The sequence below is a fragment of the Bubalus bubalis genome, chromosome 7, assembly GCF_019923935.1.
Source record: "Bubalus bubalis isolate 160015118507 breed Murrah chromosome 7, NDDB_SH_1, whole genome shotgun sequence".
Lineage (NCBI taxonomy): Eukaryota > Metazoa > Chordata > Mammalia > Artiodactyla > Bovidae > Bubalus > Bubalus bubalis.
Genome location: NC_059163.1, coordinates 15241222 through 15313310, shown reverse-complemented (window position 1 = coordinate 15313310; position 72089 = coordinate 15241222). Strand labels below are relative to the sequence as shown.

Sequence of the window (72089 nt, the reverse complement as noted above, 5' to 3'; positions counted from 1 at the left end):
GCATTCTTTTCAAGTTCTGACATCTGTTGAATTTCATAAAGAAGATTATAAAGTATTTAAAATTATACTTTTCCTTTCAGAATTTGTTAGCTCTTCTCTGTGATGAAGAGTCAAGATGTCTTGAAAGCCCTTTTGGCATGTTGGGATGTTAGTAGTGTGGTTGTTATTTGGGGCTATCCCCGAGTGAGTGTTGGGTGGTTTTCCTTTTCCAGTAGGGATGACTAATAATATGAAACAATAAAAATAGGCAGAGTTGAGTGGTTTGCATGGAAGGAAAAAGTATATATCCTTCATCCAAGGTCGTTGTCCCTCACAGATTTCTGAGGAGTTTCAGAAGTATAAAGAAGGAGGTCAGGAGACTCTTTCACTATTTGGGTTTTAGCTGGGAGCTTGTTCTTTGCAGATTACAAGATGACACTCTTTTATCTCTAGAGTTAAGGTCAGTCGAGAGCTATTGGTAATCTAAGTTTTCATCAGATGCTGAGCTAGAAAACTGCAAGATGTAATGTCTTATCTTCATAAGCAAAATGCTTGCTTCAACTCCAGCATGTGGTGTGTACTCCACTTATCACAGTTCAGATTTAATGTGAATAAACTGTTAACATGACTTGTTGTGTAAGGCAAAAGAAGCCAGCATAACAGAAAGACAGTTGATAGTTAAAGGAGATTTGGGTTACACTTACAGCCTTAGAGTGAATCATGTAATATCTTAAATGTTCAACCATAAAAATGCAAGGGCTCAAAGAGACCCTGTGAGGCCAGGTGACCTATCCTTCAGGCAGAATCTTAAATAAGTCATTTTTACTTCTTATCATTGGGATTTAAAAAATACATAAAAGATGTCAGGTCTTTCTCCCAAAATATACATCTGGAGGGATCCAGAGTTTAAATTTCATCAAGCCCTTCTCATGGATTTATACTTATTTATTTATTTTTTTGATAAACACCTGAGAACAGCAAGTGGTTATTTTCTCAATTTGTAAATTCTTGTCCTTTTCTTGAAAGTGTATTGAAATCTCTTCAAGGACCAAACTGATGCCAAATAACTTTTATGTGAATCAGCTTATCTTAAGTGCTCATATCTGTAACATAAAAATATATCAATTTTTTGTGTGTAATGTAATATTATTTACTAAATAGAAAGAACCAGAGAACAAGTTTTCTAAATTCAAAAGACATTTCTGAAGGTCTTAAGAAAATAGGTGCCAGTTAGGCATGTTGGCAAAGAACATTAATATATGGCAACTAAAGTCTCACTGTGATTTGTAGAAACACTAACTCTCAAAAAAAAAAAAAAAAAAAAAAACTGGATAATTTTTTTCCTATCCTAAAATTCTGCAAGCATTTTTTTCTGTGAATATTTGCATGGCCGAGTCAGAATTCAAAAGTTTAGGAGGTACCCTGGACCCTGGTGGTCCAGTAGTTAAGAGTCAGTACTTCCAATGCAAGGGGCATGGGTTCAATTCCTGGTGGGGGAACTAGAATTCTGCATGCCATGTGGCGCAGCAAAAAAATTTTAAAAATAAGAACAAAGCAAAAGTTTAGGGAAAATGATACAAGATTTCAGTTGTGAGTAGTTAATTTAGTGTTTACAAATATCAATAGCAAAAAAAAAAAAAAAATACAAATGCCCAAGAAAAAGTCTGACACTCTTCTTGGACATGTATTAAACATGACCAACATTTCCTATAGCCAGGCATTGTTTTAAGCACTTAAATAGTAATTTGTTTAGTCTTTCTTTCTGTTAAGAGCCAGATGGTAAATATATTAGGGTTCTGTGCATGTGAGAGTTGGGCACCAAGAGATTCTGTTACATGTTCTTTGTTTTCCATCTGGTTTTTGCCTGGACAGCCCTTTAAAAAATACATCCCTAGCTCAACAGGCTGCTCTGGGAGCAAGTCTGGCCCACCGGCTGTAGTGTGTTAACCCCTGTTCTTAACCCACCCTGTGAACTGTTATCCCCATTTCAGAGACAAAGAAACTGAGGCTGGGAGAAATTTAGTGACCATTCAATTTAAACAGTTTGGAAGTAGCCTGGCTCCTGAATCAGTTATCAAACCAGCATATCAGGACACAAAAATCACTGCTAAGGTCTTAGTGAGGTTTCCATCAAACCATCCTGATGCATGTGTAGAGTAAGGCTCTAAGAAATGTAGTTAACACACTTTGAACAAGAAAAATACCAAGATAAGCAAATGCTAAGTCAAATAAATTTAAAAACACCCATCTCACTTGTATGGGCCCTCCCTGGTGGGTAACTTTAAAAGATGGGCAGATGAATCCAGTACCTTATTAATATCCCACAGAACCAGTCTGCTCTTCCGTTTTGCAAATTCATAGGCGGTCTGCCTGCCTATTCCATGCCCGGCTCCTGTAATGAGAACAATCTCCCCAGCCACAGATTTTCTCCTCCTGGGAATGAAGACCTTCACCAGAGATTCCAAGTAGGAATAAATGATGATGAGCAGAAGCAGAAGGAGATCCAAGATAATCTTCATGGCTCTGCTCTGCACTTTTCTCCTCTGCCTCAGCTCGTGTCTAGTCTCAGCAAAGTGCCCTCCTCTTCAAAGAGCTTCAGGAATGAGCTGTATTCCAGGTGTTGATAGGGCTGGCCAAAGTAGTGACGATTTGTAGGCAGGTTTTGGTCACGTGTTCTAATGTATTAGACACCACTTGAGCTTTTGAAGCTGGGCCGATTGTTAGTAAAAACTTGGCATAGGGACAAGGGAACTCTAGAGAAGGTACTCTCTGGACTTGCTTTCTGAGAAGCATTTTTGTACTATGTTTCATCACGTCAACTGAAAAAAAAAAAAAGATGCACAACCTAAAAGCTGTGTGTGTGTCTGTGTTAATCGCTCAGTCGTATCTGCCTCTTTGTGATCCCATGAACTGCAGCCCGCCAGTCTTATTTTTGTCCTTGGAATTTTTCAGGCAAAAATACTGGAATGGGTCGCCATTCCCTTCTCCAGGGGATCTTACAGACCAAGGGATCGAACCTGTGTCTCCCACATTGCAGGTGGATTCTTTACTGTCCACTGAGGACTATAGGCTGACATTACAGCCTGTCAGACGGTACTGTTCCAAAGATGTAAAGTGACGTTGCTCAGTCGTGTCTGACTCTTTGTGACCCCGTAGACTGTAGCCTGCTAGGCTCCTCCATCTATGGGATTCTCCAGTCAAGAATACTGGAGTGGGTTGCCATTTCCTTCTCCAGGGCATCTTCCCAACACAGGGATCAAACCCGAGTCTCCCGCCCTGCGGGCAGACTCTTTACTGTCTGAGCCACCAGGGGCTCCCCAAAGATGTAAGGAGGTGGTCCAGTGGCTAAGGCTCTGTTCCCAGTGCTGAGGGCCTGAGTTTGGTCCTTGGTTGGGGAACAAGATCCCACATGCCCACTTGACTTTGCCTTCCAGGATGTCTGGCTCTAGGTGAGTTATCACACCATCAGGGTTATCTGGGTCATTAAGATCTTTTTTGTACGTTATTCTGTGCATTCTTGCCACCTCTTCTTAATACCTTCTGCTTCCATTAGACCCATGCCATTTCTGCCCTTAACTCTGCCCTTTTTTACATGAAATCTTCCCTTGGTATCTTTATTTTTCTTGAAGAGATCTATAGTCTTTTCCATTCTATTGTTTTCCTCTATTTCTTTCCATTGTTCACTTAGGAAAGCTTTGTCTTTCCTTGCTATTCTTTGGAACTCTGCATTCAGATGGCTTTATCTCTCCTTTGCCTTTTGGTTTTCTTCTTTTCTCAGCTATTTGTAAGGCCTCCTCAGACAACTATTTTGCCTTTCTTCTTCTTGGGGATGGTTTTGATCCCTGCCTCCTGTACAGTGTTACAAAACTCCGTCCATAGTTCTTCAGGCACTCTGCCTTTCATATCTAATTCCTTGAATCTATTTGTCATATCCACTGTATAAAGGATTTGACTTAAGACATACCTGAATGGCCTAGTACTTTTCCCTACTTTTTTCAATTTAAGTCTGAATTTTACAATAAGGGGTTCATGATCTTAACCACAGTCAGCTCCTGGTCTTGTTTTTGCTGACTATATAGAGCTTCTCCATCTTTGGCTGCAAAGAATATAATCAATCTGATTTCAGTGTTGACCATCTGGTGATGTCCATGTGTAGAGTCACCTTTTGTGTTGTTGGAAGAGGGTGTTTGCTATGACCAGTGTGTTCTTTTAGCAAAACTCTGTTAGCCTTTGCCCTGCTTCATTGTGTCCTCCAAGGCCAAACTTGCTGTGACTCCAGGTATCTCTTGACTTTCTACTTTTGCTTTCCAGTCCTCTATGATGAAAAGGATATCTTTTTTTTGGTGTTAGTTCTAGAAGGTCTTGTAGATCTTCACAAAACTGTTCAACTTAAGTTGTTCAACCCACAAATTGTAGAACAATTAAACCAAAAAGTTCTCATAATGTTACAAAAGTTCTAGGGCCCACAACAGATTTCCCAACCTGGGGATCTGGCAAAAGGACTGAGAATCCCCAGGGAATGTGACTTTGAAGGCCAGCGGGATTTGATTACAGAACTTCCCCAGGACTGGGGAAGCAGAGACTTTTGGAGAGCACAAACAAAACCTCACGTGCACCAGGACCCAGGAGAAAGGAGCAGTGACCTCACAAGAGACTGAACACTCACTTGCCTGTGAGTGTTCAGGAGTCTCTGGTGGAGACATGTGTCGACAGTGGTCTGCTGCAGGGTCAGGAACACGGACTGCAGCAGTCCTGGGAGGTGCGACGTGCTGGCATAAGTCCTTTTGGAGGAGGTCACCATTCCCCCACCATAGTTTGGCCTCCTACTATGTCAACCTACAGGGAAGGAACACAGCCCCACCCATCAGCATAAAAATGGATGAAAGATTTACTGAGCATGGCCTTGCTCATAAGAGCAAGACCCAGTTTTCCCCACAGCCAATCCCTCCCAATCAAGAAGCTTCCATAAGCCTTATATCCTTATCCATCAGAGGGCAGACAGAATGAAAACCACAGTCACAGAAAACTAACCGAACTGATCACATGGATCATAGCCTTGTCTAGTTGCCGGGAGCTGGCGTGAGGACCTCCACCCGTGGCAAAGGTCATGAGGAAGGAGGCTTGACATACGCAAAGGCAAGATTGAGCCTCAGGAGTCCCCCTGGATATTCTTGAGCATCTACCCCCCAAAAACCAGAGTCTGCCTACTTCACTGCTTTGTGCTCTCACCTCTGACTTTACTGGGGGCTGTCCCCCACCACCATCTCGCTCTCTCTGATAAAGAGTTAACTTACAGCTCCAGTTAATAAGTTCCTGGGCATTGCTGCTGCTAAGTCACTGCAGTCGTGTCCGACTCTGTGTGACCCCATAGACGGCAGCCCACCAGGCTCCCCCATCCCTGGGATTCTCCAGGCAAGAACACCAGAGTGGGCTGCCATTTCCTTCTCCAATGCATGAAAGTGAAAAGTGAAAGTGAAGTTGCTCAAGTCGTGCCCGACCCTCAGCGACCCCATGGACTGCAGCCTACCAGGCTCCTCCATCCACGGGATTTTCCAGGCAGGAGTACTGGAGTGGGGTGCCATGGCCTTCTCCTGGGCATTAGGAGTGTTTAAATCCAAACCCCTTAGATAGCTCTCTAACTCACCTGACAAGTTTACCCGGACTCCTACAGCTATGCATACGATCGTTTACAGTCTCTCAGTCTTGAGAGACATGGGAAGCTTAAGATATTCAAATAGCTTAAAGCCTCTCAGAGAGTTAGAAACTGTCAGAATAAAACTAGTAAAAGATTTCATTGATGAGCCAATGCTTGCTGCCAAGTTTCCACATCCCCTGTATTGTATCCTTGAATGTGTATTAATTAATATAGTTGGTATGTAGAAGAAATAAGTAGTGGCCTTGGTGTTAGCAACTTTAGACCCTTAAGGTAATAAATTCTTTCCTTTGTTGTAAACCCACTGCACCTCTGCCCTATAGGAATGCAACTTTATCTAACACCTTCGGAGGATGGCTCCAAACCTTAAAATAATTACTCTTAGGGAAAATAAGTCTTATGGTTGACAAACCTTTGTCAAGAGTCATAAAATGTTAATAGGCGTTCTGGCCAGAAGATGATGTAAATCACCTAAACCATTTGTATAAGATAAGTTTGCAGAAAAGAAACCCTGGTTTCGATAAGGATCAAAGACTGCTGACTGTATGATTTCACATCCCCTATTATCCTCTATGTGCAACTTAGGGTATAAAAGCCCCTGTTAAAAATAAAGCTACGGGCCTTGCTCACCGAAGCTTGGTCTCCCCATATCATTCTTTCTTTTCACATTCCGGCTGAGTCTCCATCTGGAGCATGGAGGTCCTCTGCGACCATTTATTTGCCTGGGCTTCTAAGACCCACTCGAGAAGGTGCCTAAGGTGGGGCACCTTCTGCTATTCGAGAGGGCGCCTGTGGTCTCCGTAGTCAGAGCTAACCTGATGTCACAGGTTATATTGATTTTCCACGTAAACCAAGCTACTCAGCCTCTTTGCTGAATTTTCCTACCGAGCTATCCTCATTCTATTACTCTTTATATCTCTAATTAATATTTAAATAAAGCTATTGTATCCAGTGAACTCGCCGAAGCCGTCTCCCCTTGGAATACCCTGGATCAGCCGGGGCTGGACCTCGGCATCTAGTCAATGAAACTATGAGCCAACCATGAACAGTATGAAAAGGCAAAGATATATGACTCGGAAAGATGAACTCCCTACCAATGTAGGTGCCCAATATGCTACTAGAGAAGAGTGGAGGAATAACTCCAGAAGGAATGATGAGGCTGAGCCAAAGCGGAAACAAAGCCCAGGTGTGGATGTGTCTGGTGGTGAAAGTAAAGTCCAGTGCTGTAAAGAACAATATTGCATAGGAACCTGGAATGTTAGATCCATGAATCAAGGTAAATTGGATGGGGTCAAACAGGAGTTGGCAAGAGTGAACACTGGCATTTTAGGAATCAGTGAACTAAAATGGATGGATACGGGCAAATTTAATTTAGATAACCAATATATCTACTTACTGTGGGAAGAATCCCTTAGAAGAAATGGAGTAGCCCTCATAGTCGACTAAGACCTGGTGCAGTCAAATAAATAAAAGACTGATATTTTGTTAAACAAACAAACAAAAAGCTCTGAAGAGCTAAGGAGGAGCCGATAGTGTTAGTTACTCAGTCATGTCTGACCCTTTGTGATACCAGGGACTGTAGCCTCCTGTTAGGCTTCTCTGTCCCTGGAATTCTCCAGGCAAGAATACTGGAGTGGGTAGCCATTCCCTTCTCCAGGGGATCTTCCCGACCCAGGAATAAAACCCACGTTTCCTGCGTTGCAGGCAGATTCTTTACCATCTGAGCCACCAGGGAAGCTGTAGGTATCGAGTAGGATAATCAAATAGTTTAGAAATCCCACTGTTGTTCAGTAGCTCAGTCATGTCCAACTCTTTGTGACCCCACGGACTGCAGCACGCCAGGCTTCCCTGTCCTTCACCATCTCCTGGAGCTTGCTCAAACTCATGTCCATTGAGTCGGTGATGCCATCCAACCATCTCATCCTCTGTCATCCCCTTCTCCTCCTGCCTTCAATCTTGCCCAGCATCAAGGTCTTTCCCAATGAGTCAGTTCTTTGCATCAGGTGGCCAAAATATTGAAGTTTCAGCTTCAGCATCAGTCCTTCCAATGACTATTCAGGACTGATTTCCTTTTGGATGGACTGGTTGGATCTCCTTGCAGTTCAAGGGACTCTCAAGAGTCTTCTCCAATACCACAGTTCAAAGGCACCAATTCTTCGGCAGTCAGCCTTTTTATAGTCTAACTCACATCCATACATGACTACTGGAAAAACCATAGCTTTGACTATATGGACCTTTGTCAGAATGTAATGTCTCTGCTTTTTAATATGCTGTCTAGGTTGGTCATAACTTTGTTATTACAGGCATACACAATGGCCTGCCTCAGGGAGACCTGTCTGGCCCCCTGTGCCTGACCCTTGGGCAAGGGTGCCTTTGGCTCACAGGGAGATAGCCTGGCCCTGCTTACCTGTGCAGGGCTGTAAGGAAGTGAAACTAGCATATCTCCCTGCCTGAGACTTGTCATTATAGGAGATATTTGCAAGAATGATATGGTCTTTTCCTTTGTTTCCTCACCCCGCCCCCCCCCTCGATCCCCCATCTCTGATCTATAAAAGAACCTGACATCCAGGCCCTGGTGCTAGACTGCCACTTTCTTAGTCAACTGGCTTTCCAGTTGACTCAATACCTCATCTCAGATTTATTGGCCTGTCATGGGGCAAGCAGAGCCAGCTTAGACTTGGTCACAATACTGTTAGAATGAGCACTATATAGATAAAGAAACTGATAGCAAGAAAAGTGAAGTAACTTGCCAAAGTCACATAACCAGTAAGAGGCTGAGTTAGGGGACTTCTTTGGTGGTCCAGTGGCTGAGACTCTGCCCTTTCCCAATGCAGGGGGTCGGAGTTCAATCATTGGTTAAAGAACTAGATCCCAAATGCCGAAACTGAGACTTACGCAGCCATAAAAATATATAAATAAAATTTCAAAAAATAAATAAATAAAATAAAAAGTTTTATTAAAAGGGGGGTTGAACTAGGATTCAAACTCAGGAAGTCAGATTGCAAAGCCCCAACTTTTAACTTAAACCAACTAGTTATAACCAACCAGCCAAATGATTCTCAACCAAGGATACTTTTGTCCCAAAGGAGACAATTTGCCATGACTCTTAGAGACATTATTGGTTGTCACACCCAGGCATGCTAGTGGCCTTGAGTGGGTAAAGGCCAGGCAGGCTGCTAACCATACAATCCAGTCAGCCCTGAACTTTGAAGGAAAAAGTTATCCAGCCCCAAGTGTCCATAGTTCTGAGGTTCAGACATCTTGACCTAGGCTATACTATATTGCATTGGAGAGAGTACAGTTGACTCTTTAAGTTTTAACCCTGAGTGTATTCATAAAAGAGAACTTAACTCTATCAGTCTGCATGCTGCTTTAAAATATTAAAGTGTTAGTCGCTCAGTTGTGTCCGACTCCATAGATCTCCAGGCTTCTCTGTCCATGGAACTCTCCAGGCAAGAATACTGGAGTGGGTACCCAGTCCCTTCTCCAGGGGATCTTTCTGACCCAGGGATTGAACCCGGATCTCCCTCATTGCAGGCGGATCCTATATCATCTGAGGCATCAGGGAAGTGATGTTTATATGGAGTCATGTTTAAATATCAACATAAGTGATTTAATCAAACCTAATGGTGGCTACAAATCCGGAATCTGTTTTCAGGCTGAATGTCTGTAAGTTCAGTGTTTCACTTAGCGTACTCACACCATGCGGATTCATATACTATCAATATACTTATGAAAGGCAAATTACAAGTGTGTAATAAGATTAGAAGCTTTTACCTACTGGGGTGTTTATATTATCCAAGAATTAAGAAGGTTTGAGGAAGTGAAAGTCACTTTGTTAATGTTACTTAGCTCACATTATGCTCAAATAGTTTGGATGCTGAGAAATTTCATTCAGTCTGAGATCACTTGGAAAACTGCCTTTTATTTATTTTTTCCTCTCTTGAGTCAGAATGTTCATATTCCTCAAAGAAAGGGTTCTACTTTCTCAACAATGCTAGAAACACAGAATCTACCCCTTGCTTCTTTTTTTTTTTTTAAGTTTTGGAGATTTTCTTTTGCATGTCTTATGACATCATTGGCTTCATTTCAATGAATTTTCATAGCGAGTGAAAATGTTTAGTTTACTCTGATCACATTTTACAGTAGTTTTTTTTTTTTTTCTTACTGATATGAATGAAGGCACCTCAAGTTTATCATTAATTTGTCTTCACATTACATTTTAGGGTGAGTTGTTTTGGGGAAAATTTTCTCAAGTAAACTAACACCATCTGTAACAATTAGATTCTTATTAAACTGAAATATTTTTTGAATTTTGTCTGCTTTTTCTTTTTCCTCTTCAGTGAATATTCCTTTTGAGAGCCACCCCTCTGACTTCCCATTTTAGATATGTGATGATTTTTACACAGGTAATAATAACCAGAAAGGGAAAAGATGGAATAGCATAACCAGTATATTTATAATTTGGAAGGCAGATTATAATGATGTTAATATTAATCATAGCATTTACATAGCAAAAGAAAGTGAAGGAAAGGTGAATGTGGAAAGGTAGGGGCATAATCCAGGTTGGATTTTTCCTTCTGAGCAGAGCCATTCTGTGGGTGCTGAGGAATTTCACTTGTGCTGTGTAAAGCTCAGAAGTGTTGATATGATATAGTAATCGATGACAGGTCGGTGATATACTGTGGTCTAAAGAAAGGTCAACAGGGACTTCCTTGGTGGTCCAGTGATTAAGAATCAGGGGATGCTGTTTCGATCCTTGGTGGGAGAACTAAGATCCCATATGCCAACTGGCAACTAAGCCTGTAAGTCACAACTAGAGAAGCCCAATGCGGCCAAATAAATGACTGAGAAAAGTTAACACTAAAAGACATTATTTCTTTGGGGGCCATAAAGTGAAGTTATGAGATCTGTGTACATCATTTTAAGCCTCTGTTTAGTCTAGCTATTGTAATCTGCTTAGTAGAAATTTAAGAATTAATCTCTTCAAATAAACACTCATCTTTCTCTTTCTGGAAGGGTTCATTAGTTCATCATTGAGGATTCTGTATACTGCCAAATTGATAAAGCAGTATTAGGTAGTCTTAAAGACCATATAAACTTACCTTGAGGCTGCAAACAAATCCCTAATTCAGACCTCAGATACAGCCTCAGAATATTTTTGGTTTATAAAACCTCTCACTTCATCTCTACACATTAGTCCTACTTCTTTCCTGGTAGTAACAAAGAAATGCTCCTGATCACTGCAGTTTGCCTCTCTACCATCTTTCCCAGGTGGCTCAGTGGTAAAGAACCCTCCTGCCAATGCAGGAGATGTGGGTTAGATCCTTGAGTTGGGAAGATCCCCTGGAGGAGGAAATGGCAACCCGCTCTAATATTCTTGTCTGGAGAATCCCATGGACAGAGGAGACTGGCAGGGTACAGTCCACAGGGCCAAAAAGAGTTTAACGTGAGTGATGTGACTTAGCATGACTTAGCACACATGCCATCTTTCCTTGTTCTTCCCATTATTCTTTCCCTGTTAACTCCACTCTTCCTGCCTACAGGGCCTGTCTCTTTTGATTTCAGCAATAATTGATTTCTTCCATTGTAAAAATATTCAGTGAACTCTTTATCCACCCCATCCCTGTTTACCATCCTGTCTTTCTTATCTGTTAGGTTAAACAGATTGCCTGTTTTCTGGCTACCCATTTCCTTGGGAGTATGGAAATGTTTTGCGCTTTTACTGTATCACTCAGTATTGATACAAAGGGCTGTGACCGTTCTTAATATAAGGAGCTGAGTGAGCCCACAGGAAGGGCAAATCATTCAGTCCTGAAGATGGGGATGAAAGGTGAGCCATAAATGGTGAGCAGGGGTTAGCTGGATGATGAACAATCCAGATATAGGAAACCATGTGTGGAGGAACCAGGAGGGGAGAGGTCATGCACATTCAAGGAACAAGAAGTTCTGCCTTGGAGCACAGAGTGTGGGGTAAAGAGAAGATAGAGCTATAGCAAAGGCTCAGTCTCTCAAAGTCTTAGCAACAGTGAAGGCTTTAGTAGGAGACTGCCATCATCAGATTTAGAAATGCTGCAGGCTGGAAAAAGGATTGGAAGAAGGACAAGAAGAGATGGAGGGAGACTAGGTAGGAGGCTTTTCAGTAATCCAGGCCAGAAATGATGGTGGTCCGAATGAGGGTGCCAGCAAAGGAGATACTTACGAGCTAGAATAATGGAAGAAATATGCATTCATTTAATAAGTATACATGAAATACTTGGTATATTTTATGGGCTATTTTAGGCATTGGGGGGAGTACAGCAGTGAACAAAATACATAAAAACAAATCACTTCCCTTGGGAAGCTTATGGTTTAGAGGCAATGTTGACAATAAAGAGCATAAATAGGGTTTCCCATGTGGTCCAGTGGCCAAGACTCCACACTCCCAGATGCAGGGGGCCCGGGTTTGATGCTTGGTCAGGGAACTAGATACCACAATGCAGATTGAAGATCCCACATGATACACCTAAAACCTGGCACAGTCAAATAAATAAGTAATTTTTAAAAAGGACATAAATATAAGCAACATATGTAGCATGGGCATAATGATAAGTGTCAGGGAGAAAATCAGAGAAAAGAAGGAGAAATGGAAATATGTGTAGGCAGGGTTGCAGACTGAGGAATGGCATGAGAAATTCTGAAAAGACCTAAGGAAAAAGACTGAAAGGAAACAGGGAGCTAGCTGTGTGAGTATCTGGAAAAAGAGATTCTGGAGAGAAAAGAGTAACGTACAAAGGTCTTGAAATGGGAACATGTCTCATGGGTTGAGAACCATCAACGGACCTGTGTGGCTGGAATGAATTGCAAGAGGGTGAGGGTAGTGTGATGGTTAGTTCTCTAGGTCAACATGGTTAGACTACAGTTCCATTATTCACTAAAACACTAATCTAGGTGTTGCTGTGAAGGTATTTTGTAGATGTGGTTAACATCTACAAACAGTAGTCTTTAAACAAAAGGAAACTGTTCTTGATTATGTGAATGGGCTTCACCACATCTGTTATAAGACTTTGAAAGCAAAACTAGCTTTCTCTGTGCTGTAGACTGTGCATGTTCCTCTGAGGTTCACAAGTTGCAATCTAATCTCCAATGTAATGGTATTTGGAAGCGGGGTGTTTATCTCAGGGTCCAGCAATAAGGCCAGGGACAGATCATGGGATTGGAACAATTCAAAATATAACCAATATTCAATTCACAAATCACTCAAGTGTTACACTCCATAGTGAAAAAGAAATAAGTTCTGCTCACAGAGCTGAGAAATGAACTCTGCAAACTTGCATACCCTCACGTAAGCAAAGTTTTATTTTAGAAGACAGAGATACAAAGCTCTCAGCATAGATACTGAGAGGGGGCAAAGAGCCCCCAAAGGCAGGAATAATAGCAGCTTATATCTTTGTTAGAATTGATCTGCTTGTTTTTGGTTGGCTTGGGGCCTGAGGCATGTAGTTTCTGACCAGTTTGTTGCAATGTCCAGTTTGTCATTTTTATGGCTTCCTTTTGGTTCCCAGTTTCTCAGTTCCCCCCACATTGCGATGCCATCCCTTGACCCTTTCTCAACCCAGACCATTATTCAGGGACCAGATGAATGTTTAAGAGTTAATGGTCCACCTGGAGTTCTTCTCCTTGATAAACTGGACAGTCAATGATTGTCTTATCCTGGGTCTGAACGTTTTTTCACCTCCAGACCAGGGAGGCATTCCTTGAATGCCTAGAAACTGGAACAACAAATATAGTTTTGGGCTAATGGAGCAAAACGTTATGTGAGAGAACAAGTCGAAATTAAAGTTGAAATTAGGAAAAGAACCGAGGCCCTTAACCCTACACTGACTACCTAACAATTTCTGCCTCAATAGGTTAGTCAAAATAGGGAAAATAGGAAAGGGGGTTAAGAGTTACTCCCAGAAGAAATCTGGGGAGGAGTCATCTCAGCACGAGCGGTGGACTCTGGTCCCATGATGGTTGTGAACAGGCAGCTCCCCTTGCCTCCGATGGAGCCTCCAGCAGGTGTTCGTCTAGAACAGCCCTTAGCAGTGGGAGTTGGGCTCCCTGGTAAAGAGCCTTCAGTTGCTTGTCTCAGTGGGCTTATTTTTTGGCCACAAAGCATGTAGGATCTCAGTTCCTTAAGCAGGGATTGAACCCGTGTTCCCTGCATTGGGAGAGGAGAGTCTTAACCACTGGTCCATTAGGGAAATCCCTCAGTGGGCTATTTAAAGGAGTCTGCCAGTGGGGTGTCATGGTTACACCCCATGGGGTTTTGTGTCTATCAGTTACTCCTTCTGTTTCAGTGAAACCTTTCCATAGACAACTGCCCAACGGTTTGCTTATTTAAAGTAACACTTAGGACTTCCCTGGTGGTTTAGTGGCTAAGGCTCCACGTTCCAGGGCATGGGGCCTGGGCTTGATTCCTGGTCAGGGAACTAGATCCCACATAGTGCAACTAAAAAAAATTCTGCATCCCACAACTAAGACGTGGTGCAGCCAAATAAATAAATAGATAATTAAGAAAGATAAAGCAACACTCAATTTATCCCTCTAAGACATTTGCAGATCTATACTGGACATTTCAAAACAATTAACATTGAAGTTGACACTGGCCATTGTGACTCCATTTTGAACTACCTAACAAAGCTTAAATCCTACGAGTTTCACACAAGATGAGTGGGAGTCACAGCACAAAAGAATTCACACCACATCTTGGGGCCTTGGGGAGGTGATTAAGTCAGGAAGGTAAAGCCCTCATGAAGGGGATTTGTGTCTCACAAAAGAGACCTCAGAGACCTCCCCTTCCCCTTCTGTCCTTTGAGGACACAGAGAAGGCAGGCAGGCTGGCTGGCTGAGAACCAGGAAGCAGGCTTTCACCAGACACCTAATCTGCTGGTGTCTTGATCTTGGACTTCCAGGTTCTAGAACTGTGAAGAATGTGCATGCATACTTAGCTGCTTCAGTCGTGTCTGACTCTTTGAGACTGCATAGACTGTAGCCCACCAGGCTCCTCTGTCCATGGGATTCTCCAGGCCAGAATACTGGAGTGGGTTGTTATTTCCTCCTCCAGGGAATCTTCCTGACCCAGGGATTGAACCCACATCTCCGGCAGGTGGATTTTTTTTTTTTTTTTTTTTTTTACTATTGGGAAGACAATAACTTCCTGTTATTTATAAGCCACCTAGTCTGTGGTGGGCTTCCCTGATAGCTCAGTTGGTGAAGAATCTGCCTGCAATTCAGGAGACCCCAGTTCGATTCCTGGGTCGGGAAGATCTTCTGGAGAAGAAATGGGCTACCCACTCCAGTATTCCTGGGCTTTCCTGGTGGCTCAGCTGAAAAAGAATTTGCCTGCAATGTGGGAGACCTGGGTTCAATCCCTGGATTGGGAAGATCCCCTGGAGAAGGGAAAGGCTACCCACTCCAGTCTTCTGGCCTGGAGAATTCCATGGACCGTATAGTCCATGGGGTCGCTAAGAGTTGGACATGACTGAGTGACTCACTCTCAGTTTATGGCAGTCTGTTATGGCAGATTGAACTAACACCTCCTGAGTAAGAATAAATGCTGCCTCTAGACTGCAACATCAACATCTGCCCAGGAGAACTTCCCTGGTGGTCCAGCGGTTAAGAATCCACCTGCCAGTGCAGATGCCATGGGTTCGATCCCTGGTCTGGGAGGATCCCACATGACTCAGAACAACTAAGCCTGTGGACCACAACTACTAAAGCCTGCATGCCCTTTAAAGCCCGTGCTCCAGGACAAGAGCACCCACTGTGACCAGAAGCCCGAACATCACGACTTGAGAGTAGTCCCTGCTCGCCGCAACTAGAGAAAGAAAGCCCTTGGGTAGAAACAAAGACTTAGTGCAGCCAAAAATAAAATAAATTAATAAAAATTAAAAACAAAACAAAAAACTTCTCAAGAGTTTCCAGCCTGCCAGCTTCCCCTACAAATTTCGTATTTTATAGCTACCACAGCCATGTGAGCCGACTCCTCAATTCCTTGAAATCCATTCTCTCCCTTCCCACCCTCTCTCTGCCAGTTTGTGTATATATATATATATAAAACTTCCTACTGGTTATGCTTCTCTGGAGAACCCTGATGAATCAGGTAAGAAGGCTGGACGACAGATGGCCTTGTTGGTCATAGAAAGGGCTTTAGCTTTACGTTTCAAATGAGAAGCTAATGAAAGACTTACAGCTGACGCATGACAGGAGCTCATATTTTAAAGAATCAGTCTGGCTACTGTGTTGAGACAAGCAGAAAGGGGAACAAGAGGTGACAGTGACTTGGGTTAGGGGACAGCAGTGGCGGGGGGTGGTGCTTCCCCGGTGACTCAGTGGTAAAGAGTCTGCCTGCAATGCAGGAGACATGAGTTTGATGATTCCCTGGGTCAAGAAGGTCTCCTGGAGGAGGAAATGGCAACCCATGTCAGTATTCTTGCCTGGGAAATCCCATAATATATCAGGGTCAGACATGACTGAGCACATATGCAAATTAGCAGTGGGGATGCTCAGAGGGGACAGAATTCTGGATGCGTTTTCAAGGTAGAGCAAATCATAGTTTTTTTTTTTTTTAATGGATGTCAAGGATGATGCAAATCTTTTTGGCCTGAGTAACTGGACTAATGAGTAATGGGGTTTGGAGCAGGTTTGGGATCACGTGAAAAGCTTACTGTCGGTAATGTATCTTGAAACGCTTATTGGCCATACAGGCAGAGAGATCAAGAAGGCATTTGGACGTCTGTCTGGTGTTCAGAGGGAAGATTCAGGCTGGAAATATACATGTGGGAATGGTGATTGATACTGAATGTGAGTGCTGGGGGGATGGGGATTTTAGAGAGATAAAGGTGAGGGAAAGGAAGGAGGCAGATATAGCACCAGGTTTTGGGCTTGGACACTTGTTAAAAGTGTCATTCTTTGTTAGGGAACACAGTGTCAAGAGGAGGCTAGGTTTTGCATATGTTTAATTTTAAAGATCTGTTTAACTGGAACTGGAGATAATCTAGGAAATTATGTTATCTAAGTTGATCCTTTTACAGATGAAGAAACCAAGGTTCCAGAATTAGCTAGATTGAATTAGAATGACCAAGTGCTCTTTTTGCAATACTAGGGTGCCTGTAATTACAGGGATGCCTATAAAAGGTACATGTCTCCAATTCTGAAGTTGACCTAGTCATCCCTAGACAAAGAAACAAAAACAAAGAAAGAAAAAGAAAAATAAATTGGTCAGATTGGCTCTCAGATCACGTAGAAATTCCTATCTATTTGGGAGAAGGATTTGATTCCAATGTAGATTAAGACTGGGCTTTCCAGGCAGCGCTAATGGTAAAGAATCTGCCAATGCAGAACACAGAAGAGATGTGGATTTGATCCCTGGGTTGGGAAGATCCCCTGGAGGAGGGCATGGCAACCCACTCCAGTATTCTTGCCTAGAAAATTCCAGACAGAGGAACCTGGAAGGCTACAGTTCATGGGGTTGCACAATGTCAGACATGACTCAGCATGCATGCACATGCAAATCTATCACCCAGTCTGGCAGAGGAAGCTCTTAATTGCTCCCCTTCCCTGAGTAAGATATTTATTAGCCATTTACTCATCAGCCAAATTGTTGTTGAGGAGGTCCTGAGGCTTTGGGGGGAAGTGAAAGAAGAGTGTTTATGAAGTAAGCACGGGAATATTCTCAAAGGGAGTAGGAGAGAGGCTGGTGAGTCCCATCTGTCCCATGGCAGGGTCCAGCATGACAGCAAGAGCTCAGAGAAAGGTGTCCATGGAGGGGAGTTCCATGGCACAGTCAGGATTTCTGCACCCTGCAAAGGAGAGAGCTGTCAGTCATCAAGCTCCTAGTTACAACCGCAGGGTACCATGACGTTGACAATTAGGAGTCTTTCCCCTTTCATCTCAAGACAAAGTAAGCCTTTTGGATTTTGGCATGACCCTTACAAGTACCTTGGTTGATGGCTGAAATGGATTTTCCCATTAAACTGTTGAGGAGTAAGTTCAGAGTTAGGGCTGCTGCCTTTTAGTAGCTTCAGTCATATCCGGCTCTGCGATCCCATGAACTGTCGCCCATTAGACTCCTCTGTCTGTGGGATTTCTCAGGCAAGAATACTGGAGTGGGTTACTGTTAGTTAGTGGAGAAGGAAATGGCAACCCACTCCAACTTTCCTTTTCCAGGGGATCTTCCTGACCCAGGGACTGAATCTGCATCTCTTACGTCTCCTGCATTGGCAGGCGGGTTCTTTACCGCTAAGCCACCAGGGAGGCCATCAGAGTTAGGACTAACTTCATTCAAATAACAGAGAAAAGTCTTCAGACTTAGAGTCACAGCAGTAATTGCCGGACATTGGTGAACCAAAGCAAGCTTTTCAAATAAAAATACGCAGGGAACGACATTCAGAACCCCTGCCGCATTCCTTCACCTTCCAGCCTCTGAGGTTCTTCTGGGAACCTCCTCACTACTGCCTATGACACAGGATTGCTGCTGCTGCTGCTAAGTCGTTTCAGTCGTGTCTGACTCTGAGCAACTCCATAGACGGCAGCCCACTAGGCTCCTCTGTCCCTGGGATTCTCCAGGCAAGAATACTGGAGTGGGTTGCCATTTCCTTCTCCAATGCATGAAAGTGAAAGGTGAAAGTGAAGTCTCTCAGTCGTGCCCAACTCTTAGAGACCCCATGGACTGGAGCCTACCAGGCTCCTCCGTCCGTGGGATTTTCCAGGCAAGAGTACTGGAGTGGGGTGTCATTGCCTTCTCCATGACACAGGATTGTTGGGGGATTAAATGGCAAAGTGTGCCTAGGATGTAGCTAGCATTCAATAAAAGGGACTGATTACCATTCTGTCAGCATAATATCCAAGAAGTACCCCACAAACGAGACAAGTAATACTTATTTCTCACAATGGTCAATGCCAAAATTCATCCAAGGGTTAATTTCAGACAATTGTATTAAAAGCCAAAGCATGTTTATTATGAAAGCAGAAACTTAGTACATTTTGGGCCTCAGTTCTTTTACTGAAACTTCAGTAAAGGCTTTCTCCTAGTCTGCTGAAAATTGCTGCTTGGCAACTTGGAACAAGTAATCAAAAGAATAAAAAATCTGTTTCAAAATGAGTTAGAAGACTCTCCACTTTCTAGTGTGTTTCTCTGTTAACATGATAGGATCTCATTAAATATATAAACTCTGCCAATTGATAGATATTGTAGTATAGATGAAGTATGGAAAGGACCTTAAGTTACAATATTCAAATATAATGATGTTTTTGGAAAGTGGCATTTTTTATTCAGATATGTATTTATATCAGTTAAACACAGAATATAGTTTAACAGTAATTGTGTTTTGATTCTCTGTATTTAAAGTAGTTGATGAGAAAGAAGGAGAAATTTATTGTAGAAATGATACCTCAGTTGAAATGTCTTTATATGTAATAGAATCTATAGTATGTGTGTGTTAGTGGAGAAGGGAATGGCAACCCACTCCAACTTTCCTTAAACAAATTTCCAGATACTAAAAAGAGAAAAAAATAAATAAAATTCTGTGATTACATAATCCATTTTCCTTTCATTCAAAGGTTAAGCTGTATTCTGCTCAAAATAAACAGACAGAAACACCAAAAGCTGAGTTCAATTCATTTATTATTGCTGCCACTTATGCATACATTTTCCCAATTCTTTGTCTCAAATCCCAATGATGCTTTTATACTTGCAACACATATTTATCTCCATTTTCCCTGTGCTGAAATGTCTGACATGGGAATATGAGGTATTTCTCAGAAAACAGAGTAGTAAGGTGTAGGATGAAATGTTTGGGCAGTATTTCTTACATCACATGAAATTCATTATGAAATGCCACTAGATACAGTCCTTCATTACATTTAGCAAGCTTGAAATTTCTGTTTCTTATGTAGAATAGAAAAGGGGATGTGAATTATATAAAAGTTGAATGTACTTAAAAATAAAAATATATCTTAAATATTCACATTACATACCTTGCAAAGCCTTCAATGAGTCACAAAATCTTAGAAATTATTATTAAAATGCTTCTCTTTTTCTCCATTTCCCCACAAAATCAGTTCCTAATATATTTCTGTATATTATATGAAATTAGGACCTGCCAGAGCCTCAAAAGGTGATATTGAAGAAAAAAAAGTTAATTAGGAAAAGCAGATACTTTTAAAAACATTAAAATTCACACTAATATTAGATGAAATCAACCTAAACCTGGTAAATCAGTTTTTAAGAAACTTAAGAACTTATTTTCCTTTCATTTTATATCCAATAACTGCATCAAACCTAATATCAATCTTTCGCTTTAAAATTGCCTGGAAACGCTCAGGAAGGACCCTAAAAGAAAGATACATAAAAATAATTAGGAAATTAATATTAAGTGCATTTGTAAATTATCTTTAAGAATACTTATATTTAAAAAAACAGAATACTTTTAAAAAAGAACAGAATACTTATATTTATCATATATCATGCCCATGTTAAGTAAGATTAAGAACATTTACTCTGCGTCACTTTTATGTTTTCTTTCCAAAGAAATCCAATTCCTTTTGAAAAGGGAAAGAGAAGAGGTTTCACTTCTTTACGGTAAGAGTGACTTGAAAGATTTAGCCTTCAAAATAAATATACTTGAATATTTTTTAAAATACCTAAAAGACAAGGTGTATAGAACTGAATAGTTCAGATGCTCAGTTCAGTTCAGTTCGGTCACACAGCCTGGAAGAAGCACGAGCTGGAATCAAGATTGCGGGGAGAAATATCAATAACCTCAGATATGTAGATGACACCACCCTTATGGCAGAAAGTGAAGAGAAACTAAAAAGCCTCTTGATGAAAGTGAAAGAGGAGAGTGACAAAGTTGGCTTAAAGCTCAACATTCAGAAAACGAAGATCATGGTATCTGGTCCCATCACTTCATGGGAAGTAGATGGGAAAACAGTGTCATTTTTTGGGGGGCTCCAAAATCACTGCAGATGGTGATTGCAGCCATGAAATTAAAAGATGCTTACTCCTTGGAAGGAAAGTGTGACCAATCTAAATAGCATATTCAAAAACAGAGACATTACTTTGCCAAAAAAGGTACGTCTAGTGAAGGTTCTGGTTTTCCCAGTAGTCATGTATGGATGTGAGAGTTGGACTGTGAAGAAAGCTGAGCACCGAGGAATTGATGCTTTTGAAGTGTGGTGTTGGAGAAGACTCTTGAGAGTCCCTTGGACTGCAAGGAGATCCAACCAGTCCATTCTAAAGGAGATCAGTCCTGGGTGTTTTTTGGAAGGACTGATGCTAAAGCTGAAATTCCAGTACTTTGGCCACCTCATGCGAAGAGTTGACTCATTGGAAAAGACTGATGCTGGGAGGGATTGAGGTCAGGAGGAGAAGGGGATGACAGAGGATGAGATGGCTGGATGGCATCACCGACTCGATGGACATGAGTTTGAGTGAACTCCGGGAGTTGGTGATGGACAGGGAGGCCTGGTGTGCTGCAGTTCATAGGGTCGCAGAGAGTCGGAATGCAAAAGTAGGAAGTCAAGAAACACCTGGGGTAACAGGGAAATTTGGCCTTGGAATAGGGAATGAAGCAGGGCAAAGGCTAATAGAGTTTTGCCAAGTTATAGCAAACATCCTCTTCCAACAGCACAAGAGAAGACTCTATACATGGACATCACCAGATGGTCAACACCAAAATCAGATTGATTATATTCTTTGCAGCCAAAGATAGAGAAGCTCTATACAGTCAGCAAAAACAAGACCAGGGGCTGACTGTGGCTCAGATCATGAACTCCTTATTGCCAAATTTAGACTTAAATTGAAGAAAGTAGGGAAAACCACTAGACCATTCAGGTATGACCTACATCAAATCCCTTACGATTATACAGTAGAAGTGAGAAATAGATTTCAGGGACTAGATCTGATACAGTGCCTGATGAACTATGGACAGAGGTTCGTGACATTGTACAGGAGACAGGGATCAAGACCATCCCCATGGAAAAGAAATGCAAAAAAGCAAAATGGCTGTCTGGGGAGGCCTTACAAATAGCTGTGAAAAAAGAGAAGCAAAAAGCACAGGAGAAAAGGAAAGATATAAGCATCTGAATCCAGAGTTCCAAAGAATAGCAAGAAGAGATAAGAAAGCCTTCCTCAGTGATCAATGCAAAGAAATAGAGGAAAACAACAGAATGGGAAAGACTAGGGATCTCTTCAAGAAAATCAGAGATACCAAAGGAACATTTCATGCAAAGATGGGCTCGATAAAGGACAGAAATGGTATGAACCTAACAGAAGCAGAAGATATTAAGAAGAGGTGGCAAGAATACACAGAAGAACTGTACAAAAAAGATCTTCATGACCCAGATAATCACGATGGTGTGATCACTGACCTAGAGCCAGACATCCTGGAATGTGAAGTCAAGTGGGCCTTAGAAAGCATCACTACGAACAAAGCTAGGGGAGGTGATGGAATTCCAGTTGAGCTATGTCAAATCCTGGAAGATGATGCTGTGAAAGTGCTGCACTCAATATGTCACCAAATTTGGAAAAGGCAGCAGTGGCCACAGGACTGGAAAAGGTCAGTTTTCATTCCAATCCCAAAGAAAGGCAATGCCAAAGAATGCTCAAACTACCGTATAATTGCACTCATCTCACACGCTAGTAAAGTAATGCTCAAAATTCTCCAAGCTAGGCTTCAGCAATACGTGAACCGTGAACTTCCAGATGTTCAAGCTGGTTTTAGAAAAGGCAGAGGAACCAGAGATCAAATTGCCAACATCCGCTGGATCATGGAAAAAGCAAGAGAGTTCCAGAAAAACATCTATTTCTGCTTTATGGACTATGCCAAAGCCTTTGACTGTGTGGATCACAATAAACTGTGGCAGACTGGTTCCAAATAGGAAAAGGAGTACGTCAAGGCTGCTATTGTCACCCTGCCTATTTAACTTATATGCAGAGTTCAGATGCTAAAGGCTCTTAAAAAAGAAACCTGACACTGGAAAGGAAGTAAGAATAGGAACTAATTTTCTACTTTGTAATTCAGAAACTATTAAAATGTTCCATTACGATACCAACGAAGCAGAATTGCTAAAAGAAATGCAGACAATATACTTGGTTTTGAACATAGTACTGAACAAGTTCTTTAACAGAAGAGCTTAAATTCCTTCCACGTAAATGAAGGAATTAGCACCTATGCCACAGTGTTCTTGTAAAGAATCGATGTGTTAACATAAAACGCTGGCTCATGTTGGTGTAGGGCAGAAACCAACACAGTACTGTCAAGCAATTATCCTCCAATTAAAAATGAATAAATTAAAAAATATATAAAATGCTGTAAACAGTGATGGACACATAGTAGGTTTAATTTTTTTCTCCCTACCCTACACTTAAGAATACTGAGGAACTTGTCACATTCCAATGAGCCTGAGAGAAACTAAACAGAGTATGTAAGTCAGTGTAACTATATACAGACATCTGCTTAGATGGAATTAAAATAAGGTTTGAAACTGAGCGCCAAACATTCACATTTCAGAGGAAAATCAGGGTAATATTAATAGTAGTGATAATTACAATGATAGTAGCATCAATATATAAATATGTATTTTTATCGTATACTAGATATTTTAAATGCATTATTCTGTTTATTCCTCACAGCCCTGCAAAGTCTTGCTGTTTCCATATGACAGATGAAGAAACTGAGCTTCAAAAAAGTTAGATAACTCATCTATGTTCATGCAGCGAGCAAGTTATAAAAACACAGCTTCATCTAACTCTAGAACACAAACTGTGAATCTCTATGCTGAGGGTCTAGGTAATCTTTATTTAATCAACAAACAGACATTTTGGTGCCTCCTATATGACAACCTGTCTAGCTAATTCTGGTGGCTCAGTGGTCAAGGATCCGTCTGCCAATGCAGAGACACAGGAGACTCGAGATCGATCTCTGGGTTGGGAAGATCCTTGGAGTAGGAAACGACAACCCACTCCAGTATTTTTGCCTGGGAAATTCCATGGACAGAGGAGCCTGGAGGGCTACAGTCCATGGGGTCTCGAAAGAGTCGGACATGACTTAGTGGTTAAACAACAACAACAACAAACGTGTCCATTAACTCTTCAAAGTGTGAGGATACAGTGATGAAAACCAGGCAAAATTCCTTCTCTCAGAGAGTTATATTCTAAAGGACTGATCACTGAGCACTTATATGATACAAGTGTAATGTGAAACACTTCACAGGTTGTAACTCATTTATTCACCAAGAAGACCCTGAAGCTTTACTACCTAAACTTTAAGGTAGTTTCAACCATAGTTCCCAGCAGAAGGGGCTTAAAAAGCCTGACACAAGCCACTTGTGCTTTTGATCTCTTGTTTTTTTTTTTGATTCTCTGTCAGTAACTCTCAGTATATGATCTTTGAATCAAATGCCTGCAACAACTGCCTGTTGAAATAAGAGATGTCTGGATCACAACTCAAACACCTTATATTAAAATCTCTAGAGGTAAGATCCAGGTATCTATTTTTTAAACTGACTTCCCAAGTGATCTATGTCACGGAAGCCTAACTCTAGGGACAAGCGGCAAGAGGCTTTTTTTCCCCCCTGACCTAAGTCATCTCTTCTGTTTCCCCTTAACCAGCCTCATCGGCACATAGCCTTCCAGAAAAGTAATGGTGTAATGTGTTATGAGACATTCTTTAAACCAGCAGTTTCCAATCTTGGCTGTACATTGGAATCGCTGGAAGGCTGTATCTCTCAGAGACCAGGCCACACTACAGACCATTTAGATCAGAATCTTGGGAGCAGGCGTCAGGTGTTGGCATTTTTTTTAAAAGTCCCAGGTGAATTCCAATGGCACCAAAGTTGAAAGCTACTGCTCCAAAGAAATGCTTCTCATATTTGAATATGCATACAGATCACCTATGGGTCTTACTAAAATGAAAATTCTGATTTGGGGAATCAGGAGATTCTGTATTGCAAACAAACACCCAGGTGATGCTGAGGCTGCTGGTCCATGGGCCAGATCTGAAATAGCAAGTCTCAAGGGTCTGTAAAATTATAAAAGATAATTTAGCAATTCCTTCAGTATAAAAGATTACTTAGCAATATGCTTCAGTATAATTTTGCACAAAGTAAGAGCTTAGTGATTATCTGTTGTATATTTAAAATGAATGTCTAAAACTTGACTATTATCTCCTCGAATATCAATGTCACATAATTCCATTATGTAATAATGCTTAAAAATTACCCTCCTTCATATGCATTCATTTATGATAGGACTTCCAGAAATATACAAACTTCTTTCTTTAAAAAAATATTTTTTAAAAACTTATAGAAATTAGTTGCCTAATTGCTATTGCAATTAACTAATTGCTATTCCAATCTTGAAAGTCAAAGTTGCTCAGTTGTGTCCGACTCTTTGTGACTCCATGGATCCGACTCTTTGTGACTCCATGGACTATGCAGTCCGTGGAATTCTCCAGGCCAGAATACTGTAGTGGGTAGCCTTTCCCTTCTCCAGGGGATCTTCCCAACCCAGGGATCGAACCCAGGTCTCCCGCATTACAAATGGATTCTTTACCAGCTGAGCCACAAGGGAAGCCTAAGAATAAGGGAGTGGGTAGCCTATCCCTTCTCAGTGGATCTTCCTGACCCAGGAAACGAACTGGGGTCTCCTGCATTGCAGGTGGATTCTTTACCAACTGAGCTATCAGGGAAGCCCATTCCAATTTTGCTTGAGTGATTAACAAATGTGGTTTTAAAAATGGATGGCTTCCTTAAGCTTAACTATTGTTTTTATTAACTTAATCCATGTAATTGTACTGTATCAAATTCCTGGCTTTAAATCCAAGTGAAAACATGTAATAGAAAAATTTATCATGGGGACAAACATCACTGTCACTTACTTTTCCATCAATGACAAAAAGTTGAGAGAAGATGGAACAAAGATCATTTTCTGCTCAGTCAGGATCCCATCTATCAGCTTGTTTACCACTTCCTCAGGTTCCAGGGTGGGTCCCAAACTGAAACAGAAGTAGTCTTCAGAACCAAAACATTTCACTGAGCCTTCAGCTTTGGTTTGGTGCTAAACGAGTATGTTAAGTTACCATACAAACCATTACATAACTGACTTATAGTTAGCATCCAGCCCAACACAGGTGCTCAAAAATGGTATCTATTTTAGCAATAATAATAACAAAATAAAGCCACTTATTTAGCGCTTATAAGGGAATAGCAATTAGCCAAGATGGCAATGGTCAGTCTCTCTTGCCCCCTGCCCCCTGCCCCTCGCAATCCTCTTGCTCACACCCCACATCCTGTAAACAATGACTCTGCATGACTATGGAACAGCTGAGATTATTTATAGCACTGCACACACACATCATGATGTACTCACTTGGCTACATGCCATCGTTGTTCTGTATATCTATATAAGTACCACCTGAACAGCCCTTGCGGCTGCATCAGCCATCAGCGAATAAAGCATGTCTGTAGTTCCTAAGGCTCCTCGCATCTTCTTCCAGCTTCCTAGCTCACACCTTGCCTACCCTGGGTTCAGCAAACAGCAAGACAGTGCTTATCATGTACTGCATACTATGTTAAACATTCTACCCAGATCATCTCACTAAAGTTTTCCAACAACTCTACAAAGGGGAGATACTAGAGTCCTTATTTTGCAAATAAGAACTATAGGAATAACTAGGACTCAAATTAATTTCACTAGATTAGGACTGATAAATTTCATTTTTAAATTTCTAGAAGTCTTAGGAAAGAAGTCAGATTCCATAATATGTTGTATTATTCTATTAAGACAGTTCAGTGAACCATTTCTGAAGAATCAGAAAAATTAAAACATAGGACTATGCCCAGCTCTAAGTCCTTGATCTCCATATGGAATCTTTATTAAGTCTTGTTTTAATTTTCAGCTTTGTTACTTAGTTCATGTTACATCTTTACTGTGTAATCATCCTGGCATATGTACTACTGAGTACCATGTAGTCCCTAAAAAGTGACCTTTGTTATCTGGGTGTTGAAATAAGGGTACTTAGGCTGGAGTTGCAGCAGAGTTGGTCCTGAGTTTTTAACATCTTATTAATGACTTAGAAAAAGAAAAGATGCATAATCAAATTTACTCACTAAATTGGCAAATGTCGTCAATCTGGGTGGCTAACATTTTGGGGGCAGATTTTAAATGTGTGTGACTGGTTAAGTGGGACAAAATTGAACAAATTGAATGAGATTCTTTAGGAACAAATACAGAATAGTTCATTCAGAAAGAAGAAGATGCACCAAAGTAAGACTGGGACAACTGGAAAGTGTAGCATGTACTTAAAAGTGAACATGAGGGGACTTCCCTGACAGTCCAGTGGTTAAGAATCCACCTTCCAATGCAGGGGAGGTGAGTTCGATCCCTGGTAGGGGAGTTAAGATCTCAAATGCCTCTGAGTAACCCAGCCAGCACACCACAAGCAGACTGCTGAGCTCTAGGGCCAGTGCTCTGCAACAAGAGAAGCCCTCATATAGCGACAAAGACCCAGCATAGCCAAAAAAAAAAAAAAAAAAAAAAAAAGTGAGCATGATAACTGGATACATGAAGGAAAACAGAACTTAAATCACACGTGATATAATCTCTCATTCTCAGCATTGTGTTGTTGTTTAGTCGCTCAGTCGTGTCCAGACTCTTGTGACCCCATGGACTGTAGCCTGCCAGGCTCCTCTGTCCCTGGGATTTCCCAGGCGACAGTACTGGAGTGGGCTGCCGTTTCCTTCTCTGGGGACCTTCTCAACCCAGGAATGGAACTCGCGTCTCCTGCACTGGCAGGTGGATTCTTTACCACTGAGCCACCAGGAAGTTCATTCTTAGAATAGGTCATTTTTTAGAATCCTGGGTTTACCCCAGGACCCTGGTGCAACAATATTACATATGAAATGCAGAGGAAATGTAATATGAAAGTGATGGATTTTGGCCCAATAGAGGCACCAATGAAAAGCAATGAGAACTTAAAGAAGACTAAGCAGTCCTTTAGCCTGTGGGATTAGCAGGTAAACAGTGCCAAGCAGGGGGATTCTAGAAACTGAAGGATGTTTATGCCTTGAAAAGTGTTCAGAGGGAAATCCAAGCATATTGCTACCAGGCTTCTGTATCCACAAGCTCCATCAAATCCCACAAACACCTGTGTAAACGGGACAGCACGTCTTCATTCACACTGTGGCCTTGCTAACCTACCAATCCAGTGATGTTGGACTGACTGAACCTCTTAGTTACTTGATCTCTTTACCTAAGGTCTTAACCTCTGCCAGAAGAATTTTCACTGAATTTAAAGATTGTCTAATAGCATGATATTAAAAAGACTGTAAGAAAAGCCTTCCAGAAAAAATTCAGTTTCTTGGCAAAATCAAACCTAAATCATTAAAATGTCAGTATATGGAAATACTTTTTCCTCAACAGTCTAATGTTAACAAGAGTTGCAAATCCTATTAAATAAATATAGATAATGGATTTTTCTGAAACTATTCAAAAACACTTCAGGCCTATCTGTTGGGATGGAGAAGACGAATGCAAGTGGGATCTTAAGAATACTTAGGGAGAAAGTATTTTCAGGTAGAAGAACTACCTGAGTGGTTATCTAATTTCACCACTTAGGTAGCTGAGTAATTTGGGGGATGACATCTCTACTCTTCAAAATTGTTTGGTTTTGTACTTAATTGGAAAAAAGGAGATAGTGCAGTGGTACCAACTGACTCTCCAAGGGACAGAGTTATCAGTTTTGTAGCATTTTCAGATTCTATGATATGAATACTCCCAACATAGTCAATTTCAAGTTACCAGCATGATGTCACCAAAGGAATATAAGTTGTCTTCTGCACTCCACAGATAATATGATGGTTAAATGGAAAATGTACATATAAATACTTATAGAGTTATATTATACAAATGTTACTTGTCACCTTCTTATATAACAACCTATATAAGTTGTTATATATAATTGTTATATAACTTATATAACAATTGGTACTAGCCAATGAAAAACTAATAATTTTTCTGCGTGTGCTAAGTCACTTCAGTCATGTCTGACTCTTTCCAACCCTATGGACTGTAGCCTGCCAGGTTCCTCTGGCCATGGAATTCTCCAGGCAAGAATACTGGAATGGGTTGCCGTTCCCTCCTCCAGGGGATCTTCCTGACCCATGGATTGAACCTGAGTCTCTTCTGTCTCCTGCATTGGCAGGCGGGTTCTTTACCACTAGTGCCACCTGAGAAGCCCAATCTTTCTGTGGAACCCACAAAAGCTAAATTTTTAGAGAAAATAAATTTTGTTATGTATATTACACATAGGAGAGTAGACATTTTAAAACAATGTATCAGAGCATCCAATTATTCTTGACAAATAAATCCAGATTATGTGGCATTGTTTATATCACTAATGGAAAAGAAAAACATATTTAAGGCAAACGCATTTAATTTAAAAGTATTCATATACCTAATAATAATGCCCCAAAATATATGAAGCAAAAAGTGACATAATTGAAGAGAGATATGGACAGTTTAAAAATAAGAGCTGGAGACATTAATCCTACTTTCAACAATGGATTGAACAACTAGACAGAAGATCAGCAAGAAAGGACTTCCCTGGTGATCCAGGGGTTGGGACTCAGTGCTTCTACTGCCAGAGGCCTGGGTTCTATCCCTGGTCAAGGAACTATGATCTCACAAGCCATGAGGTGCAGCCAAAAATTAAAAAAAAAAAACACCTCAAATCAATAACCTAACTTCCCAACTGAAGAATCCAGAGAAAAGAACTGACTCTAAAGCAAGCAAAGTAAAGGAAATAATAAAGATTAAAGCAGACATAAATGAGAGAACAGATAACAATAGAGTCAATAAAACCGAAAGCTGGCTCTTTGAAAAGATAAACAAAACTGACAAACCTTGTGCGAACCAAGAAAAAAAGAGATAGAGAAACCATTGAAATCAAGAATAAAACTGAGTTCATTACTGAGTTCACTACTACTAATCTTAACAGAAATAAAAGGGACTATGAAAATATGATGAATAACTATATGTCAAGATTAGATAAGCTAGATTAAATGTACAAATTCCCAGGAACACACAAAGCACCAAAACTAACACAAGAAGGAATAGAAAACATGAGTAGCATGTTAACAAAAGATCTTTAACAAAAGATTTAACAAAAGTAATCAAAAAATTCCCAGCAAAGACCAGCACTAGAGGGCTTCATGATGAACTCTACTGGAGTTTAAAGAATTAACATCAGTCCTTCTCAAAGTCTTTCCAAAGACAGAATAGGAGAGAACTCTTCTCAACTCATTCTATGAGGCCAGAATAACTCTGTTACTAAAGCCAGAGAAAGATATCACTAGAAAACTACTACCAATATCTCTTCTGAATACAGATGCAAATATACTCAACAAAATACCATCAAATCAAACATAGCAATAAGTTAATGTAATATGCCATATTAATAGAATGAAGGATAAGCCCACATGATCATCTCAATATGCATAGAAAAGGATTTAACAAAATCTAACTCTCTTTCATGAAAAAAAATCACTCAACAACCCAGGAACATAAGGGAACTTCCTTAATCTTATTTTTCTAAGCATTTGTACAAGGCAGTCTGATCTGTATAACCAGAGTGAAACAGAGAAGATAATAGGAGTTATTAAACATGAAAAGATGACTGTGAGCCTTTCTAATAATTAAAAATATATGATAACATAGATAACATAGTCTTTTCCTATCATAATGGCCAAGATTAAGAGCTCTGGCTCATGGAAAAAACAAAAGAGTTCCAGAAAAACATCTACTTCTGTTTTATTGACTATGCCAAAACCTTTGACTGTGTGGATCACAATAAACTGTGGAAAATTCTTCAAGAGATGGGAATACCAGACCACCTGACCTGCCTCTTGAGAAACCTGTATGCAGGTCAGGAAGCAACAGTTAGAACTGGACATGGAACAACAGACTGATTCCAAATAGGAAAAGGAGTATGTCAAGGCTGTATGTTGTCACCCTGCTTATTTAACTTATATGCAGAGTACATCATGAGAAACACTGGGCTGGAGGAAGCACAAGCTCGAATCAAGATTGCCTGGAGAAATACCAATAACCTCAGATATGCAGATGACACCACCCTTATGGCAGAAAGTGAAGAAGAACTAAAGAGCCTCTTGATGAAAGTGAAAGAGGAAAGTGAAAAAGTTAGCTTAAAGCTCAACATTCAGAAAACTAAGATCATTGCATCTGGTCCCATCACTTCATGGCAAATGGATGGGGAAACAATGGAAACAGTGGCTGACTTAATTTTTTGGGGCTCCAAAATCACTGCAGATGGTGATTGCAGCCATGAAATTAAAAGACGCTTACTCCTTGGAAGAAAAGTTATGACCAACCTAGTTCAGTTCAGTTCAGTCACTCAGTCATGTCTGACTCTGCGACCCCATGAACTGCAGCACGCCAGGCCTCCCTGTCCATCACCAACTCCCGGAGTCCACCCAAACCCATGTCCATTGAGTTGGTGATGCCATCCAGCCATCTCATCTTCTGTCGTCCCCTTCTCCTCCTGCCCTCAATCTTTCCCAGCATCAGGGTATTTTCTAGACAGCATATTAAAAAGCAGAGATATTACTCTGCCAGCAAAGGTCCATCTAGTCAGGGGTATGGTTTTTCCAGTAGTCATGTATGGATGTGAGAGTTGGATTATAAAGAAAGCTGAGTGGAGAAGAATTGATGCTTTTGAACTGTTGTGTTGGAGAAGACTCTTGAGAGTCCCTTGGACTGCAAGGAGATCCAACCAGTCCATCCTAAAGGAGATCAGTCCTGGGTGTTCATTGGAAGGACTGATGTTGAAGCTGAAACTCCAATACTTTGGCCACCTCATGCAAAGAGCTGACTCATTTGAAAAGACCCTGATGCTGGGAAAGACTGAGGGTGGGAGGAGAAGGGGACGACAAAGGATGAGATGGTTGGATGGCATCACCGACGCAATGGACATGAGTTTGGGTAAACTCTGGGAGTTGGTGATGGACAGGGAGGCCTGGCGTGATGCGGTTTGTGGGGTTGCAAAGACTCGGACATGACTGAGTGACTGAACTGAACTGAACTGAATAATCAAAGTTGGCAAAAGTGAGAGGAATGGACACTTTATACCCTGCCAGTGGGAGGATAAATTAAAACAATCCTTCAGGAGGGTAATATAATAAATCAATCAAAAGTAAGTTTCTACTTTTTGATTCAATAATTTGTTTCAAAAAATAATTATAATAATATGGTTGAATGTTAACTGCAGCATTATTTACAACAGCTAGGACAGGGAAGCATCCTAGATGTCCATCAGTAGATGAATGGATAAAGAAGCTGTAGTACCTGTGCACATGGAATATTACTCAGCCATAAAAAGGAATGCATTTGAATGAGTGCTAACGTGGTGGATGAACATAGGGCCTATTATACAGAACGAAGTAAGTCAGAAAGAGAAAAACAAATATCATATATTAACACATACATATGGAATCTGGAAAGATGGTACTGATGAACCTATTTTCAGGGCAGCAACGGAGATGCAAACATAGAGAACAGACTTATGGACACAGAGGAGCGGGTAAGAAGGAGACGCTGTGACGAATGGAGAAAGCAGCATGAAAACATATACCATAACATACATAAGATAGATAGTAGGAATTTGTTATGTGACACAGAGAACTCAAACCAGGCCTCCGTGACAACCTAGAGTGCGGGGATGGGGTGGGAGGTGGGAGGGAGGCTCCAGAGGGAGGGGCCATATGTACAACTATGGCTGATGCATGTTGATGTACAGCAGAAAACAACACAAATTTGTAATTATCGTTCAATTAAAAATAAATTAAGAAAAAAATAAAAACAAGGGAAAAGAAAAAAATGAGATGGTTGGAAAGGCCAGCAAAGATACACACACACTTACATATATACATGTGAATATATAAACACATAATGTATATATGCATATGTATACCTGCACACAAAATATGCATTTATTGCAATAACGAAAGACTTGAGATCTAAATGCCCATCAACAGAGAAAATTACATCCAAGGATCATTAGGCTAACATTAAAAAGAATAATGTGAGACTTCCCTGGCAGGCCAGCCATTAAGACTCTGAGTTTCCACTGTAGGGGGTATGGGTAGGATTCCTGGTCTGGGGACGATGAACCCACATGCCACACAGTGTGGCCAAAAATAAAAATAAAGAAAGAGTAAGGTAAGAAAAAGTAAGAGTAAGGTAGCTCTTTGGGTTTCCCTGGTGGCTCAGACGGTCAAGACTCTACCTGCAATGCAGGACACCGGGCTTCGATCCCTGGAGTAGGGCATGGCTACCCACTCTAATATTCTTGCCTAGAGAATCCGGTAAACGAGTCCAGCGGGCTATAGATCTTGGGGTTGCAAAGAGTCGGACATGACTGAGCACATGCACACAAGTTAGCTCTTTATATATCAACACAGAAAGCTAACAGCAGCATATTGTTATCAGAAAGGTAGCTTATATAAATAGTATGTATGTTTCCATGTACCAGAAAAAGGAAATCAATTAGGAAGTGTAGACTCTTTAAAAGCAATGAAGCTATTTCCAATGAAACAATACACATTTTAAAAATAATGATTCTTGGGGAAAAACTTCAATGAAAAATTATGTTGAAAAAAGAAAGCTAGGAATAGAGGGGCATTTGGAGTCAAGGACCCAGGAAAGAATTCCAGTCTGCCATTCTGGGACTACGGAACCTTGGGGAATTTTCTTAACTTCTCCAAGTTTCAGTTTCTTTGTCCATAACATGGGCAGATTGTTATAAGGATTAGAGCTGGGGGAGGCAAAGCTGGGGGAGGCAACCTATGGTGTGGATCCAAGTCAAGTTCTCCTGTCTCAAAGATCAGAGGTAATTTATGTCAGGTATGTAGGCCTAGTAGGGTACCTGGTATTTAGTAGGCTTTCCATGAAAGGTGGAAAAGTGAAAGCTGCTCAGTCGTATCTGACTCTTTGTGACCCCGTGGACTGTAGCCCGCCAGTCTCCTCTGTCCATGGAATTCTCCAGGCAGGAATACTGGAGTGGGTAGCCATTCCCTTCTCCAGGGGATCTTCCCAACCCAGGGATCGGACCCAGGTCTCCCGCATTGCAGGTGGATTCTTTACCGTCTGAGCCACCAGGGTACCTTGTATTTAGTAGGCTTTCAATAAAGGCTTTTAATAAGATGATTTCTTGATATCCAAGTGTTTTTAATTAACTGATTTATTTATTTTTGGCTGTGCTGGGTCTTCATTGCTGCGAGGGTTTTTTTTCTCTAAATGCAGAGAGCAAGGACTCCTCTCTAGTTGTGGTGGTCGGACTTCTCATTGCAGTGGCTTCTCTTGTTGCGGAGCACGGGCTCGAGGGTTTGTGGGCTCAGTAGTTGTGGCTCTGGGGCTCTAGAGCACAGGCTCAACAGCTGTGCTGCATGGGCTTAGTTGCTCCGAGGCATGTGGGTCTCCCCAGATCAGAGATGGAACCTGTGTCTCCTACATTGGCAGGTGGATTCCTTACCACCAAGCCACCGAGGAAGCCTAATAACCAAGTTTATTTAGTAAAAATAACTGTTAGCTGTCAAAAAACTTACTTGGAGCACCTGGTTACACTTAATTCCAATAAACCTCAGATTATGCTACATTATAACCCTTACAGTAAAACAGTTTCTTTGCAGTGTGTTAGATACGTAAATATAATAACCAATAAGCTACATCTTTGATGTGCCTTAAAAGAGAATTTAAGTTCCAACATTAATATAAAACAAATTATTCTGAACTGGTCCCTTAGAGGAGGATTGCTTCCTTTTTTCTCAAAGGCTTGTCCCTCTGCAAAAAAAGGAAATTTCAATCTGAAACTCAGTTCTGCCAATTACAGTCAAGTTACTTGATCTCTCTAAGCAAAGTACTGTTGATGAGGTTTAAGAAAACTAGAGATTTTATTTAGTGTTCAAAATACAAACTGAAGTAAGAATTTTTCTGTCCTCTAGTTAGAGCTCTGCTGGAGCAAAGCAGCAGTTGTGTGATACTGGAGTGAGTTTGGGCAGCATAGTTTGGCCCAAGGTAAATAGCAGGAACACAGCGCCACCCATCAACAGAAAACTGGATTAAAGATTGACTGAGCATGGCCTTGCCCATAAGAGTAAGACAGAGTTTTCCCCACAGCCAATCCCTCTCATCAGGAATCTTCCATAAGTCTCTTATCCTTCTCCAGCAGAGGGCAGACAGACTGAAAATCACAATCACAGAAAACTAACCAATCTGATCACATGGACTACAGCCTTATCGAACTCAATGAAACTATGAGCCATGCCATGTAGGGCCACCCAAGACAGACGGGTCATGGTGGAGAGTTCTGACAAAATATGGTCCACTGGAGAAGGGAATGGCAAACCACTTCAGTATTCTTGCCTTGAGAACCCCATGAACAGTATGAAAAGGTAAAATGATAGGATACTGAACGAGGAACTCCCCAGGTCAGTAGGTGCCCAATATGCTACTGAAGATCAGTGGAGAAATAACTCCAGAAAGAATGAAGAGACAGAGCCAAAGCAAAAGCAACACCCAGTTGTGGATGTGACTGGTGATGGAAGCAAGGTCCGATGCTGTAAAGAGCAATACTGCATAGGAACTTGGAATGTTAGGTCCATGAATCCAGGCAAATTGGAAGTGGTCAAACAGGAGATGGCAAGAGTGAACATCAACATGTTAGGAATCAGTGAACTGAAATGGACTGGAATGGGTGAATTTAACTCAGATGACCATTATATCTACTACTGTGGGCAAGAGTCCCTTGGAAGAAATGGAGTAGCCATCATGGTCAACAAAAGACTCTGAAATGCAGTACTTGGATGCAATCTCAAAAACGACAGAATGATCTCTGTTCGTTTCCAAGGCAAAGCATTTAATAGCACAGTAATCCAAGTCTATGCCCTGACCAGTGATGCTGAAGAAGCTGAAGTTGAACGATTCTATGAAGACCTACAAGACCTTTTAGAACTAACACCCAAAAAAGATGTCCTTTTCATTATAGGGGACTGGGATGCAAAAGTAGGAAATCAAGAAACATCTGGAGTAACAGGCAAATTTGGCCTTGGAATACAGAATGAAGTAGGGCAAAGGCTAGCAGAGTTTTGCCAAGAGAACACACTGGTCATAGCAAACATCCTCTTCTAAAAACACAGAAGAATCTACACATGGATATCACTAGATGGTCAACGCTGAAATCATATTGATTATATTCTTTGCAGCCAAGGTCAGCAAAAACAAGAGTGGGAGCTGACTGTGGCTCAGATCATAAACTCCTTATTGCCAAATTCAGACTTAAGTTGAAGAAAGTAGGAAAACCACTAGACTATTCAGGTATGACCTAAGTCAAATTCCTTATGATTATACAGTGGAAGTAAGAAATAGATTTAAGGGACTAGATCTGATAGAGTGCCTGATGAATTATGGATGGAGGTTCGTGACATTATACAGGAGACAGGAATCAAAACCATCCCCAAGAAAAAGAAATGCAAAAAAGCAAAATGGCTGTCTGGGGAGGCCTTACAAATGGCTGTGAAAAGAAGAGAAGCAAAAAGCACAGGAGAAAAGGAAAAATATACCCATTTGAATGCACAGTTCCAAAGAATAGCAAGGAGATAAGAAAGCCTTCCTCAGTGATCAGTGCAAAGAAATAGAGGAAAACAATAGAATGGAAAAGACTAGACATCTCTTCAAGAAAATTAGAGATACCAAGGGAACATTTCATGCAAAGATGGGCTCAATAAAGGACAGAAATGGTATGCACCTAACAGAAGCAGAAGATATTAAGAAGAGGTGGCAAGAATACACAGAAGAACTGTACAAAAAAGATCTTCACGACACAGATAATCACGATGGTGTGATCACTCACCTAGAGCCAGACATCCTGGAATGTGAAGTCAAGTGGGCCTTAGGAAGTATCACTATGAACAAAGCTAGTGGAGGTGATAGAATTCCAGTTGAGCTATGTCAAATCCTAAAAGATGATGCTGTGAAAGTGCTGCAGTCAATATGTCACCAAATTTGGAAAAGGCAGCAGTGGCCACAGGACTGGAAAAAGTCAGTTTTCATTCCAATCCCAAAGAAAGGCAATGCCAAAGAATGCTCAAACTACCGCACAATTGCACTCATCTCACACACTAGAAAAGTAATGCTCAAAATTCTCAAAGCAAGTCTTCAACAGTACATGAACCATGAACTTCCAGATGTTCAAGCTGGTTTTAGAAAAGGCAGAGGAACCAGAGGTCAAATTGCCAACATCTGTTGGATCATCGAAAAAGCAAGAGAGTTCCAGAAAAACATCTATTTCTGCTTTATTGACTATGCCAAAGCCTTTGTGTGGATCACAATAAACTGTGGAAAATTCTGAAAGAGATGCGAATACCAGATCACCTGATCTGCCTCATGAGAAATCTGTATGCAGGTCAGGAAGCAACAGTTAGAATTAGACATGGAACAACAGACTGGTTCCAAATAGGAAAAGGAGTATGTCAAGGCTGTATATTGTCACCCTGCTTATTTAACTTGTATGCAGAGTACATAATGAGAAACGCTGGAATGAGTACAAGCTGGAATCAAGATTGCTGGGAGGAATATCAATAACCTCAGATATGCAGATGACACCACCCTTATGCCAGAAAGTGAAGAAGGACAAAAGAGCCTCTTGATGAAAGTGAAAGAGGAGAGTGAAAAAGCTGGCTTAAAGCTCAGTATTCAGAAAACGAAGATCATGGCATCTGGTCCCATCACTTCATGGGAAATAGATGGGGAAACAGTGGAAACAGTGGCAGACTTTATATTTGGGGCTCCAAAATCACTGCAGATGGTGACTGCAGCCATGAAATTAAAAGACGCTTACTCCTTGGAAGGAAAGCTATGACCAACCTAGATAGCATATTAAAAAGCAGAGACATTACTTTGTCAACCAAGGTCTGTCTAGTCAAGGCTATGGTTTTTCGAGTAGTCATGTATGAATGTGAGAGTTGGACTATAAAGAAAGCTGAATGCTGAAGAATTGATGCTTTTGAACTGTGGTGTTGGAGAAGACTCTTAAGAGTCTCTTGGACTGCAAGGAGATCCAACCAGTGAATCCTAAAAGAAATCAGCCCTGAATATTCTTTGGAAAGACTGATGTTGAAGCTGAAACTCCAGTACTTTGGCCACCTGATGCAAAGAGCTGACTCATTGGAAAAGACCCTGATGCTGGGAAAGATTGAAGGCGGAAGGAGAAGGGAACGACAGAGGATGAGATGGTTGGATGGCATCACCAACTCAATGGACATGAGTCTGAGTAAACTCCAGGAGTTGGTGATGGACAGGGAGGCCTGGAGTGCTGCGTTCCATGGGGTTGCAAAGAGTTGAATACGACTGAGCGACTGAACTGAACCGAATCTGAATTGAAACTCAGTTTCTACATTAAACCCAACTTCACCTTTGGCATTCTAACATCAGCTTATCTTCAAGGGGATTCGTGTGGCAGGACAAGCCTCAGACCCTTCCTTAGTCAGGTTATATTCTCGATCAGGCTAGAATCAGGTTGACTTCTATTTAAACTTCCCCTTACCACCCGCCAAGGCAAGTGTCCCAATTATTTTTAGTTGTATTAGCAGAGTTTTACCAGCAGAGGTCACCCTTGCCATCATGAATGCCAGCTTTCCTCAGGCTTATTCTGGGGGCAAGGGTAAAAAATTCAATTACAATGAAAAAATATATACAATGTCTGTGTTTAACTGCTAAAAGACAGTGTAAGTGATAAGCTTGACTCAACTATATTATTTTAGTGTCTAAATATTGGCAAACTTGATCTTGGGGATAAAACACTCTCCTCTACCTTTGAGAATACTTTTCAGTTTCAGTGAACTTTAAAAAATTATTTCCTATTGAGATATAATTTACCTATTATATAAGTTTGTGTACAACTAGTTGATTTGATATATTTATATATTGCTATATGACTGCCACCTTAGCATTAGGTAATACTTCTATCTCATTACATATTTATTTCTGTTTTGTGATGGGAGCATTTAAAATCTAACTTCTAAGCAACTTTGAGTTTTGTAAATACAGTATTGCTGCCCTTGGGCTTCGTGGGAGGCTCAGTGGTAAAGAATCCACCTGCCAAGCAGGAAATGAGGATTTGATTCCTGGGTCAGGGAGATCCCCTGGAGAAGGCAACCCACTCCAGTATTCTTGCCTGGAGAATCCCATAGACCAAGGAGCCTGGCGGGCTGCAGTCCATGGGGTCGCAAAGAGTTGGACATGAATTAGTGGCTAAACAACACTAATAACTTGTTGTCTATAATCATAATGCTGAGGGAACAAGCAGTTTACTTACTGCTTCTAGAATCTCATGTGTAATATATGCTGGTTATATGAAATTTAGACATTTAATCTGTACAAAAAGAGATGTCTGTGCTTCCCTGGTGGCTCAGATGGTAAAGAATCTGCCTGCAATGCAGAAGACCTGGGTTCAATCCCTGTGTCAGAAAGATCCCCTGGAGAAGGAAATGGCAACCCACTCCAGTATTCTTGCCTGGAGAATCCCATGGACAAAGAAGCCTGGCGGGCTATGGTCCATGGGATCACAGAGTCAGACACGACTGCGTTACTATCACTTTCATTTTCAAAGAGATGTCCAAAAGAATGTTCTTCAAAATGTTAAAAATAGTCTTCACTGGATAGAAGGTTTAAATGAAATGGAAAAAAAATTTATTTGTATTTTTCTGTATGTCGGAATTTTTTTTAAAGTAACCATCATGTTTACAAAAATATTAAAGCTATTCTCAAAGACAGGAAACATTAAAAATTAACCTCAGTGCCAATCCTTTGTAATTTTATTTTCTAACCAAGAAAAGATTTTGATCTGGTACTTATTTTGAAAAGATTCTGATCTGTTACTAATTTTGGGCGGCACTGGAGTGGCCAAAAGGAGATACCCCACATCCAAGGTCAATAGTGGTGGCCGTGAGGAGATACCCCAATCCAAGATAAGAGAAACCCTAGTAAGACAGTAGGCACTGAGAGAGGGCATCAGAGGGCAGACAGACTGAAACCATAATCACAGAAAACTAACCAATCTAATCACATTAACCATAGGGCCACCCAAGATGGAGGGGTCATGGTGGAGAGGTCTGACAGAATGTGGTCCACTGGAGAAGGGAATGGCAAACCACTTCAGTATTCTTGCCTTGAGAACCCCATGAACAGTATGAAAAGGTAAAATGATAGGATACTGAAAGAGGAACTCCCCAGGTCGGTAGACGCCCAGTATGCTACTGGACATCAGTGGAGAAATAACTCCAAAAATAATGAAGAGATGGAGCCAAAGCAAAAACAACACCCAGCTGTGGATGTGACTGGTGATAGAAGCAAGATCTGATGCTGTAAAGAGCAATATTGCATAGGAACCTGGAATGTTAGGTTCACGAATAAAGGCAAACTGAAAGTGGTCAAACAGGAGATGGCAAGAGTGAACGTGGACATTTAAGGAATCAACGAACTGAAATGGACTGGAATGGGTGAAATTGAACTCAGATGACCATTATATCTACTACTGTAGGCAGGAATCCCTTAGAAGAAATGGAGTAGCCATCACGGTCAAAAAAGACCAAAATGCAGTACTTGGATGCAATCTCAAAAACGACAGAATGATCTCTGTTCGTTTCCAAGGCAAAGCATTCAATATCACAGTAATCCAAGTCTATGCCCCAACCAGTAACGCTGAAGAAGCTGAAGTTGAACGGTTCTCTGAAGACCTACAAGACCTTTTAGAAAGTGAAGTTGCTCAGTTGTGTCCGACTCTTTGCGACCCCATGGACTGGAGCCCACAAGGCTTGTCCGTCCATGGAATTGTCCAGGCAAGAATACTGGAGTGGGTTGCCATTTCCTTCTCCAGGGGATCTTCCTGACTCAGGGATTGAACCTGGGTCTCCCACATTGCAGGCAGACGCTTTATGGTCTGAGCCACCAGGGAAGCCTTCAAGACCTTTTAGAACTAACACCCAAAAAGATGTCCTTTTCATTATAGGGGACTGGAATGAAAAAGTAGGAAGTCAAGAAACATATGGAGTAATAGGAAAATTTGGCCTTGGAGTACAAAATGAAGCAGGGCAAAGGCTAGTAGAGTTTTGCCAAGGGAATGCACTGGTCATAGCAAACACCCTCTTCCAACCACACAAGAGAAGACTCTACACACAGACATCACCAGATGGCCAACACCGAAATCAGACTGATTACATTCTTTGCAGCCAAAGATGGAGAAGCTCTATACAGTCAGCAAAAACAAGACCAGGAGCTCACTGTGGCTCAGATCATGAGCTCCTTATTGCCAAATTCAGACTTAAATAGAAGAAAGTAGGAAAACCACTAGACCATTCAGGTATGACCTACATCAAATCCCTTACGATTATGCAGTGGAAGTGAGAAATAGATTTAAGGGACTAGATTGAAAGAATGCGTGGTGAACTATGGATGGAGGTTCATGACATTGTACAGGAGACAGGGATCAAAACCATCCCCAAGAAAAAGAAATGCAAAAAAGCAAAATGGCTGTCTGAGGAGGCCTTACAAATAGCTGTGAAAAGAAGAGAAGCAAAAAGCAAAGGAGAAAAGGAAAGATATAAGCATCTGAATGCAGAGTTCCAAAGAATAGCAAGGAGAGATAAGAAAGCCTTCCTCAGTGATCAGTGCAAAGAAATAGAGGAAAACAATAGAATGGGAAAGACTAGACATCTCTTCAAGAAACTTAGATACCAAGGGAACATTTCATGCAAAGATGGGCTCAATAAAGGACAGAAATTGTATGGACCTAACAGAAACAGAAGATATTAAGAAGAGGTGGCAAGAATACACAGAAGAACTATACAAAAAAGATCTTCACAACCCAGATAATCACAATGGTGTGATCACTCACCTAGAGCCAGACATCCTGGAATGTGACGTCAAGTGGGCCTTAAGAAGCATCACTATGAACAAAGCTAGCGGAGGTGATGGAATAACAGTTGAGCTATGTCAAATCCTAAAAGATGATGCTGTGAAAGTGCTGCAGTCAATATGTCACCAAATTTGGAAGAGGCAGCAGTGGCCACAGGACTGGAAAAGTTCAGTTTTCATTCCAATCCCAAAGAAAGGCAATGCCAAAGAATGCTCAAACTACTGCACAATTGCACTCATCTCACAAAGCTAGTGAGATGAGTAAATTTGGAGCTAGTAAAGTAATGCTCCAAATTCTCCAAGCCAGGCTTCAGAAAAACGTGAACCGTGAACTTCCAGATGTTCAAGCTGGTTTTAGAAAAGGCAGAGGAACCAGAGATCAAATTGTCAACATCCGCTGGATCATGGAAAAAGCAAAAGAGTTCCAGAAAAACATCTATTTCTGCTTTACTGACTATGCCAAAGCCTTTGACTGTGTGGATCACAATAAACTGTGGAAAATTCTGAAAGAGATGGGAATACCAGACCACCTGACCTGCCTCTTGAGAAATATGTATGCAGGTCAGGAAGCAACAGTTAGAACGGGACATGAAACAACAGATTGGTTCCAAATAGGAAAAGGAGTATGTCAAGGCTGTATATTGTCACCCTGCTTATTTAACTTGTATGCAGAGTACATCATGAGAAATGCTGAGCTGGATGAAGCACAAGTTGGAATCAAGATTGCCGGGAGAAATATCAATAACCTCAGATATGCAGATGACACCACCCTTATAGCAGAAAGTGAAGAACTAAAGAGCCTCTTGATGAAGGTGAAAGAGGAGAGTGAAAAAGTTGGCTTAAAGCTCAACATTCAGAAAACTAACATTATGGCATCCGGTCCCATCACTTCATGGCAAATAGATGGGGAAACAGTGGAAACAGTGGCAGACTTTATTTTGGGGGGCTCGAAAACACGGCAGATGGTGACTGCAGCCATGAAATTAAAAGACGTTTACTCCTTGGAAGGAAAGTTATGACCAACCTAGACAGCATATTAAAAAGCAGAGACATTATTTTGTCAACAAAGGTCCGTCTAGTCAAGGCTATGGTTTTTTCAGTAGTCATGTATGGATGTGAGAGTTGGACTATAAAGAAAACTGAGTGGAGAAGAATTGATGCTTTTGAACCGTGGTGTTGGAGAAGACACTTGAGCCACCCTTGGACTGCAAGGAGATCCAACCAGTCCATCCTAAAGATCAGTCCTGAGTGTTCATTGGAAGGACTGATGTTGAAGCTGAAACTCCAATACTTTGGCCACCTGATGTGAAAAGCTGACTCATTGGAAAAGACCCTGATGCTGGGAAAGATTGAAGGCAGGAGGAGAAGGGATGACATCATTGGATGGCATCACCAACTCAATGGTCGTGAGTCTGGGTAAACTCCGGGAGTTGGTGATGGACAGGCAGGCCTGGCGTGCTGCGTTCCATGGGGTTGCAAAGAGTCAGACACGACTGAGAGACCAAACTGAACTGAACTTATTTGAAGGATGATCTCTAGATTATCAAAGGAAAGGTTTTTTTTCTTTTAACACTGGTACTGGTCACCTCTATCAGAATTACTTATGATGTGGGACTTTCCTAGAGATCCAGTGGCTAAGACTCTGAATTCCCAATGCAGGGGCCTGGGTTCAATCCTGGATCAGGGAACTAGATCCTACAGCTAAGAGTTTGCATGATGCAACAAAGGAAGAAGATCCCATGTGCCACAAGTAAGATCTAGCATAGCCAAGTAAATGCATAAATATTTTTAAAAAAAGAACTAATTATGATGCTTGTTAAATATACAGGCTCCCTGCCCCACCATTACTCTATCCCGACCAAAATGAAGAAATGCACAACTCTGGGGGTGGGACCCCTGCATGCTTCCCAGTACTCCTAGAGAAAGGTATAAGTACTGAAGTCTGAGAACCACCACCCAAGCGAAGAAAAAAGGAAGGCTAAGTAACTTCACTGTGTCATTCACATCTGTTTATATACATTCTCTCTCTTTCTGTATATGTTCCCATAGTCTACAGAAGCTGAAACTGACATGAGCTAAGGGCCTCGAATATGAGAAGTTTTAAGGATTAAAATACTTAGGAAAACCTATAGAATGGTTGATATTCATAGCAACCACCAATCCTTCTGTCTCCATTTTTGCCTCAGCTTACCTGGTACTTGGGTTTTTGATGAAGCCGGTGTTAATGAAATTAGGGCAGAGACATGTTGTTTTGACTCCGGTTCTTTCTAAGGCACTCAATTCTTCAGTCAGAGCTTTATGAAATCCAACAGCAGCAAACTTGCTTGAACTGAAAATAAACAGAGTTCATAAAATAATTCAAGAAAGCGGCTACATCTATTTAACTCAGATGTCTGTTTTCCTTAGCTAAGTGTGATGCTCTGCCAAACAGCATGGGCAACATCTGAATCTCAGGCCTGGCCAGGACCTGCTGAATTAGAATCTGCATTCTGGATGACCCTCGGGCAAACTGATAGGCACAGTAAAGTCTCAGAGGGCTTCCCAGGTGGCTCAGCACTGAAGAACTCGTCTGCCAATGCAAGAGACGTGGGTTCGATCCCTGGGTTGGGAAGACCTCCTGGAGAAGGAAATGGCAACCCACTCCAGCATTCTTGCCTGGAAAATTCCATGGACAGAGGAGCCTGGCAGGCTACAGTCCAGGGGGTTGCAAAAGAGTCAGACACCACTAGCAACTAAAACAATAAATAACAACTAAGTCTAAGAAGCATTTACTGCATCTCAGCATTTATCAGAGAACTGAGTAGGCTTAAATGTCTTATTAAGAAAATTGGTAGGGTGTTTGTTTTTGTTGTTGCTGTTTCCCTAAAATGTAATGTCACTATAAGCTGTTCATTATTTACTACAACATGTCATGGAATTTATTGGGAAATTCTCCTGGATAAGTCCTGTTCTTCCTTTAAGTCTTAGCTTGACTTCCTCAAATATGCATTTCCGAAACCCTAGTCTAAATTATTTCCCCATTATACAGTAATCTTCAGTTTTCCATGAAGCACATCTTGAATTTGTAATTAAATATTCATTTGGATGAATTTTTTAAATGTCTGACCCCATACCTTCACTATAATAATCTCTATGACTGTTATGGTCTCCAGTGAATCCCCAGAGCTTGGCACAGTGCTTGGCCTATAATAGGTGCTCAGTAAATATTTTTCAAGTGAATAAATCAAAATGTAAAGCAATTCTTATCATCATAGTGCCTTCATTTGGAAAGAGAAGGGAAATTTCCCATATTTTAAATGGACATTAGTTTTCCAACTAGGCTTTTAGAGAAAGTAGTATTACTGAAAAATAAAATCACATACCATATAATTCACTCACTTAGGAATACAATTCAATGGGTTTTAGAATATTATTTTATTAATTTAAAAATTATACAAAATATTTTTAATATAAAATTTACAATTTTAATTATGTTTAAGTGTATAATTCAGTACCATTAATTACTAGATAGATTGATTTTCTCTAAGCCTGTACAGATTAGCAATTATACAAAGCAAATTCTTGCCAATTAACCTGTGCTTTGGAAAACAGAAAGCTGTGGAGAGTTCTCTTTTATCCTTTTTTTCCTGAAGCTTAGACATTTATTGAAGGGTTAAAAGAAAGATTGCTAGATTCAATTACATAAAATGTAAATCTTCTGTACACAACAGAAACAAAAATAATCGTACCTAAAATTGATTACTATATGCCAGACACTGACCTCAGTTATTCAGATGAATTATTTGATTTAATCCCTTAACAACAATTCTGTGAAACTGATACTATTATGATATCCATTTCCCAAAAGAGAAACTTAGGTAGAGGTGGAATTATAGAACTTGACCAAAGACAAAAAACAAAGTGGTGGAATTAGGCTTTAAATTTGGGCAGCAAATCAGACCTCTAATATGATATAGTCGAAACTTATATCAGCTCCGAGCCAAGCTAGCGGCTGCCCAGGTGGCACTAGCGGTAACGAATCTGCCTGCCAGTGCAGGAGACGTAAGAGACGCGGGTTTCATCCCTGGGTGGGGAAGACCCCCTGGAGAAGGACATGACAACCCACTCCAGTATTCTTGCCTGGGAAATTGACTTAGTGACTAAACAAAAACAACAACAACCAAGTTAAGAGGTAAATGACAAACTGGTAAAGCATTTGCAACTTATAGGACAAGGATTAGGGTGACGTAAGAATTAGGAGAATAAACGACAATTTTTATAAATGAATGAACATGCTCAGTCATGTCTGACCCATTTTACGATCCCATGGATTGTAGCCTGCCAGGCTCCTCTGTCCAGGCAAGAATACTGGATTGGGTTGACATTCCCTTCTAGCCAGGGCAAAATCCCTAACTCAGGGATCGAACCCACATCTCCTGCATTTGCAGGTGGGTTCTTTACCACTGAGCCACTGAGGAAGTCAAATGAATAAGACAATATTCTAATGGATAAATACCTAAGAGCATTAGCAGAAAATTTACAAAATAAAAACACCAATGTGTATGAGTGCTAAGTCACTTCAGTCGACTGTCCAACTCTGTGCGACTCTATGGACTGTAGCCTGCCAGGCAAGAACACTGGAGTGGATTGCCATGCCCTGCTCCAAGGGATCTTCCCAGGGATCGAATGCATCTCTTACATCTCCTGCACTGGTAGGCAGGTTCTTTACCACTAGTGACACCTGGGAAGCCCCCCAAAACCAATAGATATATGTATATGAAATGTTTTATCCTTTCAGGGGTAATTAATATAAATACAAAATAAATATAAGATAAATACAAAATACAAGATAAATACAAAATAAATACAAGATAAAAGTTGTGCCTAGGAGTAACAGTAAGAATAGTAGGAAATTTTTTGTTTGAGTTGTTTTCAATGTACAAAATACTTTCATTTTATAGAATTGGACTGGAAATATTTTTAAGTCATATGTCTCAGCTTTAAGAAAAAAAAGTGAGAGAACTTTCAACAGAATTTCCGAAGTATAGGCTAAATGGCAGTTTTCCGAAGTACAGGTTAGTTGGCAGCATTTTCTGGAAGACAATTTGGCAAAAGGTATAAAATTCATTAAAAAAATATGCCATGCTTGACACTTCTCTGGCAGTCCAGTGGTTAAGACTCTGTGCTTCCACTGCATGGGGTGCGGGTTTAATCCCTTGCTGGGGAACAAAGATCCACATGCCACGAGCTAACAGCCAAAAAAAAAAAAAAAAAAATTCTATCTAACTATCTATCTATCTATGCTATGCTCTTAGAGTCAGTAATTTCTCTTTTAATTACTTATCCCAAGGAAATAAACAATCATGTTTCCAAAGATGTATAGTCAAGGATAGTCCCTGGGGTATCCGGTTCATGAAGGCAAATAGTTGGAAAGAGCTGAAAATGTCTGTAGTGGACAGAGGCTGTTTTTGCCTCTGTCAGCATTCATATTCCCTCATACTGCTAAGATGGCTTTGATTTTGCTGGCTTACACCCTAGTTCAGCAGTTGGATCCACGTTGGTCTAGTTAAGAGTGAACTCCAGGACTAGAACACTGGGAGGTATGGCTTTTCCCCACTGCTGCTAGACTTGGGAGTTGAGAAGATATTATTCCAGCAAGGCTGGTAGCCATTCTTGGCAATACAGAGCCTGCATAAGATTTCTCCTCTTTTGGTCTGAGGCAGTATACATTTTGTGTTCCTTGCAACTGAAAGAATCTGGAAAAATAAATTATCCAACAAAAACTGAAAATGACGTTGCATATATATATTTAAAATGCAAAATGTTCACTTTAAAAAAAAAGATTACGTATGTATATCTTTTTCAAGGTATGACTGTATTTCTACATTAAAAAGTCCTAAAAAATGATAAGAAACACTCATCATGGTTATTTCTGTGTGGTGAGATTATCAATAAATATTCTTCTTTTCTCTTCTACTAAACTGTTTTTTCTGATTTTTCTGAAGTGAACCAAAAGTGCAGAAATATATTAAAACTCATAATGATCTTGCGTGTGTTGAAGGAATTTTATATTTTTGAACTTCAGAATGAACTTGTGTTTAGATATATATATATAAAAGCTAACAGTGAGTGGATTTTTTACTGCACTTTGTGTGTGTGAAAGCATTAGTTGCTCAATCGTGTCTGACTCTGTGAGCCCATGGACTGTAGCCCGCCAGGCTCCTCTGTCCATGGAATTCTCTATGCAAGAATACTGGAGTGGGCAGCCATTCCCTTCTCCAGGGGATCTTCCTGACCCAGGGATTGAACCCAGGTCTCCTGCATTGCAGGCAGATTCTTTATCATCTGAGCCAGCAGGAAAGCCCACTAAATTTCTTCTTACTATCAATAACCTTAATTAATATTTTCATATTCCAAATTATTCTTTTGGATAACATTCCATTATAAGCTAATGATTAGTACTCAATTTTGGCATATCTTTCCATACTGGTAACTTTCATGCTTATAAGTTGACTATATGAATTGACAAAATATATCAGCTAGAGTTTATAGATGAACAAAAAGAACAAACAAATTTGCAAAATTAGTCTAACCATATCCACAGACTGCTTGGTTGTTCTTAGGCAATGGCAAGAGAAGTGATTTTTATTTTGTTCTGTTGTTCATCTACATTTCTTTCTTTCTCTGTTGGTATATATTTATTTTCTAATAGTTTTAGAAATAAATATAACCTTGACTTGAGTTTTTTTAAAAAAAGATGAAATACTGCTAAAGCAGTCACAGGACAGGTCTATTGTGCCTAGACTGCATACTGTCTCTTTTGAAGTAATTAGCCCCTAGCTGGAGAAGGCGATGGCACCCCACTCCAGTCTCTTGCCTGGAAAATCCTATGGACCGAGGAGCCTGGTAGGCTGCAGTCCATGGGGTCGCTAAGAGTCGGACATGACTGAGTGACTTCACTTTCACTTTTCCCTTTCATGCATTGGAGAAGGAAATGGCAACCCACTCCAGTGTTCTTGCCTGGAGAATCCCAGGGACGGGAAGCCTGGTGGGCTGCCGTCTATGGGGTCGCACAGAGTCGGACACGACTGAAGCGACTTAGCATCAGCAGCAGCACTCCCTTGATGAAAGATAGTTTCAGGTTCTGCTGCTAGACTCATATGTTTATATGTCATAAGAAAATAAGTTATCCACCAGAGCCTGAAGTGAAGTGAAGTGAAAGTCGTTCAGTTGTGTCTGACTCTTTGTGACCCCATGGACACACAGTCCATGGAATTCTCCAGGCCAGAATACTGAAGTGGATAGCCTTTCCTTTCTCCAGGGGATCTTCCCAACTCAGGGATCGAACCCAGGTCTCCTGCATTGCGGGTAGATTCTTTACCAGGTGAGCCACAAGGGAAGCCCAAGAATACTGAAGTGGGTAGCCTATCCCTTCTCCATCGGATCTTCCAAACCCAGGAATTGAACCAGGGTTTCCTGCATTGCAGGCAGATTCTTTGCCAACTGAGCTATCAGGGAAATCCCATATTTATGCACATATCTATGGCTACATTTACAACTACATCTGTGTTACTTCTAAAATTTAGATACTTCATTCCAAAAGAGCACATTTGTTTGGTAGAAAACAAATTTGAGCAATATCTATTTACCTGCACGGTCATAATTCAACATTAAAGGGTGATAATTTGTTAACATACAGAAACAGCTAACAGCTAACAGGGTGCCTGCAACCAGTAGGATGACCATGGCTATCATGACCTCACAGATCCATTCTCCACATGGGGGAGCACACCATTACTGTGCTCTACTTGTTATAGTAACTTCTTAGTTACTACAATAGCATGGGTTTTTAGAAGAACTATTAAAATTCACTTTTACAACAATTTCATTGTCTGGATGTTTTTAATTTGGAATCCCAGATTATATTCTCTCTTTCTAATGGTTAGTTTCCCCAAAATTACTTTATTAAAATGATTAATATTAACTTTTCTCATCTTGTAAAAATCCTGCCCTCATTTTAATTCCTTGCTGCTAAAAGGGATGAGAAATGCTTGAAGCACTTGGCTTCCTATTGGATAATTTCCCTGTAGCCACCTCTCAAACGGTCAGCCTAGGAGAGGATTAATGATTGATAAGGCTGTTGTGCAAGAGACTTTGTGCAACTCCTTCTGCTTATTTCAGCAACACTGGAAGTCTGTGTGTTACTTGCTCAGTTGTGTCTGACTCTTTTGTGCCCCCCATGGACTGAAGACTGCCAGGCTCCTCTGTCCATGGAATTCTCCAGGCAAGAATACTAGAGTGGGTTGCCATTCCCTTCTCCAGGGGATCTTCCCAACCCAGAGATTGAAATCAGGTCTTTTGCACTGCAGGCAGATTCTTTACCATGTGAGACACCAGGAAAGCCTATCATTGTTAACAATAGTCCTCATTACACTCAAGAAATCACACTCAAGTTAAGCACAGGAACCAATGAAAAAACACATGTTCACATACCAGTAAGCCAGTAAGAAGGGGACCCCAGTATGCCCAGCTGCTGAAGCCACAGTGACAATATGGCCATGATTATTCTTCATCATCTCAGGAAGAAATGCCTTTGTAGTCTAGAAATGTTTTTATTAAGAGAAAAAAAATTATTTCTGATTTGCAAACCCAGTGGGAATATTTCTAAATGAAGGTGTATTTTAACATTGTTCATAACATTTCATCAATGAAAAAAACCTAGATTAATTTTCATAGGAGAAAAAAACAAATGTGGCAACCTACTGCAGATAGGATGCCCAGATTAGAAAAGCTAAATGATACAATGAACACTAAAAGCTTTGAGAATCCATCTCAATTAAATTGTTAATTTCTTATGTCTCCAGTTCCTCCACCTTCCATCACTGATGTCTTGTCTCATCTCATATATTGAACAAGTATAATATCTAGAGTTATTGAAAATTTTACATTTAAGGTGAAATTGTTAGAAAAGAGTTTGGTTATGTCACCAAAATACTGAAGTGACAAAAATCTTGCAACAGTCACTGAATGCTTTTATACAAAATAGATATTTATTGAGCACCTACTGTATGCTGGGGATTCAGAAAAAAACACATTTTCAGAAAGACACAAACTTTTAAGGCATAAAAACATAAAAAATGGATGTCAATAACTTGGGACTAATAAAATGAAACAATACTGCACTTTCACCAACCCCAATATCCCTTCTTCTAAACTGAAGTAAAGTTGATTTACAATATTGTATTAGCTTCCGGTGCACAGCAAAGTGATTCAGTTTTATATATATATATATATACTTTCATATTATTTTCCATTATGGTTTATTATGAGGTATTAAATATAATCCCCTGTGCTATACAGTAGATCCTTGTTGCTTATCTGTTTTATGTCTAGCAGTTTGTTAATCCCAGACTCCTAATTTGTCCCTTTCCCTTCCCTCCCCCGTTGATAACCGTAAGTTTTTCTGTGTCTGTGAGTCTGTTTCTGTTTTGTATATAGATTAATTTGTATTATTTTTTATTTTCCATATGTAAAGGGTATCATATATTTGTCTCTCTCTATCTGATCTACTTCACTAAATATATTCTCTAGGTCCATCCATTTTGTTGCAAATGGAAATATTTTATTCCTTTTATGGCTGAGTAAATTTCCATTGTATACATATTTGCTACACCTTCTAAGTCTCAATTGTGTGTTGCTGGGCACTTGGGTTGTTCCCATGTCTTGGGTATTATAAATGATGCTTCTATGAACACTGGGGTATATGTACCTTTTTGAATTAGAGTTTTCATTTTTTCTGCACATATACCTGGGAGTGGGATGGCTGGGTCATATGGAAGCTCTCTTTTTTGTTTCTTAAGGCAGTTACATACTATTTTCTACAGTGACTATACCAATTTACATTCTGAGATTACTCATCCCAAACTCACATCCAAGAAATCTTTAAGGGGCTCTTTTATGTAATGGCTATTTGACCAGCATTTAGACTCTCTCTCTCATTCTCTCTCTCTCTCTCTCACCATTTAAGATCTTGAATGGTGAAGTTCCTGATAAAGTTTGCAATTTTGGAACCAGGAAATAATATAAGGCCTGAGTCTTGTGAAAATAAACAGGTAAACTGGGTTCACCTTTTATAGAATCACAGAAAATGACTCAGATAATCTCTAATCCCTCCCTCATCTCTAAACACATCACACAGAAATGTAAAAATCTAGCTTAGAATTAAAACATACATAACACCTAAAGTTTATTCTTATTATTAATTCATATTATTCACATTTTTTGAGGGAAGGGAAGAATGATTGATAGGATTTGGCCACAGGATGTAAAATGATTTCTTTGGATGTGAGAGTTGGACTGTGAAGAAGGCTGAGTGCCGAAGAATTGATGCTTTTGAACTGTGGTGTTGGAGAAGACTCTTGAGAGTTCCTTGGACTGCAAGGACATCCAACCAGTCCATTCTGAAGGAGATCAGCCCTGGGTGTTCTTTGGAAGGAATGATGCTAAAGCTCAAACTCCAGTACTTTGGCCACCTCATGCGAAGAGTTGACTCACTGGAAAGGACTGATGCTAGGAGGGATTGGGGGCAGAAAGAGAAGGGGATGACAGAGGATGAGATGGCTGGATGGCGTCACTGACTCGATGGACGTGAGTCTGAGTGAACTCCAGGAGTTGGTGATGGACAAGAAGGCCTGGCGTGCTTCGATTCATGGGGTCACAGAGTCCGACATGACTGAGCAACTGAACTGAACTGAACTGAACATAATGTTATTCTCGGTATCTGGAGAAAATGTCAGTATTGATTTGATTCAACCTTATGTCTGCTGAAAGCTTCACTTTAAACTTAATCCTTGGGTTACACAAAAGGGATTGTTTTGGTAAAAGAAATCATACTTACCCAGAAATGTGCAAGGATATTAACTTCAAAAGTCTTTTCAATCTGAGGGTCTTGTGTAGCGAACAAGTCTGATGTGTAGACTACACCAGCGTTATTTACTAAAATACTAACATCTCCAACTTCTGCCTTCACCTTCAAACATAAAATTAAAATATTTACAACATTTAGAGGTCTGGGAATAGGTCTGCATGCAATGACTCTTAACAAAGTATAACTCTTTCTATTACACGTGAAAAAAAAGTCGTTTTGTAACCTATGCATCAAGTGGGGAAAAAGATATTTTTTTTAAGTACTTAATTTCAAAATGGCCCTGCCTGTAAGTCTAATAGGCAGAAATTTTCTTTTGCAATTCAGTCTCTTGACTTTGGTCTCTATTGATTAGAACCCAAGAGGCATTTGGGTAAAAAAAACCTAACCAGTGACAGATAAACAACAATTCACAGAAGGGTGAGCACTTCAATGAGAATCTCACAGAAGGGTGAGCACTTCAATGAGAATCTAATGCCGCCGATCTGATAGGAGGCGGAGTTCAGGTGGTCATGTGAGCGATGGGGAGCAGCTGTAAATATAGATGAAGCTTCACTTGCTCAACCACTGCTCACCTCCTGTGCAGCCTGGTTCCTAACAGGTCATGGACCAGTACCCACCCCCCTCCCAGCAGCTGGGGGACTGAAGGAGAGGTGGAATGTAGCCCATTAAAGCCTTTCACTATGCTATGCATTTTACACGATTGCATTATTTATCCCATTGAAGTCTCACCATTCTATGAAGCAGTAACTCTTATATGCTCATTTTAAAGGTCAGAAATGTGAAACATAGAAGTGTTATTTCTTGCCCAAGGTCACGTGGATATCTAAGGTCACATGGAGATGAGACTCTCCCAGATTATCTAACTTCAGAGCCCAAGATAAGCCACTTCAGACAGAAAGGAAGTTGGAAGGAAGGCTGGTCAGCACATCAGGAGGACATGAGTGTGTCACTGCTAAACACTCAGCAGTCAGAAATGAATTTCATCAGATTGTATGTAAATTACTGAGTGGTCAAGCTGAGTGGTCTGGCCCTTGACAAACACTATGTGTACCTGTATCCACGTCTCTAGCACAATATAAAAACTGTTGTTCAGAATAATGCCCCTAAGTTATTGAGAAAAACAGGACATTTTGTGTGGTTGAACTGATGAAGCTGCCATTATGCCTCCACAGTAACAGGACTCAAGACATAAATTCATGACTTCCCTTGTGGCTCGGACAGTAAAGAATCTGCCTAAAATGTAGGAGACACAGGTTTGATCCTTGGGTCAGAAAGATACCTTGGAAAAGGAAATGGCAACCCACTCCAGTATTCTCTCCTGGGAAATCCCACAGACAGAGGAGCCTGGCAGGCTATAGTCCATAGCGTCGCCGAGTCAGACATGACCAAGCACACACACACATCAGGGACAAGAAATAAATTACTGTTTTATATTGCCAATGACACTCTTGACCTTATCTTCATCCTTGAGCTCCTCATCATCACATAATATCCCACCCTAGGGCTTTCACATTTCTTAATAATAAACGCAGGCTGAGAGTTTAATTGTTTGGGTTGCATAAAAACCAAAAGAGCTACATTAAAAAGCCTATGTCAAAATATCTGATAATCACATCTCCATTGTGTAAACTCTGCTTAAGTATATAGTTTATCTTGGAATAATTTTAGTAAAAACACAATAATTAAAACACATGGAATAGGTTCAAATAATAAAACTATCTTTTCCAGAAAGCCTTTGCCCAGATAAGTCTGGAAATCAGTGTATTCCATTTTAGGTAACTAGTAAATCCCCTTAACAATGGCCAATAACAAAATTACATAGATAGTTCTGGCGATTCTACTAATTGCTGATTCTATTAGATTGGTGAGTCTATTAATACTAACAACTATTCTTACAAAGTGGCTACTAAGTGCCAAGTACTTTTCTAAGAAGTCTGCATCATTAATCCAATTAATTCTCATAACAACCCTATGAAGTAGATACTGCTGCGATCCCCATGTTGTAATTGAGAAAAGTTAGGCAGAGGAAAAAGAAAGAAAGACCTTATATATTTAAACTGTAGGTTTGTGGATTTTTAAAAAACCTTTTATATAATAAACTTCAGTATAATAAACACATCCATTTAAAGTGTATGATGAAGAAAAAAGGCACAGAGAGGTTAAGCAACTTGCTCAAAGTTGCACAGTTACTATTACCTGAAAGAGCATTCATCTGTATGAAGGAGAATCAGTTACCTTGAGTAAAACAGTCATTGTTAAATGCAGATAAAATATCTGCATTTTTAACAAATGTTTAACAGATATTTAACAAAATGCAGATATTTCTTACCTACAGGCCTTGCTCTCACTGTACCTCTTTCTGGGAAAGCCATTTCCCATCACTTGCCTGGGTAAATTCTACTTATTCTTTTGACTTAGCTCAGGCATCACTAATAATAAAGAGGCATCCATTTGAAAGTAAAAATTAAAATCTAAAAATAGAAGGTGGGACTTCCCTGGCAGTCCAGTGGCTAAGACTCCTAGCTTTCAATGCAGGGAGCACGGGTTTGCTCCCTGGTTGGGGAACTAAGATCCCATATGCCACACAGTGTGCCCAATAAAAAAATGAAGAGAGAGTAAAAAGGTTCCCAAGTCTAACATTTCCTAAACAAAGAGATTCTGAAGTCTAGTAGAATTGGACTCTTCATACTGTACTGAATCAGAGTATCTAGAGGTGAGGTCCAGGAATGCATATTTTAAAGAATTTTCCCAGGTCCAAATGACCTTTCTACCATTACAGTAATTAGTTAACAAGGATGTGTATAAATGCATTCAGCATAAAACCCTAACATATGTAGCACATCTTGGTTGTATATAGAAGAGGAAAATAACTTTCTAGAAAAAGGTTTGTTGTTGTTGTTCAGTCACTAACTCATGTCCGACTCTGCAACCCCCATGGACTGCAGCACGCCAGACTTCCCTGTCCTCCACTATCTCCTGGAGTTTGCTCAAACTCATGACCATGGAGTTGGTGATGTCATCCAAGCATCTTGTGCTCTGTTGGCCCCTTCATCTTCTGCCCTCAATCTTTTCCAGCATCAGGGTCTTTTCAAATGAGTCGGCTCTTTGCATCTAGTGGCCAAAGTATTGGAGCTTCAGCTTCAGAGTCAGTCCTTCCAGTGAATATTCAGGGTTGATTTCCTTTAGGATTGACTAGTTTGATCTCCTTGCAGTCCGAGGGACCCTCAAGAGTCTTCTCCAGCACCACAGCTAGAAAGCATCAATTCTTCGGCACTCAGCCTTCTTTATGGTCCAACTCTCACATCTGTATGTGACTACTGGAAAAATCATAGCTCTGACTATGTTGGCAAAGTGATGTTTCTGCTTTTTAATAAGCTGTCTAGGTTTGTCATAGCTTTTTGTAGATTTACATATGATCAAAGCCAGATGAACAGTTCGGTTTATCCTAATTTACTAACCCAGTTCTTTGACTGAGCTTCAGAAGATCCCGTCAGTGATTTTGCAGGTCATCAAAGATTCACCTGCAGCACCATCAGATGGGCAGAGTGTAGGTGTGGAGGGTGCCAAACATGCAGATTCCCGGGTTCAGCCCTTGGCCAACTACAAGAGAACCTCTGGTGTACATATTTTAAAAAATACTTATCTATTTGGCTGCGTTGGGCCTTGGTTGTGGAATGCAGACTTTTCTCTTGTTGCCTGCTGGCTCCAGACTGCACGGCTCAGTAGTTGCAGCGCCCTGGATTAGGTGCCTCAAGACATGTGGGATCTTTGTTCTCCAACCAAGGATCTAACCCGTGTCCCCTGCACTGCAAGGCAGATTCTCAACCACTGGGCCACCAGGGAAGTCCCCGGGGTGCATATTTATTTTTACCAAGTTCCCCGGAAAACTCCAGAACACACTACAGTCTGAGAGTCTCAGTTCCAGGTTTGGGGCCTGACACTGGCTCGCTGGACAGCCTTGGAGGAACCACAAAACTTCTGTTTACTTTGCTTACATCATAACTGCATCATCTCCCAAATCCTCCCCAGTTCTGGCATGATACGATTGGAACCAAATTTAAAAGAAGTTTACCTTCTTCGCAGAGCTGTAAATATCTTCTCGGTTACTACAGTCTACCACAAAGGTATGAGCCTTTGCACCCAGTCTCTTGCATTCAGTGGCTGTTTCCTCAAGTCCATGCTGCAAAAAGCAACAAAGGGTAAGAAGAACAAGATAAATGACATGAGCAGATTATACACACAGCTGAAAACAGCTGAGGGTATTCAGATTCTCTGGTCTAGGACTGGACAAGAATTTAACTGATGTATTTTTGACAGGGAGATAGGCACACTTCACTCTCTGTACTACAACTAGTTTCTCTTTATTTGGAACTGAATTGAAAGCAAGCTTTTAAAAGAAGACAAAAGTCTTAAAATACTGAGCGTGCATTCATGAATTTCACATACTCTTTTAAAAGTAATTTTTACTGGAGTATAGCTGCTTTACAGTGTTGTATCATACTCTGTGACTCTATGTATGTGTGTACGCCATGTGCATGCTAAGTCACTTCAGTCGTGTCCGACTCGTTGGGACCCCATGGACTGCAGCCTGCCAGGCTCTTCTGTCCATGGGATTCTCCAGGCAAAAATACTGGAGTGGGTTGCCATGCCCTCCTCCAGGGGATCCTCCTGACCCAGGGATTGAACCCTCATCTCCTATGTCTCCTGATTGGGAGGTGAGTTCTTCACCACTAGCACCAACTGGTAAGCCCTGTGTATTCTGTATCAGGCTTTAAAAAATGATATTGAGATTTCTTTCTATGTCACTAAAAACTATTCATGGATATCAACTTTCTGGCTGCAAAATACATAAATAATGAGTTAACTACAGTTCATCCATTCATTCAGTCATCCATTCCTCCAACATTTTAATTGTCACTGTGCTTAGCAGAACCTGCAGACACACATATGAGTGAGATAAAGTCCAGATTTCAGCGAGCTCAGTTCAGTTCAGTTCAGTCACTCAGTCGTGTCCAACTCTTTGCGACCCCATGAATCGCAGCACGCCAGGCCTCCCTGTCCATCACCAACTCCTGGAGTTCACCCAAACCCACGTCCATCGAGTCGATGATGCTATCCAACCATCTCATCCTCTGTCATCCCCTTCTCCTCCTGCCTTCAATCCTTCCCAGCATCAGGGTTTTTTTCCAATGAGTCAACTCTTCGCATGAAGTGGCCAAAGTATTGGAGTTTCAGCTTCAGGATCAGTCCTTCCAATGAACACTCAGGACTGCTCTCCTTTAGGATGACTTGTTGGATCTCCTTGCAGTCCAAGGGACTCTCAAGAGTCTTCTCCAACACCACAGCTCAAAAGCATCAATTCTTTGGCACTCAGCTTTCTTCACAGTCCAACTCTCACATCCATACATGACCACTGGAAAAACCATAGCCTTGACTAGATGGACCTTTGTTGGCAAAGTAATGTCTCTGCTTTTGAATATGCTATTTAGGTTGGTCATAACTTTCCTTCTAAAGAGTAAACGTCTTTTAATTTCATGGCTGCAATCACCATCTGCAGTGATTCTGGAGCCCCCAAAAATAAAGTCTGCCACTGTTTCCACTGTTTCCCCATCTATTTCCCATGAAGTGATGGGACCAGATGCCACGATCTTAGTTTTCTCAATGTTGAGATTTAAGCCAACTTTTTCACTCTCCTCTTTCACTTTCATCAAGAGGTTTTTTAGTTCCTCTTCAAATAAGCAGGGTAACAATATACAGCCTTGACGTACTCCTTTTCCTATTTGGAACCAGTCTGTTGTTCCATGTCCAGTTCTAACTGTTGCTTCCTGACCTGCATATAGGTTTCTCAAGAGGCAGGTCAGGTGGTCTGATATTCCCATCTCTTGAAGAATTTTCAGTGTAGTAAACAACATAAAATAAGTATAACATTTAGGTAGTGTTAAGCTCTTAGTCATATCTGACTCTTTGTGACCCCATGGTCTGTAGCCCACCAGGCTTCTTTGTCCATGGGATTCTCCAGGCAAGAATAATGGAGTGGGTTGTCATTCCCTTCTCTAGGGGATCTTCCCGACCCAGGGATTGAACTTGGGTCTCCTGCATTGCAAGTGGATTCTTTACCATCTGAGCCCCCAGGAAAGCCCTAACATTTAGGTAGGACCATATGAAATTGCTACTGCTTTGGAATAAAGGACTGAATATTGGCAGTTTCATATGGTTCAAACTAAACTAATTTATTGTGTTAAGTATAATAATATAAAGAGAGTTATGGGAATAAGGAGGAGGAGTGTGCAATGTAATTCTAGAAGAGGCCCCTGAGCTGGTGAGGAGAGCAGGCAAGTAGAAAGAGGGGAAAGGGCACGCCGGCAGTGTAAGCAAAGGGATGGCAGGAGAAAGGTCCTACAAGATAAGCACTAGCAGATTGTCGTTGTTGGGTCATAATGTTCAAGGCCAGCAGGAGTCCAGATGAAAGGGCAATAGATACCGTATTACATTTTATCCAAAAAGTTAGTGTAGAACCACTGATTAAATTACAGAATCGAATTTGTGTATTCTGTTGATTACTTTTTCTAATGTATGGAGGACAGGGACCTCACTGGTGGTCCAGTGGTTAAGAATCAGCCTTGCAATGCAGGGGACAAGGGTTCAATTCCTGGTTGGGGAACGAAGATCCCACATGCGGAGAAGCAACTAAGCACGCCTGTCGCAACTACTGAACCCGTGTCCGTAAGCCACAACAAAAGACCCCCACGATGCAACAAAGACCCCCCCGTGCTGCTATGAAGACATGACACAGCCAAGTAAACTTGTTAAAAAAATGTACAGAGGACAGACTTTAGGGGTCAATACTGAAGGAAGAGAGAAAAGTTAGTAGGCAGTTTCAGAACAGATGATACAAGTTTGAATTGTGGTTCCAGTTGAAAGGGTGTAGAGAAGAAAATAATCTTTAAAATGTATCTCCAGGAGGCAAAAGCATCAGGATTTGGTGACTGGATGAAAAAGGTGGGAGGGAACCAAGGCTGATGCACTTAATTTTCAGTTTTGGTCCTTGGCTACATGTCAGCTGGCAATCACAAGAAGAGAGCAGATTTGAGACAAGCAATGATGATCTCAATTGGGGGCATTACTTTTGAACCACCTTAAATTCAGGATCAGATGGTTGGGTTCTGTTTTTTGCCTCACCAAAAGAAGCAACTAAGTGAGCTAGGATCCAGGTTCCCTGACCAGAGATGGAACCTGTGACCCCACACTAGAAAGGCAGGGTCTTAACCACTGGACCAGCAAGTGGACAGCAAGCCACTGTTTGTTGGCTTGCTCTTGATCCACTGTTTAACTTTTCTATGAAGATTGTCTCAAAAGACACCCTGGGGAGAGGTTCAGTCTGTGACCTGTATGCCCAGACTATTTTCAGCTAGTATACGAGTGAATAGGCTTACTATACTGACCTGCAGTAAATGTAGTAACAGAATTTACCACATTTTTCCATGGGGCAAATGGGTAAACAGAACACCTGTGTGCAAATTTGCTGGGAAACAGCAATTGCTCTTGCAGAAAAACCAAATTTGGACAGCTAAGGAAAGAAGCAGTTTGTGCGGTGAACTTATTGGGGCAGTTAAAGGAAACAGGGTGTTTTCCCTTTGCCGAAATCTCCTACACAAATTGTATTCAATAGTTTATTGTGCTGAGAAGCGCTTACTCCCAAAGAGACATCAAGATAGCTTAGGAGGAATTCCCTGGCAGCCCAGCAGTCAAAACTTGGCGCTTTCACCGCCAGGGTCCAGGTTCGATTCCTGATCTGGGAACTAAGATCCTATGAACCAAACAGCATAGCCAAAAGAAAAAATTACAAGCAAAAACAAAGAAATATCTCAGATAACCCTTATTTTGGGCTTCCCAAATGGCTCAGTGGTAAAGAATCCTTCTGCCAATGCAGGAGATGTGAGTTTAATCCCTGGGTAGGGAAGATCTCCTGGGGAAGGAAATGGTAACCCACTCCAGTATTCTTGCTGGACAGGACTTAGCAACTAAACAACAACCCTTAGGTTACTTTCCTGTATCTAGCAGTCAGCTTTTAACACTTTCTTGAAAAGTATATTTTATTAATGTGAAATATACATATGATGGAATACTATTTACCCTGCAAAAGGAATAAAATTTTGACACATGCTACAAAATGGCTGAATCTTGAGGATATTAAGCTAAGGGAAATAAGCCAGATACAAATGGTCAAACATTATATAATTCCAGTTATCAGGCTGCAGTCCAGGGGGTTGCTAAGAGTCGGGCACGACTGAGCGACTTCCCTTTCACTTTTCACTTTCATGCATTGGAGATGGAAATGGCAACCCACTCCGGTGTTCTTGCCTGGAGAATCCCAGGGACGGGGGAGCCTGGTGGGCTGCCGTCTATGAGGTCACACAGAGTCAGACACTGAAGTGACTTAGCAGCAGCAAGCTACCTAGAGGAGTCAAATTCACAGAGATAGAAAGTAGAATGGTGGCTACCAGGGGCTAGGGGAGAGAGAAGTGGGAAGAATGTGTTTAATGGTAGAGTTACCATTTGGGATGATGCAAAAGTTCTAGAGATGGGCAATAGAGATCATTGCTTGACATTTATGAATGTATTAATACTTAATGCCACTGTACTTAAAAATTGCTAAAATGAAAAAATTTATGTTATATATATATTACCACAATTAAAAAAAAGGATAAAAAGCATGTTGACTGATTTGGGGGGTGGGCAGGGGCGGTGGGTCTTACCTTTATAAGATTCAGGCCTTATTTGGAGCAAATTTTATAATAAAATCCATTTACCATTTATTTTATTTTCAGAGATTTGCTCATTACTGGTTGGCTTTCTCTGTCAGTGGATAGTGTGTAGAGGCAAAGAGGTCCTTCCTTTACATCTGCAGCCTCACTTTTCCTAAATTTCCTTGGTCTTCCTCTCTTAGGGCCTAGGTCTCCTTTCCACCCCTTCTGAAGTATGCAACAACTTTAAGTTCTGAATTCCTCCAGAAGAAAATTTTAGACAGTGTCCAAGTTTATTGCATGCTCAGTCGCTGAGTCATGTCTAACTGTGTGTGACCCCCTGGACGGTAGCCTCCCGGGCTCCTCTGTCCATGGGATTTCCCAGCAAGAATACTGGAGTGGGTTGCCATTTGCTACTCCAGGGAATCTTCCTGACCCAGGGATCAAACTCAAATCTCCTATGTCTCCTGCACTGGCAGGTGGATTCTCTACCACTGAGCCACGTGGGAAGCCCTAATAGTAAATCATTAATGTCAGCTGAATATTTAACTGAATAACTGACATAAACTTCTTTTGATAGTTGGGACTGATTTTTGCATCACATTCTTGTGGTATTATATGCAGGAAGACATGAACAATAGTTTGCAGTGTAGCATTATTTGCATAGTAATAAGAAAAAAATGAAAACAACTCCAAATATTCATCACTGTGTGACTAGAGAAATAAATTTTAGAAGATTCATACCAAGTCATATTGTACAGCATATAGAATAATCTAGAGCTAGAAATAAAAACTTAAAGACCAAAAAAAGAAAAAAATAGAAAGAAAAAATATTGGGACTCTGCTGGCAGCCCAGTGGTTAAGAGTCAGTGCTTCTACTGCAGGAGGGTCAGGTTCAATCCCTGATCAGGAAACTAAGATTCCACATTGGAAAAAAAAAAAAAAGAAATAAAAAATAAGCAGAAAGAGATGGAAATGGCAACCCACTCCAGTGTTCTTGCCTGGAGAGTCCCAGGGATGGGGAAGCCTGGTGGGCTGCCATCTATGGGGTTGCACAGAGTCGGACACGACTGAAGCGACTTAGCAGCAGCAGCAGCAGGTGAAAAGCATTTGATATGGCCCCTCCTTACCCTTTCAATTGGGTCCTAAAACAATCTTAAACTCTCTTTGACATTCTTTCTCATTCTCCACAGATCTACCAGTCCAGAGTTTTACCTCTCCAGGTTCTGCTGCCTGGCCTGCTTGAAATTTCCACCTATTCTCCTTCCCCAGTCAGGTTTAGTGTTCTCAGACTTTCATAATTTTAAAATCTGTAAGCTCCATGAAAAGTAGATGGGTGAATATACTGAACTAGGACTGCCAAAATTTTATTTAGCCAATTAAGGATGTTAAAAACTAACACAGCAGCTATTTATATTTACGATCATTATAATTTCATTAAATAAATAGATATATATAGATAGAAGGGGATGACAGAGGATGAGATGGTTGGATGGCATCATCAACTCAATGGATATGAGTTTGAGCAAGCCCCTGGAGATAGTGAAGGAATAGGGAAGCCTAGCGTGCTGCAGTCCATGGGATTGCAAAGAGTTGGATATGACTGAGCGACTGAACAATAGATTCATATCTATATGTTGCAGGAAGGGGGACCCCTTCCAGGGCCTTGTCTAACAGTTGGAAATGAATTGTCTGAGGAGACACATGTGCTGACAAAGCAAGAGATTTTATTGGGAAAGGGCACCTGGGTGGAGAGCAGTAGGGTAAGGGAACCCAGGAGAGCTGCTCTGCCGTGTGGCTCGCAGTCTCGGGTTTTATGGTGATGAGATTAGTTTCCGGGTGGTCTTTGGCCAATCATTCTAATTCAGAGTCTTTCCTGGTGGCGCACGCATTGCTCAGCCAAGGTGGATGCTAGCGAGAGGGATTCTGGGAAGTGGACAGACACGCGGTGTCTCCTTTTAACCTTCCCTGAACTCTTCCGGTTGGTGGTGGCTTATTAGTTCCCTATTCCTTATCAGGATCTCCTGTCATAAAACAACTCATGCAAATGGTTACTATGGTGCCTGGCCAGGGTGGGCGGTTTCAATCAGTGTGCTTCCCCTAACAACTGTACATAATCCACCAAAGAGTAGAAAGAACATAATCTCAAAGTAAAAGATAAATTATTTAAATTAAATGAATTTAACATAATACATGCTCCCTATATTATCCTTAATTTTCTGACCACTTCTGCTACTACCAGCCGGGTCTGACAAGCCGACATTATCTCTTACCTGAAGTGAAGTGAAAGTTGCTCAGTCGTGTCCGACTCTTGTCAATTCCATGGACTACGGGGTCCATGGAATTCTCCAGGCCAGAATATTGGAATGGGTAGTGGTTCCCTTCTCCAGGGGATCTTCCCAACCCAGGGGATTGAACCCAGGTCTCCTACATTGCAGGTGGATTCTTTACCAGCTGAGCCACTAGGGAAGCCCATCTCTTACTTGGATAGTCTCCTATCTGCTTTCCCTGCAACCCAGCAGCCAGAGGAACCTCTTCATAGAAACTGGGTTCCAAACGCTCCACTGGCTTCCCTAGTAAAAGCTGAAGCACAAATGGCCTAGAGGAACCTTCATGATTGAAGCTGCTGTTCCTTCAGTTTCTAGACCAGAGCCATCCCACAGAAATATAATGTGAGCCACATATATTTAATTTTAACTGTTCTAGTAACACATTAAAAAATTTTTTTTAATTTAGTTCATTTTATATAACTTTGCAACCCCATGAACTGTAGGCTACCAGGCTCCTCCATCCATGGGATTTTTTAGGCAAGAGTACCGGAGTGGGTTGCCATTTCCTTCTCCAGGGGATCTTCCCGACTCAGGGATTAAACCCTAGTCTCCTGTATTACAGGCAGATTCTTTACCGTCCGAGACACCAGGGAAGCCATGCGTACCTAAAGCACATCCTAATTCTGCCAGGTCACATTTCAAACACTCAACAGCCACAAGTGGCTGGTGGCTAATATTTACTATTGCACCCAAACAGTAGCACAGAGCTTTCTTTCACTTCTCTCCCTTCTGTGCCAGGCTTTGCCTTTGTGGATCCCTCTCTGCAGAGATAACCCAGGGACTCACTGTATCCTCAGCCTCTTCTGACTTTGACTCAACTGCCTCCATCTTGGTGAGGCCTTCTGTATAAGATCAACACTCCCACCTCTGCCATCCCCACAGTACAGGCAGAGTCCCTATCCCCTTTCATGTTTTATTTTTCAATTGTACTTAACAACATTCAACAATTACATATTTTAGTATATAGTGTTTATTGTCCCTAGCTCATAACGTTTTCCTCACTGCTGTATCCTCAGTTCTGCATTAGAACAGTGTCTGGCAGATAGTAGGTACTCAATAAATATTTGTTGAGTAATGGAGAAGGAAATGGCAACCCACTCCAGTATTGTTGCCTGTAGAATCCCACTGACAGAGGAGCCTGGCAGGCTACAGTCTGTAGGGTCAAAAGAGTCGGACACGACTTAGCGACTAAACCACCACCACCAAATATACTTCACTCCAGATCAGAAAAAAGTTTGTACAAACTAGCACCGGGCTCTGGGAGTCACGAATCCAGACGCATAAGCAAACTCATACATCTTTGAACTTTAGCTTAAACTTCATTATGTGGCGGAATAACGAACATTTAGTGTGTTAATCACGCGGCAGACACTGCACTACATGTGTGTGTTATTTATTTCCCATCCCTCTAAGGAAAGTATGCTTATTTTATTGCTTTTGCAGTAAAGGAACCTAAGGCTCTAGGAAGCTACCCATGATGCTGAGTAAGTTAGCCATGAAGTGTGGAGTTCATCTGACCACACCACTCTGCCTGATGCTTACTGCTGTGACCATGTCCAGAGGAGATTGGGCCTAGTTTCTACCTTTCACTCACATGTAATTATTTATGTTTATTTCCCTATGAGATTGAGAGCAGGGGACTCTATCTCTTGCTTGCCACTGTGTTCTTAACATCTGGGCAACAGACAGTGAATGGTATTTGTTGATGGCATCTCACTCACTCACTGGGTAGCTCTTGTGCATGTGTATTAAGTTGCTTCAGTTTTGTCAGACCCTTCTTGACCCTATAAACTGTAGCCTGCCAGGCTCCTCTGTCCATGGAATTCTCTAGGCAAGAATATTGGGGTGGATTGCCATGCCTTCCTCCAAGGGATATTCCCCACTCAGGTATTGAACCCACGTCTCCTGCGGCTACTGCATTTCAGGTGGATTCTTTTCCTCTGAGTCACCAGGGAAGCCAGGTTAGCTCTCGGCCCCCTGAATTCATTTATAGCATTGGATATTGTGTAAGGGATGGTGTTTCTTGGCATCGTGTGGCTCTCCCAAACCCTTTTGTCCATCCAACACTGGTCAAATAATAAAAGGTAAGAGTCTAAGTCCATCTCCCTTCCTTCGGGTACACCTTTTCTGGGAATTACATTGAAAGTTGGTTTTTTTTTTTTCATTGTTTTTAACTAAAAGGTGATTTAAAAATTTCTCTTGGAAATTACTATGACAGAGTAATGTTGCTTTCTGTTGGGTATCTTTTAAACGTACTTAGTAACCATAAGAGTTTTCTCTTAATAGGTGCAAACCTCTTTTTTAATACACTAGCTAAAACTATGACTTTTCCTACAGGATAAGATAGAGGGATCAGGGACTTCCCTGGTGGTCCAATAATTAAGACCCCACCCTCCCGATGTAGAGGGCACAGGTTTGATCCCTATTTGGGGCACAAGTTTGATCCCTGGTTGGGGAAGATCCCACATGCTGCCCAGCAGTCAAAAAATAAAAGCCAGAGGGATTAGTGAAATCAGGTTTAAAGAGTTGGACATGTCTGAGCAGCTGAACTGAACTGAAGATAAATTTACAATGTCAAATTAGTGATAAGCAGTACCTGGAAATCGTACATCCTCTAGGTTCGTTTATCATGTGAACATCAACACATTAATTATGTTTCCCCCTTCTATTTCCTACCTACTTAACAGAAATGCTGTAAGGGGCTGTTGCCAGCAAAATACATCACAGATGAAAGGAACTAGAAAGTAAAACACAGGAAGCACTATTACCTTATTTATATCCCACAGGACCAGCTTGCACTTAAGTTTGGCAAATTCGTAGGCAGTCTGCCTGCCAATACCGTGTCCAGCTCCGGTAATCAGGACAATCTCTCCGGTGACTGATTTTCTCTTCTTAGGAATAAAATGCTTCAGGAGAGACTCTACGATGCAGACGAGCAGAAAGGGCAGAAGCAGGAAGCTGGCCAGAAAGAATTGCATCCTTTTTTGTTGCTGCGAGCTTTGGGTATATTTCGTTTTACCAGTCACTCTAAATTGCTTCTGGGAGATTGTTCCGTTAAAGACTGGCGAGTACAAAAGCGAGAACAAGGAAGGGCTCCTTTATCGCAGAGAAGCAAACAACTCCGAAACCGCTCCTTCCGCTGGGTTGGGCTTGGCTAGGTCTTTGGCAATTGGCTCAGGCTGCAGTGCGGAGAGACTGCTCGCCAGCTCAGAAATCTGGGAGGGACAAAACCCAGCCAAGAGCGAAGCTTCCTAGTTGTGGGTGCACCTTCAGGCTTATCTTTTCCTCACTTTCTCTTGGTCTCACGGGCTGACCTTGGAGGGTTAGTTGCCACTTGTTTTGGTAAATGTGATCAATTCCTTTTAAAGTTACAAGGCTAACTGCCAGTGTCCTCAGTCCAGAGGCTTTCTTGAAACTTGACGGTTCCCCCACTCTGGTTAGGACTTCCCTGGTGGCTCAGACGGTAAAGCATCTGTCTACGATGCGGGAGACCTGGGTTCGATCCCTGGGTTGGGAAGATCCCTTGGAGAAAGAGATGGCGATCTATTGCCTGGAAAATCTCATGGACAGAGGAGTTTGGTAGGCTACAGTCCATGGGGTCGCAAACAGTCGGACACGACTGAGCGACTTTACGACTTCACGTTCACGTTCCACCCTGGTTAAGGGATGCGGATGTGGTTTCTTGTTTAAAACGAATCGGGGGAGAAGGCTAATTGTTCTTGCTGGCTGAGAAAAGGACGCTATACTAGATTTCAGTTTGAGCTCTGCACAGGTTTCTGGAGGACGAGGAAGTTTTGTCCTTTCAAGGGCAGCAATAATCAAGCCCTAGGAACATTCTGATCATATCCGGGGAGACTGTTTCCACAAGAAAGAACAGGATTTGGATAAGGTTTTTTTTTTTTTTTTTTTTTCACTCCATCTATTAGAACTTGCAAAAAACATATATTATGCTTTAGTAAAACATCATTGCCCCCCAGATAAATAATAAAGTGGGAAGAAGATAACCTTGCCTAAAGATTACCTGTGTAATCTTGTTTAGTAGCTGATGTGTGTGAGTATTCAATATATAAGTGGTGATTTAAACAAAAAGCTTACATATCGTTTATTGAAATAAAAGACCCAAACTCTGGTCTCGTGTGAAGGAAGAGCTTAATAAATGTCCCTTATATGTATTTTAAAAATTCAGTTTATTATGAATAAAAATTCAGAGTATGTTTGCTTTACAATGTTATATTGGTTTCTATTGTGCAGCAAAGTGAATCAGCTATCGGTATACATATACCCCGCTGTTTTGGATTTCCTTCCCATTTAGGTCACCACAGAGCACTGAGTAGGATTCCCTGAGCTATACAGTAGGTTCACATTAGTTATCTATCAATTCAGTTCTTTTTTTCTAAAAAAAAATTAATTTTTATTTATTTATTTGTTCTTGGCCGCACTGGGTCTTCATTGCTGGGTGGGCTTTTCTCCAGTTGCCGTGCTTGAGCTTCTCACTGTGGTGGCTTCTCTTGCTGTGGACGGGCTCTCGGGTGAGTGGGCTTCAGTAGCTGCAGCTCCCTAGCTCTAAAGCACAGGTGCAATAGATGTGCACACTGGCTAAGTTGCTCTGAGACATGTGGGATCTTCCCCGGTCAGGGATCAAACCCATGTCTCCTGCATTGACAGATGGATTCTTTACCACTGAGCCACCAGAGAAGCCCCTCAATTCAGTTCTTGACTGTAACTGAAGTGGGGCTTTTTGTGAGACACTATGCATTGGAGAAGGAGATGGCAACCCACTCTAGTGTTCTTGCCTGGAGAATCCCAGGGACGGGAAGCTTGGGGGGCTGCTGTCTATGGGTCGCACAGAGTCGGACACGACTGAAGCGACTTAGCAGCAGCAGCAGCAGCAACGTTGCTTGGAAAGAGACTTCCGTCATGTGGATCACTAATGGTCACCCTTTATATTTAAGAGGCAGGGAGAGCACAGAAAATGGAAGTTCACAAATAATTCACACTCTTTCTCCCTCTTATTTAAACAGCCCTACACTGTTATAGGGGATAAAGTGACAGTTCCACAATGTAGAATTCCATTATAGATTTCCTGAAAATTCTGAATAGTCTCTGCAATTTTTTCTTATAGCTGCCAAATCCAAGTTTATGACAGTAGAGTACCTTTCACAGGGGAGATTTATGTCTTGCTTTCAGGAAGACAGAGAGTATTCTCATACCAGCTATTTCTCAAGTAGTTCTAATGGATTCAAAACAAAAGCCCATGAAACTTCGTAATTACACAGATCAGTAAAGACAGTTGCGCTATTACTTTAAAGAATACTGAGGAGGACTGTGCAGAAATGATGACTAGGTTGTGATGAAGGAGGTACTTCCAATAGTTATCTTGTCCTTCTGGGATAGAAGCCTTCACTCTTGGCTCTAAAGTCTGAATTTTAGAACTGGAAGAATTTAGATATTAGCTTATCCAACTGGGTATTTTTTCTTTAGTAAGTATTGAATTTGTGAATTCAAAGTAATGAATATATCTGGTTTGAAATGGTTCACCAGGCAAGATAACAAAAAGACAGTCCCTAGTCCTACACTGTTTGGGGTTTTTTTTTTTTTTTTGCTTTTTTTTTGGCCACACTATGAGGCTTGCAGGACTTGACCTCGAACAGTGAGAAGTGCCGAGTCCTAACCACTGCTGCTGCTGCTGCTAAGTTGCTTCAGTCGTGTCCGACTCTGTGCGACCCCATAGGTGGCAGCCCAACAGGCTCCCCTGTTCCTGGCTAACCACTGCACCACCAGGGAATTCCCAGACCTACCCTGTTTTATTTCTCAGATCAAATGCTTCTAATCAATTTAGCTGTCTTTCACAGACTCTTTTAGTGTTTTTTTTCCTTTCTACTAAAATACTATTAAGGAATTACTATCAATTATATTTCTGGAGGAGGGCATGGCAACCCACTCCCATATTCTGCCTGGAGAATCTCCATGGACAGAAGAGCCTGGCAGTCTGCAGTCCATGGGGTCTCTAAGAGTCAGACATGACTGAGCACACCACATCAATTCTATTTAATCCAATTCAGTAAATGTTATTATGCATCCTATATGCAAGGCCTGGTGAGGGATATGAAGTAGTGAAAAAGGCATCTCCTTAGCAATCTATAGTCTAAGTGAGAGGTCAGACCAATAAGTTACCCTGGGGAAACAAGCAAATATTTGCATGTGCGTGTGTGCTCAGTCATGTCTGACTCTTTGTGACCCCATGGACTGTACACCAGGCTTCTTTGTCTATGAGCTTTTCCAGGCAAGAATACTTGAGGGAGGTGCCATTTACTACCCCAGGGGATCTTCCTGACCCAGGGATCTCTTGAGTCTCCTGCATTGGCAGGTGGATTCTTTTACCACTGAGCCTCCTGGGGAGCCCTGAGGGAGAGGGAGATTGATTTCAGTGGTTAGGAAAGACTTATGAGAAAGTTGGATTTGAGTTGTGTCCTGAGAGTGGGTATGACTCAGGCAGCTACTGGGGCAGGCTGTTTTCAGTCCTGCTCCTAAATCTACTCAGGAAAAAAGAATTATGTTGATCCATGTAAGAGGAGCCCTCATTTTCAAATAGTGAGCTCTATTTTGGTTAAGCTCATTAAGCTTTCTAAAATCCATTCAATGTTATCAAGGTTACTTGCTTCATCAGCAACTAAGCAGAATAAAGGAAATTCTGACCAACTGGGGAAGAGTTTTGCTGTTCCAATCTCATGTTTTGTAAGCTGTGCATCACTGTCTATTAGTGAGTCAAGGAGTTATTTTGTTGTCTAATCAATTTAAAGGGTCATATTAGCATTAAAATATTATATAGAGAATATTTATAGTAAATTATTGTTTAAAGTCTGACTCTTTTCCAACGCCATGGACTGTAGCCCACCAGGCTCCTCTGTCCATGGGGTTTCCCAGGAAAGAATACTGGAGTGGGTTGCCATTTCCTTGTGCAAGGGATCTTCCTGACCCAGGGATGGAAGCTGCGTCTCCTGCATTGCAGGCAGATTTGTTTACTACTGTGCCACCAGGGAAGGGGCTATTTACAGCAAATACTATAGGACATTCTTCTGGGTAACTATTCTAGTAAAGCTTTTATTTCAGTTTTCTGTAGGCAAGTAGATGGGGTGGAGGAGTGTGTGTGTGGTGGATGTATGGCCTACTTGTACTTGGTTACTTGAGAGGCAACAGAGCAAAGTGTTAAAAGAATAGACTTTGGAGCCAGATGGCCTGAAGTTCAATCCTGGCTCAACTAATTACTTACTGCTATTTGTGACTTGGGGCAAGTTATATAACTATTTGGTTTCAGTGTTCTCATCCATAAAAGAAAAAGAATAGTATCTATCATATTGTGATTATTACGAAGAGTCAATGAGATAATATTTATAGGATGCTTAGAATAGGATTAGGTACATGGCACCCCACTCCAGTACTCTTGACTGGAAAATCCCATGGACGGAGGAGCCTGGTAGGCTGCAGTCCAGGGGGTTGCTAAGAGTTGGGCACGACTGAGCGACTTCACTTTCACTTTTCCCTTTCATGCATTGGAGAAGGAAATGGCAACCCACTCCAGTATTCTTGCCTGGAAAATCCCAGGGACAGAGGAGCCTAGTGGGCTGCCGTCTCTGGGGTTGCACAGAGTCAGACACGACTGAAGTGACTTAGCAGCAGCAGCAGCAGCAGCAGCAAGCTGTGCAGATGTGACCGAGAGTCTCAGACAAAACTGAAAGCCTTTGTTGTAGTCAAGTCTGAATTAACCCAAATACTTCAGAGTTTGATAGTGAAACCATGCACTTCTGATTTGGAGTTGAACCTACATGCCCAGAGTCAAACCCAACCTAAACTCAGATTGGGACTTGAACCCACAGTCTTTTAATCAGAATCGCTCACCTGGTGTCTGGACTTACTGAGGCTCAGGTTCTTTGTGTCCCAGTGCAGGAGGAATTTAATGAGGGGCAAAGTGGTAAGCAAGATGTAGATATATTAATAGCGGATGCTTGTGAAAGATGCAAGCAGGCAGGCAAGGGGGCTCTACTCCAGGATTAAGTGGGCTACAATTTTATAATCCACATGAGTTGGGGAGGAGGAAAAGATTGTTAGGCTTACAACTAGCTCCTTCTTCTTACAGGGCAGGAGAATGTCTGACCCTATGAAGTCAAACTAGGACTGTCATAGCACTTATTCAAATTAGCAAAAGGGTGGTAACTTATACTAAAGTATGTTGAATCATCTCAGACTTCCATATAGTGAGGGCCTCCTACTTTGAAATGTCACCTTTCCCTCATTTTTCTGTCCTTGATCCTCAGGATTGTTACCTTGCTGAACTTGGCCAGCAGAACTCAGGCTTCATTTTTTTTTCATTAATTTATTCTTTATTGAAGGATAATTGCTTCACAATCAGGCTTCATTTTTTTCTTTCACTTAATGATATGTGGCATATCTCATGCTTTTATTTATGGCA

At 41.2% G+C, this 72089-nt stretch overlaps 2 protein-coding genes across 3 annotated transcripts in view; both read right to left on the bottom strand.

Annotated features, from left to right (window-relative positions):
* HSD17B13 (hydroxysteroid 17-beta dehydrogenase 13) overlaps positions 1 to 2621 on the bottom strand; it is an 18441-nt gene extending 15820 nt beyond the window's left edge. The window contains exon 1 of the mRNA XM_006055384.3: positions 2289 to 2621. Within this exon, the coding sequence (XP_006055446.1) occupies positions 2289 to 2498 (210 nt within the window). The 5' untranslated portion in view covers positions 2499 to 2621. The remainder of the gene's footprint in view (positions 1 to 2288) is intronic.
* A 16642-nt stretch (positions 2622 to 19263) lies between these two features.
* On the bottom strand, positions 19264 to 66764 carry HSD17B11 (hydroxysteroid 17-beta dehydrogenase 11). Of its 2 annotated transcripts, XM_006055386.4 has the most exons (7): positions 66391 to 66756; positions 56621 to 56728; positions 52519 to 52650; positions 50115 to 50221; positions 43834 to 43971; positions 25537 to 25653; positions 19264 to 19988 (listed from the first exon to the last, which is right to left on the bottom strand). In XM_006055386.4, the coding sequence occupies exons 1-7, from the start codon at positions 66598 to 66600 to the stop codon at positions 19898 to 19900; spliced, it is 903 nt and encodes a 300-aa protein (XP_006055448.1). In that variant the 5' UTR covers positions 66601 to 66756; the 3' UTR covers positions 19264 to 19897. The 2 variants fall into 2 exon arrangements, with proteins under 2 accessions (XP_006055448.1, XP_025145525.1); XM_025289740.3 differs by lacking the exon at positions 25537 to 25653 and having other exon boundaries at positions 66391 to 66764.
* Positions 66765 to 72089: the final 5325 nt, after the last annotated feature.

What these genes read in the sequence shown, in the direction of transcription:
- HSD17B11 (XM_006055386.4), bottom strand. Translation starts at nt 66,600, where the DNA reads ATGCAATTCTTTCTGGCCAGCTTCCTGCTTCTGCCCTTTCTGCTCGTC. An exon ending in TTTACAGCTCTGCGAAGAAG is followed by an intron (nt 52,651 to 56,620) that starts GTAAACTTCTTT and finishes TTATGTTTGAAG; the next exon opens with GTGAAGGCAGAAGTTGGAGA. An exon ending in ATCAAAAACCCAAGTACCAG is followed by an intron (nt 25,654 to 43,833) that starts GTAAGCTGAGGC and finishes CTTCTGTTTCAG; the next exon opens with TTTGGGACCCACCCTGGAAC.